Here is a 61,029-nt window from a genome sequence, read left to right as displayed (position 1 = left end):
AGGAATAGAGGTCCAATTGTGGAAAAGAGTGGAAAAATTCTTATGTTTATGAAAAATACAGCATATTAGAATGATTTCTGACGGATCACATGACTGGGGACTAGAGTAATGATGCTGAGAATTCAGCTTTGATCACAGGAATAAATTACATTTTACAATAAATCCACATAGAAAACAGCTATTTGACTGTATTTTCGATTAAATAAATTCCGTCTTCCTCTTTCAAAAACATTAAAGAAGTCTTATTTCAAACTTTTGATCGCCAGTGTGTAAAATAATGCCTGTGAACTAATCAACAAATTATATTTTATTTTAGACACTTTCCTAACATGGGACATAGGCTAGGCTACTTGTTACTTGAATATGGGAGTTGCCGGTTTTGCCATGTTTTAGTGTAAGTTTGAGAATGATATTTGAGTTTAATTAATCATTTTCAAATGATTGTGAAACTACTGAAGAAATCCTAACCACAGACATTCACTCTTGTCTTATCTGACATGCTGAAAACTGCTACGTTAATGTTTTTTTGTGCATTGTGTGACGAATAACGTAAATGGCATTAAAATATGAAAAATCCAAAAAGGTCAGAAGTAGTTTTCATCCCGGGAAATGAATGTCCGTTGTTTTTATCGTAAACAGTAGACATATTGCTGTATAGCCTATCGTCTCCTCATGTCAAAGAAGAGAATAACACAAGACGCGTCACTCGTAGGCTATTATTATGAATGGGAGAAAGTACAACGCGCAATATGGTGGAATAAGTCCCGCCTTCTAAATAAGAGCCAGTCGCCGATTGGTAAAGTCATCGCGTCACTGCAGCGGCCGTCAGAAGCTCCGGTTTCTATAGAAACAGTCAGACGTGTGCCTCCGAAATGAGGCACAAGAAACGCGCATTTAGGACTGCGCATGCGCATTAGGTTGAGCCAGTCTGAAAAATACCGTTTTTTGTCATGATTCGAGCGTTTAGAAACACAATTTATGAGACTGTTGTCAGATTTCATTGGTGATTTCAATTATGAAATTTAATCGAAAGCTTGGCAAACAGCTTTAGAGAATTTGATGTTTTTCCCCATTCAAAGAGATAGGAGCTGCACTTGGATGCACGAGAGGCGTTTCAAAGATGGCCGCCGAGTGACTGACTTGTTTCAAAGGGACTTTGGTCATGTTCAGCTGCTTATCTTACCTCGGCTCGCATTCTTTCTTCAAGCATTAAAAACTGCCGCGCTGCTCGGATTCTGTGGACAGTAAACCCCGCCTCCTTCGATTTGATTGGATATCTCAAACATTTTGACATTGACAAGCGCTTTTAGACAGACTGAGCAAACTAAACGGATTAGAGTTTTTGCCTCAACAATTCGTCCAGGCTGATGGAAGGATATAGACTATGTAAATGTACTATTACTCATTCTTAATATATATTTATGTTGCAATGGGCCAGATTGTCCAGCGGCTCACCGGGAAAACTCCCGGTAGGCTACTCCCTATGGCCAGTCCGCCCCTGATCTGATGGAAAATACAGAATCCACAGAATCCGAGCGCATGGAGAATGATGGGGTTCTTTTTTTTTTCTTTTTTTTTTGTCATGAAGACCAGTAGATCACGGTGCACTTTCACTGGTATCCCTGTAATTTCAGGTAGGCCTACTGTTTTAGGAGAAAATTAAGGTTGGAGTATTTTGGCAAGAACATGAGTCAACTCTGATTCAAATGTTAATCTATAATCTTCGACACTGAGGACCTTCACAGTGTATTCACATCTGTAGTTCATCATACACATTAACATGTTTCACAAACTTTGACAACCAGAAAGTGTTTAAGACATTTTGTTATCATTTTGAAAAGTACATCTATTTTTTCATATTTTAAAATGAACAGAATTGTGTGAAATGTTTTGATTGAAAAGTGTGCTTGTGCTCTATTCTTTAACAGATATATTTAGATACCAAGGTAGCCTACATCACCAGTACTTCAGCACTAACAGTCTGTATCATGTCTGTGCTACAAATTTGCTCAATTTAAATAGGAAAAGGTAAAAAATAAAACACTATATAAACACTACCTTTTTTTTTCGTTTTGGTTACAGTTTTTTACAATCGCTAGGACACATTTCTCAATACTTAGGTCACTTTTTCAAAACTCTTCACACAGTTCTCCTAACCAACTTTCATCTTGGCACAGATGTTAACTTCACATTCAAAATGCACTAAATCTACCAAAACACTTCATGCATGTCTCAAATCAACTCATTCTTCCAGAACACTAGCAAAGGTTTTCACTGAGCAAACACACTCATAAAACATCGACCTAAAAACACTAACATCAGTTAGCATTATACAATGTTTTCTTTTTTAAATTTCTTTACAAAACAAGAATGACACTCTCTATTGCTTATAATTCACTGCAGTTTATGTTACATGGTCCATGTTTACATTACAGAACAAAATTATTCCTAAGTTTCCCCTTTTGAATTGATGGTAATGAAATTGAAAGACTAATGCTTGTGTAGGTGTTCAGTTTCATCTAATTGTTTTGATAGTATTTGATTTTTTAGATTCAGAATATATTTCATAACTATATTACTGTAGAAATGTAGCAAATTTCTGTCTTATTCAGTTTTGTATTATGTTACTGTTTTGAACTTAAGTTTAACAGTTTTGAAAACAGTATGTAAGCATGTGCAAATTGGCCTGTACGTACAAAGAGTTTTGCCAGTTGTTGTGTCTGAGTGAGAAAAGAATTCATGAAATTTGAGAGATGTAGTCATTGAATGCATTTTGTGCCAAAGCAATGATAATTGATCCTCAGTTTAGCCCACATAGACTTCTGTTGTGCTCACTGTGTGAAGAATTTTGCAAAAGTGACCTAAGTAGAAATGTGTCCTAGCGTCTGTAAAAAACTGTAATACACTTCCACTGCTAAGAAGAATTTCCGAATGTAACGGACGCGATCTCGAATCATGCAGACAGTGCGCGTGCACAGTTTGAACCTCAATACAAAGTAAAAATTAAACCCACAAGATGTGCGAGAACACTTTCAAACTCTTACCGTGATCTCACACTGACCTATGTAAACCCTACATTTAAATCCAAAGGAACGTGTATCTGTGTTGGATTAACAGTTTCTGGGGTGACGTGGTGGTTTAGCTAACAAACGCAGGAATTTAGGAACATCTGGAATAAGAGAAAACAGAGGAAGTGACATTTCGAGCGGTCCGTGTCCATTTTCCATGTCTTTTAATTCATTGTTTTTATCTTTGTTAAAATATGGTTGTCATTTTCATTTTTGAAACAGATCATTTAAATTCATGACTCATAGGCTACATCAGCACCAACAGTCTGTCATGTCTTAGATTTACCTCCTGGTTAAAACTAGTCTTTAGGTCCTTCCAAACTGTGTACAATACATTGTACACATTGTACAGAGAAATAACTGACAGATTCTGTAAAATGTACGCTACTCATGTACTACTGGACAAAACTATTCTTCTTTAGGCTGCATCCAATTAAAATAATAGGCTAATAAAAAGTCACAAAAAAGTACAAAAAAGACACTTCAAAATTAAAATTTAGTCAGAACTCAAAATAAAATAATACCCCTTATATTTGACTCTAACATTTTTCTGATAAGGCTAAAAAAAATATATAGAAAATATATAGAGCTTATATAGAGGGCATATAAAAATATATAGGGCTTTATAGAATTACTAAATGTTAAGGGCATCAGTATTTTTATTTTATTCACTTCTGCAAAAGATAATAACCATTCACACACAAATACACACATAGTTTGAGGGTAACCTTGCTCATAAGTACAACTGTGCACAATCACGTAAATGAAGAGAAAGAAATCTAAAGGTACCAGATGAAGAGCCTGCTGCTTCATTCAGATCACAAGCCTTATGTTCTTACATTGAGCATCGATCTGCTGTAACATCAGACACCTTTCTAGATATAAATCCAGAAAAATGAAATATACTAATTTATTTGTCAGGTAAGAATGTTTAATGCCAGTTATAAAATTAAGAAATAAAAAGAACAGTGTAAACAAATTCACAAAGTTATCACTTTATCGAGGAGAATAGAATCCTTCCCACTGGGATGCAAAAACAGATGCACAATAATTATTTCATGTGTCGTGAAAGGAAATGAACAGTATAAAGGCAGCCAAAAGCATAAAGGCAGCTCTAAATTACATGAAGGCGAGTATATGACACTAAATTGTGACATCATTACTGATGAAAGTCAATGGGTGATTTTTGAAGTTAAACCTCAAATTTATTTACTTTGCAAGCACTTTAAAATCATTCCTTATTTCTTTTTAAAAATATTTTTTTATTAATATAAAGACTTTAATTTTAATATATTTATTCATATAAAAAAAATGTATAAAATTCTGTCTTTTTAGCATTAAAATAGCAGTGGAAAAATGTTTATGACTTAAAAATGTTCACCTAAAAAATTAAAGCCTGTATGACATTTTCTTCCATGTAACCAAAGGTCAAATATACCAAAAAGGTCAAACTTTTACTCTCATACAATTCAAATGTGTCAAATACAGCCTACATATTCTGGTATATTCACCCAAAAAGAAAAATTCTGTCATTAATTACTGACCCTCATGTTGTTTCAAACCCGTAAGACATCGTTCATCTTTGGAAAACAAATTAAGATATTTTTGATGCAACCCAGGAGCTCTCTGACCCCTTCAGACAGCAATTTGATTACCACTTTCAAGGCCGTCTTAGTATTGGGAGCCGGGAAATACTGAGCCAACGTTCTGACGTAGAAGCTGGAAGTGCTGCACTGTGTGTACAACGTAAACAGCGTAAGAGACTGGCATGGATGAGAACAAATTGTTGAATAAAGTCATTATTTTTGTTTTGTTTTTGTGCACAAAAAATATTCTCATCGCTTCATAAAATTAAGGTTGAACCACTGTAGTCACATGGACTATTTAAATGATGTTTTGACTACCTTTCTGGACCTTGAAAGTGGTAATTAAATTGCTGTCTAGGGAAGTCAGAGAGTTCTCAGATTTCATCAAAAATATTGTAATTTGTGTTCTGAAGATGAACAAAGGTCTTAGGGGTTTGGAAAGACATGAGGGTTCATGTTCATGGCTGCATCTTCTCTCTTTTTTCCACATCTGTAAAGTCTTGCACAGTACTGTTTGTTGAGCATGAAGGACAGAATATCAGCAATCTGTAAAAAAATAAAATAAAATAAAATAAAATAAAAAGTCTGCTTTGCCCTTCAGCGAGAATATGACAAAGGTGGTTATTATTTGATTTCAGTGTTATTTTAATACAGTACATAACATGCAATTGACACTTACTGTTCAGGTCACTGTAGCTGCATGCTCTCCGGCAGGTTTAGGTCACGGTTGTTTTCAGTTGTCACCACCTGTTACCATCAACCACAGGACGGGTCATATATACCTATACAGGTAGGTTTAATCTCAAATTAATACCAACTGTAGATTCTCTTACCCAGGTCTTTGAAGAGGAATGGTTCGTGATGTTTCAGCGCATAATAAAAGGCAGTTTTCACTCTGTCTCCTCCGGAATGCAGTGCTTCAAACAGCTTTCTCATTTTGCCCTGGTTGGTTGCATCTGCTCTGATCTCTGAATATTTTTCATCATGTATCATGTCTTTATTTTTTAGCTCATCTGCTATTGCCATCACTGAAGTAACCCTTTGAATAAGCGCTGCATAGTTCCTATCCACAAACCGGGACTCTGGACATAAAAGATTGAATTAGCTATAGCATATATAGCTTACGGTTATTTGTTGCCAATACATAGAAACAAGGCGATATTTCGCGATATTTTATTATAAGTTTTCGTAACTCATTATTATAAAAAATAAACAGACTGGTTAATTGTTTAATTGTACAAAATAGAGATTTAGATTTGTTTAAAACTAGTGGTCAAGTAATGCCTAATCAGATCCCGCCTCTTCTCTCACTTACCGAAGCTGCTCATCGTGTTGGATAAACCTTCATCCGCGAATTAAAATATGCCGATCAACCAGGTGCCTCTTTTAAATCTTAAAAATTTAAATCTGCCGTATCTAACACGCGTTTGCAAATCTACCTATTTAAACTGAAATAGTTTCATATAAAGAAAGTTGCAGGAGTCCCGGACGTGAAAAAACGAAAGTTTGACATTGGCTGTACGTACTTCCTATTGGCTGTACGTATAGCTATCCTATAGGCTACCATAAGACATTACGTCCATCACCCTGTACCAAATGTCACCATCACGCTATATTATTATAGTGCACTGTATAGCTGCTATTCGATAAAGTAAGAGACTGGATGATTTGCGTTTGGTCTAGAGATCATACAATGTTTTTAAACGAATCATTTCCAGCCTAGGCGGAGTTTCATTCACTGTATTGTGTAACATCTCTGCATTTACAAATATAAAAATAACCTAAAAATTTCTCACAGCACTTAAATTACATTTTCATTAAAATAGGTCCTACATTTCGGTCCTACATGCCATAAGAAAGTAGCCTATTTAGGGTTTTTTTTACTAAATAGCTTGCTGAAACCACTTCTGCTCAAAATGTAGCTATAGGCTATAGCCATTATAATAAATCATGCTTTTGATAGTAGACCGAAAGTCAGACTCGTTTTTGCAACTTTTAAAAAAGCCCATCTCATTTGGAGTTCGGCCTAGGCTATATTTTGGGCCTTCAGCATTATATTAGACATTATATTATACACAGACGTTTAATGCATATGTGATATAATTGTTGTCAATCACGTGAGTAGTAACTCTTAAGTAAATTGTTGATACTTCTCGTGCAGCAGACAGTCAAGCAACAAAACTATTCCGGATGCATTTTATTGCATTTCTATTATGTCTGTAGGTATGCCATGAAAATAGGCAGTAATGCTATAGATCAGGGGTTCTCAACCTTTTGCAACTCATGACCCACCAATGACTGTTTAAAAATATTCAGAGGACCACCTTTCCAAATATGATAGTATGAACACAGAATAACAGAAAATGTATGTAATAAGTAGAATTGTACAATACAAGACTCCTTTCTAAATACAAATAATAACAACTTTACCCTTTCTTCTATCTTATCTATTTGCCATCTATCTAGTTTTTCTTTCGGCTGAGAGGCAGACTTTTGTGCATTAGAAAAGAGGGGATAACTGACAGTGGTGCTCGGTGAGTCTGGTCCAAAAGGGAAAATGAGAGACCGGAAACTCTACATGAAGAAATAATACATTCACAAAGACAATCTGCTCTAGAGATGCATTAATACATACAATACATAAAAATATTTTGGAATATCATATATTAAATTTAATTTAACAATTACAATTAGTCCTTTCACTCAGATCCTTCTGGTACCTCAGCCTGTTTCCAGTGGGGTTCAAAGGAACTAAAGTTGCCCAGCACTGGATTCCTCACTGACTGACTGGAGTAGTTCTGCAACCGTTCTTTCAGCTCTTTTCAAAACTTAACAGGTCATACGCAGAAGCGCCATGCAGTTCCTCAACCACTTTCTCTTTCTCCCGGATTCTCTCATGGAATCGTCCCTGTGTGGAACAATGTAGGTTTTAATCAGCTATGACAAAATCACCCAAATTTATGGACACTGCGCAAAAAAAGAAAAGGAAAAAAAAGATTTCACATAGGCCATATACTGCAGCTAAATATGGTTTCTTATTCCCATTCTGTACAGCCATAGACTACATTTCATTTATTTTCTAAATATTGTAGAAGATAATAGTTTAAATATGATAAAAGTGGTCAAAAACAACAAGTTCAGTGTTCAGATCATTATCCACATTCAGTTCATACCAGTTTCTCACTCCTCTCTGCTGCAGCTGATATAGTCACATGGTTTTTGTACTCATCAATCATACACAGATGACAGATATACTGCTGTTTAGTATGACAAAAATATTTCAGCGCTTTATCAGCAGATCATCTCCTGCAGTCGTCCTGTGACATCTGTCATACCGTGTCTCTTAATTTGAAAGAAATTGTCATGCTCTTTGAGGTGATATATATATATATATATATATATATTTAGCAGTAACACACTCAAGGTTCTAATCACACTGGTGTGATCGTACGCGTCAAAGGGTTCAATGCGAACAAATTGAAACTGAGTGGCACAAATCAGATCTGAGGGAGCAATGCCCCCATTTGCTCCCTGGTAAAAATCGTCAGAACACCGGGCCCGTGTCACGGCCTAAAACATTTACTGTCCCCCGGTTTCACAGACAAGCTAGTCCTAGACTAAAATGCGTATTTGTGCTGTTTTATCTAAAAGCACTGACCCAGCACTGATTAAAAAAAAAAAAAAAAAAACAGCAAATGGGTTCATGCATAAAACCCAGCAAGCTGGGTAAAAATAACCCAGCATGTGTTCTGTGCAATATTTTCCCAGCGCTGGGTTGCCAAATAACTCAAATTGGGTAGTTTTTAACCCAGCATTTTTAGAGTGCACCAGAGTGCACATTACATGCATCTTTTTAACAAACTGTCTGTGCTTTACAGTCAGACTCAGGAGGTTCAGCTAATAGCTTATGTGCTGTTTTTGTCTGTTCATTTTCTGTTGCGTTTCAGACTTGTCATCACAATTTGAGGCACGTGTAAATAGAAAAATAAAATAGCATTGTATTTATTATTTATTTATTTTGCAGTGTCAAAATTCAATTAACAAAAGAAGTGGATAAACTATTAATGTAACTAAACAATATGATGTCAAACTGGACGATACAGCATCAAATTATTTAGGACTCGACAAGAAAAATGACCTTATCAGATGACAAAAATATATTTCAGCAGTCTAGAAGTTCAAAGTTCAAACTGATCATTTCAATGTTTTATCTTCAATAATCAATTTATTTAGTTTGCAGAAATACTAGTACTAAATGAATCATCTTGAGTTAATTTAATGTATTTTTTTAATTAATATTTCAGTTCAGTTCACAAATCAATTTATTATAGCATTAAACAGTTACATGATTTTATCATTTAATATCCTGCCTGTTCATTTATGCAGTTGCCCAACTAAAGCAATATATTCACCAAGAGAATCATTAAGAATCTGAACGCACCAGTTCTTCAGAGAGGTAGGGCTCTTCTTCCTGAAGAATCATGATGAATTGAGCTTTTGCAATCACACCACTTGAATGCACTGTGTAACAGATCTTTCTCATACTATCCTGACTGCTTAAATTACAATGTGTGATTTCAGAATATAATTCCTCATGAATTATTCTCTGCTCACGCAGTTTATCTGCAATGCTCTTCACATTTTTAACCCTTTGAATGAGAGCCGATCTGTGTTTATCAAAAAATTTAGCTTTATCAATTTCAGAATTCAGTTGCGGCTCATCTTGGACTTGCTTTTGATTTAATTGGTCAAGTTCGTCTTTCCATATTGTGGCAGTCCACACAGATTTCTTGTCCTCCTCTCTGATAAGATTCATTTGTACGTCACCATCCTGAAGCTGTTTGACCTTGAAGAAGTTTGGATCAACATCTGTTGTAAATGAAATCCCTTCTACAGGATGGACAGAAGCACCAGGAACCTCAAGAAGGTGCGGTGTTTTCATCCGAAATGGTTTGTTAGGTCTGGGATGGCTGATCGGATGACTTGATTTTTCATTATGCTCAACTTTCTCTTTTGAACAAGTGTCATTCACTGGAAAAAAGTAGATGTGAAGAATGAGAGGATCTTTACAGCGCATGTAGAGAAGAAGATTGCAGTGTTCTTCCCACTTCATGATCCAGCTTATAATTAGAGTTGTAAGAGAGAAGGATGGTTGGAGTATTTTGGCATGATAACGGGTCAACTCTACAGACTGTAAAGATATTCCTTCATCTCTTTTGCTGAGGAGCTTCACAGCATCATTGAGAGAGGGGTCAGACTCTGCTAAACAGGCGTAGTGAGGCAGATGGGCCTCCTCCAGTTTCCCTGAGATCACGGTCACATCAATCACTGGACCAATTCGCTCACACTGAAGCCTCTTCAGCTCTGCACTAAGGAAATGTCCATCCACTGCACGGTACTGGAGAGTGACGTCACCAGCACAGACCCATCGCATTCTGGTCCTGCTGCACTCGAATCGACCCGCCTGAGTGCTGATCCTGAGCTTTGACCCTCCTTCATCTGTACAGACTGACGGCTCCACCTGAACCCACTGATCACTATCAACAATGTGAACACAAGACTGACAGTGAAGATTCATTTCAGAAGGTTCAGGTGCAGAGATGTTCAGCCTAGAGAACAGAGATGATAATGATAAATTAAATGACTAATGCATAAAAGAGAAAAATTTGACTATAAAATGATCTCACTTTTCCAGCTCTTCCAAACCCTTTGGTTTGAAGTGAATCTTCACTTTCTCATTGCAGCTGTGTCTCCAGTCCTCTTCTGAGCACTGGTCAGTGGGTTTACTGCACTTCCTCCTTTATAAAGATGGAGGAAACAAAATAAATAAAAGGTAAGAGAGATATGAAAAATGATAAGAAAAGGAAATTGTATTTCATTTGTATTGATAGTATTTCAAAATAATTTATCGGAGACTAAAATGGGACTTGAGGGAGATTATGGTTTATTTTACAACAAATTTTATAAAGATAATTAGCTAAAATATAAAAACTCATTTGATAAACATTTTAGATAGATTTTAGATTTTTGTAGATAAGTGCCACACATGAATTCCTGTCAACAATGTAAATGTAACCCATTTGTTTTGTTTTGTAGTTTTGTGGTCCTAAGACTACATTATTTATCATTAAAAATAAAGTGAAATGCATATTGAGCACACGCACCCTTCAATGTTCACAGTGCAGTGTGAATCCTTCAGTGATTCATACAGGAACTCGAGTCCCTCCTTCAGCAGCAAACCAGTGACACTGATACTACAATACAACATTTTATCATTTTAGTGTTTTGTACAGTAACACTGTTGTAATGACAAAACATTCAGCACAAATTTATGGCATCTTTATTTTATATATATATATGCTGTATGAGCATCCTGGTGATGATCAAAACAGACTGACAAAATATTGACTATTTGACTTAAAGGAATATTTTAGGGTTAATATAATTTTTTTTGTTTTGTTTTTTTGTTTTTCCAAGTAATCAGAATGAATAGGGAGATTTCAGAGATTTCACTACATTTCAAAATTTCTAAAGCCATAAAATAGTTTTGAATGAGGAACAGACCGAAATTTTTGTGTTTCATGAAAGAAAATAGCTCATATGAATTTAGAAGGTGAATAAAATGATGACCAGAACTTTCATTTCTGAGAAAGCTTTAATCACAGAAACTGATTACAGAGTGATTTAAAAATCACAGCATGGTCTGGTTCATCAGTTAATGCTACAGTGATTTTCACATCTCAGACCTGGTATTAAGATGTATTTTGGTTGATCGGATCACAAGTAGACGAGGGAGGCACAGGTGTATTCCCGTTTACACCTGCTGTTTTAATCTGTCTCTTTTGTCCACTTTCAACCACTTCTGTCCTGATTTCTTCGAGGGGAGGGTCTATGGGTAGGTAAATGTATGGGATTTTTCAGATCTTTCAATCTAAAAGACAAAATAAGCTCACGCAACTTAACATCTAAACACGACAGGAGATGACAGAAAAACATATGGAGAGCAGCAGCTTTCGTTTTTGCTTTTCGTTTTTTGTTTTATCGTTTTGCATGTTACAAATCAGGAATTGTGAGAGAACATCGTGCTTGGGAGGTTTTTTGTCTTCAGCTCAAACTTGGGTCTTCAGCCGTCAAAGTTTAAATCCTGCCCGGCTGGTGCATTTCCCATTATGTTTACGTATTAGGTCAGTAGGCGGGGAGTAGGTGGTCTTTTGTGGCTGAGCGTTTACACTACGAATTAAAGCAATCCGGTCGAATGCGTTTTTGACTACCTCTGGAAGTGGTCGAAAGTGGACAAGCTCAAAACATTTTAGACCAGGTAAAAACAGGGCCTCAGTCTTACCAGACTTCTTGCAGACTGCTACAGGTCTGGATGAGAGAGAGAATCCTGAGAGCCCAGCTCTCATTCAGACTGAACACCTTCAGATCCAACTTCTTCAAACCCACTGAGTGAAATGAAGACAGCAGCAAACTGACATGATCCTCAAGAGCTGAAGAGCTGCAAAAATATATTTGACAATCTGTTTGAGTAACTGTGAAGCTACTGATGAGATATATAGAGTAATGGCAAATGAATATTTTTCTTACTCTTCTGCTAGTTTTCCTGCCTTGCTGAGTGTCTGTAAGAAGAGTGTCCAGTCAGTGTTGGATATCTCTGAGTGTGAACATGTAAGACTTATGTTTAAGACTGCTGGAAATGATGGATTCTTCACTGAGGAGCTCAAAGACAACCTGAAACAGACAGAGACACAGAGGAACATTTGATAACAGCAACATACACTCACTATGAAGGATATCTGCTATGTTCTGAAAAATAACTTGATAAGAAAAATAACAGTGCATGTGCAACAGTTTCTTACAAGACATCTCCATGAGTGACTGACAGGTCAAGTGACCATCTCAGAGTCTCAGCAATGTATTCATCCTCTTGAACTCTATTGGAACAAAGACACAAAATATCTCTTCCAACATACTTTCCTTACATTGAATCTCAAGTCATATAAACAACTAATAAATTATTTAAAAAATATAAATTATTATGACACTAATGGTAAAATATACAAACAAACGTTAAAACACTACATTCAGAATGAAAATGACCTATTTCCTATGACCCTATTGGAAGTAGGATTTTGTCTGTTAAAATTACTTCAGTTTTCTCAAGATTTTTGATTCACCAAGAATCTGGATCAAATCTCCAACATCATACAGGTAGTCCACTGTCAACCTGTTGACAAAAACAAAAATATGCAAATACTGATTTAAACATGAATTGTAGTTTAATGACAAATAAATGTCAGAGATAAAGAATAGGAAAAATAGTGCATGTGCATTTGTATTTGTTATGGTTTCATATGGTTTGAAAAACAGTTCAATAACAAAAGTCAGGTAGAAAAATAACAAGTAAAAATGTATTTTAGTACACCTTAAAATATATATATGGTAGTTAGTACCACAACCCTCAATCCCCCAAATTATTGAAAACATATATATTATATATATTATGATATATTCAATATTTTAAAAAGGTCACATCACTGACCAGATAGCTAGTATAGTTTAAGATCTTTTAAGTAAAAATATACAATAATTGTATTTTGAGAAGGGCTTAAATCACAAGTTAAGTTTCATGTTTTGGATTTCTCTTCACAAACACACTGACCTCAGAGTCTCACACATACAGAGTGCTGGCTGAAGAATCTTGAGTTTATCAGCTGTTAAATCACAGTACATGAGGTTCAGTTCTCTGATGTGTGGACAGCACTGAAGACAGTACAGCAGTACCAAACAGTCTGTGCTCCTCAGGGAAATACAAGACAAATCCATGGAGCTGTAAGCTTTCAGATTTTTCCTCACAAACCTCTCATCCTGCAGCTCATACATACAGTGGAGAGCAAACAACTCAATTCCATACTGGTGGGTCATCAAAACAATAGCTCTCTTAAGTGTTTTTTTCAGTTCACTTTTCTTCAGTTTAATGGTGTGAGGAACGGTCCATTTGTGCTTATTAAAGAGTTGGCTGCTCACCTCCTCATTTAAGAGACCATAGAGGAACAGCATAACTGGAGGGATGGGATTTGATCTTCTTTCTCTCAAAACTGGAGATGGCCTGTCAATTATAGCCTCCCATTCCATTAAGTTAAACAGCTCAGTAACTTTTAACCAGTGCCATTCTTCATCCAGTAAAACACAGTAAAAGGCTGTGAAGAACTCCTGAAAGCTGAGATGCATAAACCTCAACACTGGCTCCTGTTTGTCTTTTCTTTTCAAACTACCTTTATACATGAAAAAACACATGGCGGCATCTAAGCCAGTCTCGGCCACACTCTTTTCATCAAAAAATACTTGCTGATTTTGTATTCCTCTCTCTGCCAGCTGACCCAGACTCCTCAGCATGGTGAAGACAGACTGGACTTCTTCATCCAGTATTCCTCTCTCTGCCAGCTGACCCAGACTCCTCAGCATGGTGAGGACAGACTGACTCTGATCATGATGCTCCAGTAGAGTGGACACAAAGTGCATATATATGGAGGTGGTTGTCTTTAGTTCTGCCATCACATGATCATCATCTGTAAAGTGTTTCTTCAGACAAAAACAGACCATCCAGCACAGCAAAGGCACAGAGCAGATAGTCATGAGGCCTTCATTTGTCTTCACACTCTCATATGTTTTCCTGAGGAGTAGCTCATCCTGAAAGAACTTGTGGAAGTACTCCTGCACCCCTCTCTCAGAGAAGCCCATGATCTCAGTGAAACGCTGAGGTATCTTAAGGAGATTCATCACTGGATCAGCAGCTATAGATCTCATAGTTACAAGCATGAATGATTCAGGCAGCAAGACTCCTCTCAACAGGTTCCTAAGAATAACCATAGGTGACGCTCTCTTGGATGGATTAGTGTGAAGTAATGTGAAATGAATGGGTGGATGAGACACATACTCATCCAATCCATCAATAAGGAAAAGGACTTTCTCTGGTGTTAACTCTAGTATCTGTGAGATCTGATCTGGTGTTAAACTGCAACTCCAACTCAAGAGATCAATCAAGCTCATCTCCTCAGAAATACACTTGAGCTCATCACTCTTAAAAAGAAAAATTAGATCAAAGTTTTCAGAGTAAAGTTCTCCAGATGCCCAGTCCAACATGATCTTCTGTAACATGAAGGATTTACCTCTTCCAGAATCACCACTGAGAATCACAGTTTTTGGTGTGTTTCCATCACTGTCGGGACTGAACAGCTGGTCTATTCTGATGCTGTGATTCTTGTCATTTGATAACAGCTGACATGATGTTTTTGTTCCAGAAGTGTGAGCAGACTTCACATGTTCACGATAGTATTTCTCAGTCTGCTCTTTGCTCCTCTGAATGATCACTGGTTCAGTGTAACGAGCGCCCAGTCCCACATGTTCATCAGATGAAAGCTTATGCTCTGTCACAAACTTACATCTGTCAATGACTGAAGACTTGTACTGAAGAATAACAGGGCTCAAACCTACAAGAAACATAACAGTCACTGACTTTTATTGAATAAAAAAAGTTCCTAAATTAAATAGATGGAAGCCTAATTAACATGGATAAGACAGCTGGCACATAATTGATAATGTACAGGCAACCCTGACTGAAGGGTTTATAATGACAGGCTGACCATGCATTAACCTGTTAGCGCTCCACTGTACCGCTCATGGTGCACATAAGTACCTTTCAAAAGAGACCATAGGAATGTTTAGGTGTTAACCAGCTCATTACAACACTGCTCACCAAATAAATAAGTACATACATGAAATATTGATTGAGTTGTATATTGGAAGACATTTTACATGTATATTATCCTGAAACCTCTGCTAGTGCTAAGAAAAAAAAATGTCCATTACAATATACAAAAGAGCCTAGCAACAGCATTTTAAAGTAATATTAATATTACTAAAGCTGCGGTCCATACATTTTGCCTCTTTGTTGCCATCTCTGTTTGAAACCTGCAATTGCAGTTATTTGTGGAATTCTCATCTTTACGTGGGCTGTGCTTAAGCACGGCTCCTCAGCACTGATGAATCTAATGTTTTGAGGAGAATGTGTGGCTGTCAGTCACTGCACTGGTGGATACTGTACACTTTGGAATCACAGATTGTAGTCTTGGAAGTATGACCAAAATAAGAATTTTCACCGCAAAATATCTGCCACTACATGTCTGCCACTTTTGTTCTGACCAACTGGGAAAAAAACATTACAATAAATTGTGCTACCAATGGTAATTAAATCTAACAATCGCTTAGCTCATATTGCATCAAACCGTGCAAATTATTATTGTTATACTTTGTTCTCAAATTTTTAATGCTAACAACATCAGCATTGCGTGCCTGCGTTTCTGTACAGTCTAATCTCTAAAGTTAATTTGTCATGCCATACAATCCGCCATCAAAATGATACGTTTAATTATTCTAGCTGCTGTGAGAAAAGGCTATAAATGATCTGCCTATGGAGTTAATATTGTGCCATAATTAAACAAACAAATCCAGCATTTTGCAAACAAACACGATCTGCTTTGCAAAGGAAAACTCGACTCGCAAAAACAGAAAGTGATGTGCAAATACAAAGGTCAGTTTGAGCAAAAACGCAGATGAGTAACAAATATATGCATTGTATTTTACAAATATAAATAAATGAGCCTACATCATATTTCACAAATAAATACAAACCATCCTACAAATGGCATGTAACCTTTGAACAAATACCAAATCAAGTGCATATAAACGCACACCTGTCTGTTACGATTGTAAGACACTTGCCTTTTTATGAGATCTCTCCGCTTGATTTTCTCACAAATGTGTGCAGGCAGATTTTCTCACAAAATCAGTTGAGCATCTTCCTCTTCCAAAACAGCAGATGGCGCTTTGCTATGGGTCAATTTACGTTAGTCTCCCTAGAGAAGCCCCAAAACATGCATTTATAATAATAATAATAATAATAATAATAATAAACTTATAACTGTTAACTGTTTTATAAAGCCTTTAAAAGTTGCATCTCCAAGCGCTTTACAAGAACATACAAATAAAATAAGATAGAAACATGCATCAAAACACATTTCAAGACATATATAGTTATATATAAAACCAAATAATCATGTATAGAAAATAAGTTTACAAGGAGTTTAGTGTGAGTTTAGAGCTGACGAAAATGAGTGGTGAACAGGTGAGTTTCTCGATACCAAGTACGCAAAGTTTGGTAATTCTGAATTATCTGCAAAATGCAACAGCAGCAATCTTGATAACATCACTTGGCTTGCTCTGGCTACTCCAGTTATCTCCGCACAGCAACATGTTATACAAAACATGTTATAAAACACCAATCTGCCTCTTTTCATTTTTATTTAAACATATTAATATAGTCCGGGAATTTGGTTCAGGCAATGCTTACATTGATTATCTTTATTGCATGTACAGTACCGGTCAAAAGTTTGTAAACATTAAGGGTTTTTTTTAATGTTTTGAATGTAGTCTCTTAATCTCACCAAGGCTGCATTTATTTGATCAAAAATACAGTAAAAACAGTAATACTGTGAAATATTATTGCATATTAAAGTAACTGGTCCCTGTTGTATATTTCAAAATGTAATTTATTCCTGTGATCAAAGCTGAATTTTCAGCATCATTACTCCAGGCTTCAGTGTCACATGATCCTTCAGAAATCATCATACTCACCTGTTCACCACTCATTTTCATCAGCTGAAAACTTCTTGTCAACTTTTTTTTTTTTCAGGCTGGCCTATTATATATATATTGTAACGTATGGGACGGGACAATGGAGTTGGAGATCCACGTGCAGGCTTTATTTACAGGAGAGCAGAGTCCTACAGGCAGTAGGTCAAACACCAGCAAACAGAAACAGAAAGGCAAGGCAAAAGAGTAATCCAAAAACAGGCAATGGTCAAGGCAGGAAGCAAACGATCATCAAGGAAACAGTCCAGGGTCAAAACACAGGCAACGCTAGGAAAAGACAAGAAACACAGAGAACAAGGTAGAACAAAGGCTAGACAATACTAAGCAAAGAGTGTGTGTCTGAGTGCAGCTTATAAAGAGTCACTGATGGGAAACAGGTGTAAATGTGTGATTGGTGCCTAGCTGGGGAATTGTAGTCCAGAGTGAGGTGTGACTGTGTGTACCATGAAAAGGTCTCAATGGTGAACAGGTGACCTCTGGTGGGGAGTAGAAGGAAACAGCAGGCGCAAAGACTGAAGCAGGGCAGACGACCAGGGCGAAGAAGGCAGGGCAGACAGCCAGGGTGAAGGAGGCTGGACAGACGGCCAGGTAGACAGGCTTGAAGACCCCCACAGCGGAGCAGACGACCACCAAAGCAGTTCAGACGGGCTCGAAGTGGTCGTGTCAAGGCAGACAAGGAACTCATGGATGACCTCTGTGGTCGTAAATAACCCCATTCATAAATATGTGAACCATTGATTCTTAATACTGTGTGTGGTTACCTGGATGATCTACAACTGTTTTTTGGTTTCGTGATGGTTTTTCATGAGTCCCTTGTTTGTTCTGAGTAGTTAAACTGAGCTCTGTTCTTCAGAAAAATCCTCCAGGTCCTGCACATTCTTCAGTTTTCCAGCATTTTTTGCATATTTGAATCCATTACAGCAGTGACTGAATGACTTTGAGATCCGTCTTTTCACACTGAAGGACTCAAACACAACTATTAAAAAAGGGTTCAAACGTTCAGTGATGCTCCAGAAAAAAACATGATGCATTAATAGATGGGGGGTGAAAACTTTTGGAATTTGAAGATCAAGGTAAATTGTATTTAATTTGTCTTCCGGGAAACATGCAAATATTTTCTGTTGCTTTCGAAGGGCAGTACTAAATGAAAAAAATATATATATTCAAGCGAAATAAGAAAAATTTGGACCTCTTCATCCTGTTCAAAAGTTTTCACCCCCCGGCTCTTAATGCATCGTGTTTCCTTCTGGAGCATCAGTGAATGTTTGAACCTTTTTTAATAGTTGTGTTTGAGTCCCTCAGTTGTCCTCAGTGTGATAAAATGGATCTGAAAATCATTCAGTCACTGTTGTAAAGGGTTCAAATATGCAAATGATGGTGGAAAACTGAAGAATCTGCAGGACCTGGAGATTTTTTCTGAAGAACAGAGCTCAGTTTAACTGTTCAGAACAAACAAGGGACTCATGAACAACCATCACACAACAAAAAAACAGTCGTAGATCATCCAGGTAACCACACACAGTATTAAGAATCAATGGTTCACAAACTTTTGAACTGGGTCATTTTAATAAATTCAGCTATTTTTTTTGTCTTATGGATTATATGTAAACATCTTTTATGTAAAATATCTTACTCAGGACAGTACTAAATAAAAAATAACATGCATTTTGTATGATCTCTCTTATTTTGTTAAAATTTTGCACATTTTCACAGATTCTGCAAGGGGTTCACAAACTTCTTCTTGCCACTGTATATATATATATATATATAATATAATATATAGCCTATATATGTCTTAAAATGTGTTTTGGTGCATGTTTCTATCGTTTATTTCCCCTATTCCATTGTATTTGTATGTTCTTGTAAAGCGCTTTGAGATGCAACCTTTAAAGGCGCTATAAAACAAAGTTTCTTCTTCTTCTTCTTCTTATTATTATTATAAACGTATGTTTCGGGGCTTCTCTCAGGAGACTAGCGTAAATTGACCCATAGCAAAGCACCATCTGCTGTTTTGGAAGAGGAAGTTGCTCAACTGCATTTGTGAGAAAATCTGCCTGCACTCATTTGTGAGAAAATCAAGCGGAGAGATCTCATAAAAAGGCAAGTGTCTTACAATCGTAACAGACAGGTGTGCGTTTGTATGCACTAGATTTGGTATTTGTTCAAAGATTACATGCCATTTGTAGGATGGTTTGTATTTATTTGTGAAATATGTAGGCTCATTTATTTATATTTATTTTATATTTGTGAAACACAATGCATATATTTGTTGCTCATCTGCGTTTTCACTCAAACTGACCTTTGTATTTGCACATCACTTTCTGTTTGTTTGCGAGTCGAGTTTTCCTTTGCAAAGCAGATCGTGTTTGTTTGCAAAATGCTGGATTTGTTTGTTTAATTATGGCACAATATTAACTCCATATCTGACCCCTGCAGCATCCTCACATGCAATGTAGCCTACTAGCTGGAACTCCTTCTTTAGACGTGACGTAATGACGCAAAGACGAACAGTGGCATGCTTGAATATCCTGCAGAAACTCACCAGTACCACTCAGATTAGAACACATGATTGCAAGCTTACCGTTGTGAATTGGTAAGGAGATCATTTTGAACACTGGCTGGTTATGTACTTGCTCATAAATAGATTTTGGATCATTTTAACCCAAAAAAGTTACGGACTGCAGCTTTAATATTAATAATTGAAAGACATCTTTCAATTATGAAGTTGACGCTGTCAGGTGCCTGTTTTTTAATTGTTTAATTTACACAATAAGGCCTACAAATTAAATCTGAAAATAGGGACTCTACAACCTGTAGCATAAAAACATTGTGTAGTTTTAGTATTGAGCTGGTCATTAGGTTGAATTAATAGTAGTTTCATTTGTTTGTCTTTGTAAAAAGGAAGTAGGCATTCTGTATGAACATAAAAGGCAATCTCAATTCATGAAAAAAGGTTTACTGTTATTCACATATGTGGTCAAAGCTAGTTTTTTTATTACTATTATTAATCATAATGGCCCAGTTTCACTGACAGGGCTTAGATTAAGCCAGAATTAGGCCTTAGTTCAATTAGGACATTTAAATAGCTTTTATAAATGTGCCTTAGAAAAAAAAAAAACATTACTGGTGCGACAAAACAGTGGCAGTGATATATTATATAATTATATATATAAGACATGTCAGTGCATGTTGCTTTAAGTTAAAACAGCTCAAACATGCATTTTAGTCCAAGACTAGGCTCAAGCCTTGTCTGTGAAAGCGGGCACATATTTTCTAATGATATACCTGTATCACAGAAACAGAGAGTGTAACCTTGCCTAATGGGCTTTGTAAATCTAAACCATACACACAGGGAAAAGCACTTTTTGTTTCTTTTTTTTGCTTTGGTTTTAGGCTATTTTGATTTGGTACATTTGAACTGTCCAGCTATTTATGTTAAACCACAAAGCAAAATATAATGCAATCCATAAACAAAATAAACAAGAATTTGACCATTTTGAATATTCAGCAGTAAAGTGTAACTCTGAAATAAACACTTACAGTTATCTGACATCATTCTTCTTATGATAATCCTCCATCAAAATTTTAAAGAATAATAAATGTCTGTCTTGATGAGAGAGTACAGAGCTTTGGACAAAATAGAGAAGAGAAAAGAGGAAGTACATTGTTACACCACAATTTATTGTTAACTCCCAGTTAACAAGTCAAACAATAACTTTTAAAAATTCAGGATTAATCTCTGTCCATTTACATGGTTTACACTATATACATAGTAACCAACCTGCATGACAAGTTTGACCTACATCATTTCACTCTGCACTTGTGGGTTTAAACAATATTAAGAGTCGGATAAATGAAAATCACTTAAAAGGTTGGGCTCCTCTTCCTGAAGAATAGAGATTAAGAGGTTTTTTACAGCAACACTGCCTTTACACACAATGCTGCAGATCTTTCTCATGCTTTCTTCTTTGGTTGAATTAGGATGTGTGATTTCAGAATATATTTCTTCATTAATGATTTGCTTCTGAAGCAGTTTGTCTGCAATGGCATTCACATTCTAAAAAAAACTAACTTTATCAAAGTTGACAGGCACTTGTTTCATTTGTATTTCTCCATGTTGTAACAAACTAGATTCGACTTTGCTTGCAATTGTTTCAGCTAGTTCTTCTTTCCAAATTGTTGCAGTCCATACTGATTTCTGATCATCCACGCGGCTGAGAGTCATATTGATGTCATCAACCAGAGTTTGTTTGACCTTAAAGAAGTTTGGCTCGATGTCACCTCTTAGCTTGATCTCTCTGGGTTGGACAGAAGCACCAGGAATCTCAAGACTGTGTTGTTTCATCATCCGCAGTGGGGTTTCAGGTCTAGGACACTTGATTGGAAGACTCAATTTTTCCTCCATCCTAATTTTTTCTTTAAAAAGTGAATCTGATGGGAAAAAATACACATGGAGAATGATGGGGTTCTTTTTTGTCACGAAGACCAGTAGATCACAGTGCACTTTCACTGGAATCCCTAGTTTCACAAGTACTGTTTTAGGAGAAAATTCTGGTTGGAGTACTCTGGCATGAAAACGAGTCAACTCCACTGATTCAAAGGTTAATCCATAATCTTCAACACTGAAGACCTTCACAGTATCTGTGAGAGAGGGGTCAGACTCTGCTAAACAGGCGTAATGAGGCAGATGGGCCTCCTCCAGTTTCCCTGAGATCACGGTCACATCAATCACTGGACCAATTCGCTCACACTGAAGCCTCTCCAGCTCTGCACTGAGGAAACCTCCATCCACTGCATGGTACTGGAGAGTGACGTCACCAGCACAGACCCATCGCATTCTGGTCCTGCTGCACTCAAATCGACCCGCCTGAGTGCTGATCCTGAACTTTGACCCTCCTTCATCTCTACAGACTGACGGCTCCACCTGAACCCACTGATCACTATCAACAATATGAACACAAGACTGACACACTGGAAGCAGGTGAAGATCCAGTCCAGAGGGTTCAGGCTTAGAAATGGTCGGTCTACAGACAAAATGTTAGAAGACATTTGTACATCTCCTAGCAGAATAATCACAGGTGTAGTTCATATAAACATGAACATGTTTTACAAATTTTGAGAACCAGAAAGTATTTAAGACATTTTTTTTTTATCATTTTGAAAAATATATACAGTAAACTTTAAAAAGTATATAAACACTTGTCTTGATGTTTCGACATCTAATGAAAAGATAACTTACAATTGCTATAAATACAAATAAAATTAAGAAAACATTTTGTATACAATTTTTGTAACAACAAATGCTTAAAAAGTCAAAAGCACAGCTGTTGAGTGCATACAAACCCTTCAATGTTCACAGTGCAGTGTGAATCCTTCAGTGATTCATACAGGAACTCGAGTCCCTCCTCCAGCAGCAAACCAGTGACACTGACACTACAATACAACTTTTTAGCAATGTGATTCAAACACCAATAAGCAAAGAGACATCACAATAACCAGGGCTGGCCCAGACATTGTTAGCAAATATCCATATCTAACATGTTATAAAGTAAAATAACTAGCTTCTGCCAGACCGCCTACCGTATTCAACTTGTTTTGTAAGTTGAATACAGAAGGTGTAGGACTTTGAACTGCGAGAGGCGTACACTTTCTTCCTAGGTTGAATACAGAAGGCAGTCTGGCAGAAGCTAGATATTTTACTTTATAACTTGTTAAATATGGATATTTTTCTTACACAAATGCATTGCTTTGCTTCAGAAGGCCACACGGCTTGAGAGCAGCAGAACTTTTATTGTACCAGTCGCCACTTCCGCTTCTTCCAGTCAAGCGTACGTGGGGTAACACAACACTGTTTATCATATTAGATACATTTGAGTGTGTTGAAAATGATGTTATAACATTACTCTGTGCGTTCGCTCTGCGGCTGCTATGAGGCACTTGTTGCACACTGCAGTAAGCTAGATCGATATTAGAACACCATATTAGTAAATGCTGGATGGCTTGTGTTGATAAATGGCATGCAATTAATTTTAAAACATTGTGTGATGGAGAGAATGCTGTATTACTGTTACTAAAAATAAAGCTGCATCTGATTATGCTATGTTAGCCACTCTGAAGCATAAAAACATGGTACTCGTGGAAAATCAAGAAAATGAGATTCAAACAATAAGTTTAAACGTGTTGAGCTTTATAACAATGATCAGTTTTCTGTCGATAAAGATATCCAAACTGTTGTTCCCTTAATAAAACATAATATATTAAAGCTTCTTTGGTGTTTCCATGGTTTCTACAAAATAAATCCTGAAATCGAGGGTAACGCGGGTATATGTCATTGATAGGCAATACATGAACACGGTCAGTGTCCTGGTTAAAATTGCTTATTTCCGTACATATTGACAATCAAAGCTTGTTTTAAGATCAAAACAGAAAGAAAATGAAACCGAGACAACAGAGTGACAGCACAACTGAAACTTTTTTGAGATGCAACAGAATGGAGTAGCAGTTCATGAGAGCTACTTGTAAACAAGAATTATTCCCGGCACTGAATCATTCTATATGCACATAACACATAAGCACTGCTATACTTAAGCACTGTCAGTAATGAGGGAGGTTAGTGACACAATAGATATGAGATAAAAATCCTTTTGTGTGGTGACCACATCATGTCACAGGCCAGCCCTCTCTATAACATATTATCAAAGTGTTTTGTCCGAAGACACTGTTAAAACATTCAGTAGAATTAATGAAACAGTTACTCATAACTGAGTGATCCAACATTGACTTGTTAGTTTTACTTCTCAGTCTTACTGGATTTCTTGGAGACTGCTGCAGGTCTGGATGAGAAAGAGAATCCTGAGAGCCCAGCTCTGATTCAGACTGAATATCATCAGCTCCACACTCTTCAAACCACACACAGAGTGCAGGAAATAAAACAGACCATCCTCATGCTCATTACACTCTGGAGAACTGAAAGAAACACATTAATACAAATCAATACAAACACCTACAACCAAAACACTAAACTGGGTGTTTGACACTTAAAAGTGCATAAAGTAATTATTTTCCACTCAACAAAAGTTTTAAACTGAAATAAATTAATAGTAAGCGATACATGTTGACTGTAAAATGGTGTAAACACACAACCCTCGTGTTGCCTTCCATCATGACCAGCTGCATACTGACTTACAGTATTCATCACTTTCACTTATGAAGTAAATTAATCATGTGAACGATTTGTGAACAAACAGGATATTGTTAATTTACAATGCTGACTCCATGCTGATAGGTGTCAGTAAAAAGTCTGAGACCAGTTGTATAAATTTGTGAAAAACATAATGGCTTCCGTGTTACTTAATTACTTTCGTTGGTGTATGGACACTTCATGGAATCTCTGGAACAGGATTTTCCAGTCAGAGCTGCTTGACACTGAGCGTGGACAAATGAAAGATATTTTTGAGAGAGATTCCGACTTCTGTCTATGCCTCATATCTAACCTAAAAAAAAAAATAAAAAAAAAAAGTTTAAACATGAATGTTAATGCAAATACAGGTATTTGAGCGATTAATTCTTTCGAAGATCATTTGGAATGCATTCCAAACTCTGGATGTGCAGTGCTTCAGTTTGTTTTTGCTGGAAATCTGGAATTTCATTGGCTCATTAAATATACTTGTGTGTGTAGGGCAAAAAAAAAAAAAAAAAAAGAAGTACAGTACCTGATGTTTTCATCGTCATAAACTAATACACTAAGAGATGAGAAGAGACTCTTAGGATTGTCACTGTCTTCCTCAATACTGGCCAAACAGAATAAAGAATAAAAGATATAAATCGCAAAGTCAAATATCAGTATTAATCTGCAACTGAATAGACTATGAGAAACACTAAAAAGTTTTTAGTCTTAACTAAAAAGATTCTTCCTTGAGTTAATTTAGTAAAAACTGTGTGGAAAACATGTCTTAATTATTTTTTTTTAAAGCTTCCCTTCATTTTTTCTCCAAAAAAATAAATAGTATTTAAGTTGACTGGCATATTGTAGGGTTGAAAATCAACAAAAGACATTTGTTTTTCTGTTCCAAATCTCCAAATTTTCATTATTTCCCTGCCACTTCCTCCATCTCTCAGGTAACTCTTCTGGGTACAATTAACTGTGCATGTTTCATCATTTCAGCATTTAGAATCCACTTAACAGCAATGGCTATTTAGTTAAAATGATTTTCCCACAGATAGTATAAAACATACAGTAAATATCAGCAGATGCATAAATATCATGATATATATACAGGTGCTGGTCATATAATTAGAATATCATCAAAAAGTTGATTTATTTCACTAATTCCATTCAAAAAGTGAAACTTGTATATTATATTTATTCATTACACACAGACAGATATATTTCAAATGTTTATTTCTTTTAATTTTGATGATTATAACTGACAACTAAGGAAAATCCCAAATTCAGTATCTCAGAAAATTAGAATATTGTGAAAAGGTTCAATATTGAAGACACCTGGTGCCACACTCTACTCAGCTAATTAACTCAAAACACCTGCAAAGGCCTTTAAATGGTCTCTCAGTCTAGTTCTGTAGGCTACACAATCATGGGGAAGACTGCTGACTTGGCAGTTGTCCAAAAGATGACCATTGACACCTTGCACGAGGAGGGCAAGACACAAAAGGTCATTGCAAAAGAGGCTGGCTGTTCACAGAGCTCTGTGTCCAAGCACATTAATAGAGAGGCGAAGGGAAGGCAAAGATGTGGTAGAAAAAAGTGTACAAGCAATAGGGATAACCGCACCCTGGATAGGACTGTGAAACAAAACCCATTAAAAAATGTGGGGGAGATTCACAAAGAGTGGACTGCAGCTGGAGTCAGTGCTTCAAGAACCACTACGCACAGACGTATGCAAGACATGGGTTTCAGCTGTCGCATTCCTTGTGTCAAGCCACTCTTGAACAACAGACAGCGTCAGAAGCGTCTCGCCTGGGCTAAAGACAAAAAGGACTGGACTGCTGCTGAGTGGTCCAAAGTTATGTTCTCTGATGAAAGTAAATTTTGCATTTCCTTTGGAAATCAGGGTCCCAGAGTCTGGAGGAAGAGAGGAGAGGCACACAATCCACGTTGCTTGAGGTCCAGTGTAAAGTTTCCACAGTCAGTGATGGTTTGGGGTGCCATGTCACCTGCTGGTGTTGGTCCACTGTGTTTTCTGAGGTCCAAGGTCAATGCAGCCGTATACCAGGAAGTTTTAGAGCACTTCATGCTTCCTGCTGCTGACCAACTTTATAGAGATGCAGATTTCATTTTCCAACAGGACTAGGCACCTGCACACAGTGCCAAAGCTACCAGTACCTGGTTTAAGGTTTAATCCCTGTTCTTAATTGGCCAGCAAACTCACCTGACCTTAACCCCATAGAAAATCTATGGGGTATTGTGAAGAGGAAGATGCGATATGCCAGACCCAACAATGCAGAAGAGCTGAAGGCCACTATCAGTGCAACCTGGGCTCTTATAACACCTGAGCAGTGCCACAGACTGATTGACGCTGCATTGCTGCAGTAAAAACCCAGATTCCTCAGCATGGTGAAGACAGACTGGACTTCTTCATCCAGTATCCCTTCCTCTGCCAGCTGACCCAGACTCCTCAGCATGGTGAGGACAGACTGACTCTGGTCATGATGCTCCAGTAGAGTGGACACAAAGTGCACATATATGGAGGTGGTTGTCTTTAGTTCTGCCATCACATGATCATCATCTGTAAAGTGTTTCTTCAGACAAAAACAGACCATCCAGCACAGCAAAGGCACAGAGCAGGTAGTAAGGAGGCTTTCATTTGTCTTCACACTCTCATATGTTTTCCTGAGGAGTAGCCCATCCTGAAAGAACTTGTGGAAGTACTCCTGCACCCCTCTCTCAGAGAAGCCCATGATCTCAGTGAAACGCTGAGGTCCCTTTAAGAGATTCATCACTGGACCAGCAGCTGTTCTAAAGGTAACCAGCAGGAAGGATGCAGATAGGATCTGTCCATTCAACAGACTCATAAGAGTGTCCATTGGTAGGGCTTTTTGGGATGCATCAGTGGGTCGTGATATATGAATGTGTGGATCAAATGAGAAGTCATCAATTCCATCAATAAGGAAGAGGACTTTCTCTGGTGTTAACTGTAGTATCTGTGAGATCTGATCTGATGTTAAACCGCAACTCCAGCTCAGGAGCTCAAACAAGCTCTTCTCATAAGAAATAAACTTCAGCTCTTCACAATTCAGTAGAAAAATGACATCAAAGATTTCAGAGTAAAGTTCTCCAGAAGCCCAGTCCAATATGATCTTCTGTAATGTAAAGGATTTACCTCTTCCAGAATCACCACTGAGAATCACAGTCTTTGGTGTGTTTCCATCACTGTCGGGACTGAACAGCTGGTCTATTCTGATGCTGAGATTCTTGTCATTTGATAACAGTTGAGATGAAGCATCCATCACATGTTCACGATAGCATTTCTCATTCTGCTCTTTGCTCCTCTGAATGATCACTGGTTCAGTGTAACAAGCAGCCAGTCCCACATGTTCATCAGATGAAAGCTTATGCTCTGTCACAAACTTACATCTGTCAATGACTGAAGACTTGTACTGAAGAATAACAGGGCTCAAACCTACAAGAAACATAACAGTCACTGACTTTAATTGAATAAAAAAGTTCCTAAATTACATAGATGGTTGCCTAATTAACATAGATAAGACAGCTGGCACATAATTGATCATGTACAGGCAACCCTGACTGAAGAGTTTATAATCACAGGCTGACCATGCATTAACCAGCTCATTACAACACTGCTCACCAAATAAATAAATAAATACATTAAATATTGGTTGAGTTGAATTGGGGGAAATTTTACATGTATATTATGCTGAAGCCTCTGCTAGCGCTAAGAAAAAAAAGTCCATTACAATATACAAAAGAGTCACCCTAGCAACAGCATTTTAAAGTAATATTAATATTAATAAAGCTGCAGTACGTAAGTTTTGCCTCTTTGTTGCCATCTCTGTTTGAAACCTGCAATTGCAGTTATTTGTGGAATTCTCATCTTTACGTGGGTTGTGCTTAAGCACGGCTCCTCAGCACTGATGAATCTAATGTTTTGAGGAGAATCTGTGGCTGTCAGTCACTGCACTGTACTTCGGAATCACAGATTGTAGTCTTGAAAGTATGACCAAAATAAGAATTTTCACCGGAAAATGTCATCTGATCAAGTAACAAATCTGCCACTTTTGTTCTGAGAAACTGAGAAAAAAAAAGCATTACAATAAATCACGCTACAAATGGTGATTAAATCTAACGATTGCTTAGCTCATATCACATCAAATCTTACAAATTATTATTATTGTTATACTTTGTTCTTAAATTTTGAGCGAAGCGATGCAGACTGAAGAATCTCAGAGTTGTGCTCTAAAGGAAACATAAAATAATCATTGATTTTCATATCTGAAGATATTAGTTTTTCTCAATTGATTTGGCTCAATTCTCATATGAGACTTTTTTTTTCAAAACAATGTCTGAACAATTAGTTTCTTGTTCACATCAGATTTGAATTTCTTATTGATTTAAGCAAATTGCATGTGTTTTGGCATGTGTGCAAAAGAGTAAGTGCAATTGTCTACAATTTGCACAATATCTATGCACAAGGCTTATTGATCAAAACTGAGTTGATTCTCAGTCAAATTGTCAAACTCTCCACAGCTTCTATAGCATTCTTTCATCATGTGAGTTTTCACATGCAAAACGATCCATTCAGTGATCAAAATCTGTCAGACATGTTATATTCCATAAATATTTATGACATGGAATGTTTGTAACATTTGCTAAATCGCCGTTGAATAGGAATCACAATCACATCAATCAACCAATATATATTATATTATATATATATATATATATATATATATATATATATATATATATACATATACGGAGTTTGCTGACAGCACAATCACTACCATTTTTGAACATGGAGGAACATCACAACTCTGAACAGCAGCAGCTCCATCAGTACTGTATAAATACATTTTTATTTCTACAGTATATTTATTTTGTAGAAATGTGTAAACTGAAAATTCTTGTCATGGAAGCTAAAGATATTTAAGAAGATATGTGTTAGGGAAAGACATAATAGTGTCTGTAATAGTGAACAAGCAACTGAGAATTTTCAATTTACATGTAACACATTTCTGCAAAAATAAATGTACTGTATAAATATAAATGTTCATTTTCTTTGTGTGTGTGTGTTTGTACTATATTGACTTTCCCCAGTCAATTTTACCTACTGTCTGAATCTGTATTTAAAATGCTTATCTGTATTTAAATGCTTATTTTGGTGCCATTGGCCAGGTTACTGACACAATAACTAGGTTTTGAAGCAATAATTAAATGTTTTGGGTGAGTTATTACATTTTGCAGACATGCTATTGAGTTCTGATGTTCCAGCAAACAGTTGTGACATATGTCTGATCATTGAGCTTGTGTTGTGCCAACAGCTCATCCATTATTGGCATCACTCTTGTAACCCTCCTGATGATCTCAGACCTGTAAATGGCTAAAAACCCGTTATCTGGAAGATATGACATGAATGATATTATTACCTTGTTTTCTCCAAATGATTGAAAGTTTAAGCATTTTTATGTACAAAGGAGATCAGTAATGAAGCACTTACACTTCCTTTCGAATTGAGTAATCTCCAAATTAATTCTATCATCTATCAAGTCTGAGATATCTGAGATATCTGAGATATCTGGCATAACTGAGATATCTGGCATATCTGAGATATCTAGGAGAGAAGGAGAGAAATACAGATACTTCAGGGTGTTAAGCATAACCAATATGTGTTCTAAGAGATGATATTGCTTTCGATATTTTGTAAAATTCTGAATAGATTATTTTCTGTGATATATTTACATTGGTAACAGAGATGCGGATCATACTCTTTCAGTGCAGAATAAAACGCAGATTTAACTTTATGTCCTCCTTCATCCAGTGCTTCATAAAGCTTTCTCATTCTGTCCTGTTTGGTTCCTGCTCTCCTGATCTGTGAATATGTCTCCACATTGATCATGTTCATTGACAGCAGCTTGCGTGTCACTGCCATCACCCTCTGAACCCTCTGGATGAGCTCAGACCTATGGCTGTCCACATACTGGACCCCTGGAGAAGACGAAAAAGAAATTATTTCCATGAAGATACTATCTTCAAATTATTGAAAGTTTCAAGCATTTTCTAAGCCCTTTCTATGGTACTTTTATGGCTTTTTGCTGTTGCAGGCTGAAAGGTCAAAAAAGAAGCCATATCTAAACATGATCCAGGCGTTTTCTCTGGGCCAAGGCTCATTTAAAATGGACTGTGGCAAAGTGGAAAACTGTTCTGTGGTCAGATGAATCAAAATTTGAAGTTCTTTTTGGAAAACTGGGACGCCATGTCATCTGGACTAAAGAGGACAAGGACAACCCAAGTTGTTATCAGCGCTCAGTTCAGAAGCCTGCATCTCTGATGGTATGGGGTTGCATGAGTGCGTGTGGCATGGGCAGCTTACACATCTGGAAAGGCACCATCAATGCTGAAAGGTATATCCAAGTTCTAGAACAACATATGCTCCCATCCAGACATCGTCTCTTTCAGGGAAGACCTTGCATTTTCCAACATGACAATGCCAGACCACATACTGCATCAATTACAACATCATGGCTGCGTAGAAGAAGGATCCAGGTACTGAAATGGCCAGCCTGCAGTCCAGATCTTTCACCCATAGAAAACATTTGGAGCATCATAAAGAGGAAGATGCGACAAAGAAGACCTAAGACAGTTGAGCAACTAGAAGCCTGTATTAGACAAGAATTAGACAACATTCCTATTCCTAAACTTGAGCAACTTGTCTCCTCAGTCCCCAGACGTTTGCAGTCTGTTATAAAAAGAAGAGGGGATGCCACACAGTGGTAAACATGGCCTTGTCCCAACCTTTTTGAGATGTGTTGATGCCATGAAATTTAAAATCAACTTATTTTTCCCTTAAAATGATACATTTTTTCAGTTTAAACATTTGATATGTCATCTATGTTGTATTCTGAATAAAATATTGAAATTTGAAACTTCCACATCATTGCATTCCTTTTTTATGCACAATTTGTACAGTGTCCCAACTTTTTTGGAATCCGGTTTGTAGTTTGGTACGGTGGGTAAATTGATCTTTATTTTGGGGTGAACTTAAATAATATGAAATAATAAAACACTAAGCAAGAACAGGAAACAAAGATACATATATTGCCTAAACTGACACTCAGTCAGGGACAAAATGATGGTTCATAGTTATTGATAAATGTAGCCTACTGTATATTTGCCATAAATGTAAAATGCTTTTTTAAGGAGGGAAATCATGTGATAACCAAGTTGTGTGCAAAATGTAGGACACACCTAAATTTTAAGTTTTAGCGAATAATAAAAAATATTGCAATGAAAATCTAAAATTTTGGAACAAACATATTGGTGATAAAAAAACATCTTGTTTTTAAATCTTGTTACATTTTGCTAAACAGATCATCAAACATATCTGTTTGGTTAGCAACATTCTTCAAAATATCTTATTTTATCATGTTCCACCGAAGAAAGAAAGTTATACAGGTTTGGAATTACATGAGTAAGTGGGGAAATGCTGAAAAAAAGACATTGTCGATACAAACATTTTATGTTTTCAAGTTTCATTTCATGCTAGGTTGATAGATTATCAAACATTTCTAAAAGTTATTTCAAAAAACATGGATTGTGAGCCAGCTTTTATTTATATATATATATATATATATATATATAAAGTCAGTGGACATCAAAGTGTAGGCTAGTCGTTCAGGTCCGTCTGTTAAATAGTCTGTTAATGGATTGAACAAAAGAGGTACGGTGTAAGAGGTAACTTTATTAATAGGCTAATACAACTTATTAGTGTTCATAAAATAATTTCTTTTTTTTCGTTTTGGTTAATACACTTCCACTGTTTATATTTGCTAAGGAGAATTTACGAATGTAACGGACGCGATCTCGAATCATGCAGACAGTGCGTGTGCACAGTTTGAACTTCAATACAAAGTAAAAATTAAACACACAAGATGTGTGAGAACACTTTCAAACTCTGTAGACTGCAAACTTTCGACTCTTACCGTAATCTGACATCGTGTCTAACCTATGGAAATCCATTTAAATCCAAAGGAACGTGTATCTATGTTGGATTAACAGTTTCTGTGAGTGAAGACCATCATATTTTCCACCATCTGGTGGTGACGTGGTGGTTTAACAAACGCAGGAATTTAGGAACATCCGGAATAATGCAGAGAAAACAGAGGAAGTGACATTTAGAACAGTCCTCACTTTTTTCATGTCTTTTAATTTATTGTTTTATCTTTGTTAAAATATGGTTGTCGTTTTCATTTTGAAACAGATCATTTCAATTCATGACTCAGTACATCAGCACTAACAGTCTTTGTCATGTCTTACATTTACCTCCCAGTTAAAACTAGTCTTTAGGTCTTGCCAAACACTGTACACATTGTATTGAGAAATAGCTGACAAATTCTGTGAAATGTAGGCTACTCATGTACATGTACTAGTGGACAAAACTATTTATTCTTCTTTACATCCAATTAAAATAATAAAAAAATCACTAAAAAGTACAAAAAAGACATTTCAAAATTAAAATGTAGTCAGAATTCATAGTAAAATAATACCCCTTATTTTTAACTTTAACATTTTTCTGATAGGGCTAAAAAAATATATAGAAAATATATAGGGGTTATATAGAGGGCATATAAAATATATAGGGCTATATAGAATTTCTAAATGTCTTGATAGAGGATGCAGTATTGACTGAAGACCATCAGTATTTTTATTTTATTCACTTTTGCAAAAGATTATAACCATTCACACACAACTACACACATAGCTTGAGGTTAACGTTGCTCATAAGAAAAAGGGAGTTCTACTTAGCTGCACAATCATGCAAATGAGGAGAAAGACAGAAAGGTACCAATGAAGAGCCTGTTGCCTTCATTCAGATCACAAGCCTTAGTATGTTCATTGAGCATCGATCTGCTGTAACATCAGACACCTTGTAACCTTCTAGAGATAAATCCAGAATAACCAAACATATTAATTTATTTGTCAGGTAAGAATGTTTAATGCCAGTTATAAAAATTAAGAAATAAAAAGAACAGTGTAACCAAATTTACAAAGTTATCACTTTATCGAGGAGAAGAGAATCCTTCACACTGGAATGTAAAAATAGATGCACAATAATTATTTCATGTGTTGTGAAAGGAAATGAACAGGCAGCCAAAGGCATAAAGGCAGCTTTGAATTAGATGAAGGCGAGTAAATGACACTAAATTGTGACATTATCACTGATGTAAGTCAATGGGTGATTTTCAAAGTTTAACCTCAAATTTATTTACTTTGCAAGCACTTTAAATTCATTTTTATTAATATAAGGACTTTAATTTGAATATATTTAATAATATAAAAAAATAAAAGTCGAATAACTATGGATGTATAACATTTTGTCCTTATTAAAAGAGCTTAAAAATGTTCACCTAAAAAATTACAAAATACAGCTTTTCTTCCATATAACCAAAGGTCATATGTTCCAAAAAGGTCAAACATTTACTTTCATACATTTCAAATGTGTCAAATACAGCCTACAAATTCTGGTATATTCACCCAAAAATTAAAATTCTGTCATTAATTACTGACCCTCATGTCGTTTCAAACCCGTAAGACATTCGTTCATCTTCGGAAAACAAAATAAGATATTTTTGATGAAATCTGAGAGCTCTCTGACCCCTCCATAGACAGTAATTTGATTACCACTTTCATTTGGGAGCTGGGAAATACTGAGCCAACATTCTGACGTAGAAGCTGGAAGTGCTGCACTGTGTGTACAATGTAAACAGCGCAAGAGACTGACATGGAAGAGAACAAATTGTTGAATAAAGTCGTTTTATTTTGTTTTTGTGCACAAAAAGTATTCTCGTCGCTTCATAAAATTAAGGTTGAACCACTGTAGTCACATGGACTATTTAAATGATGTTTTGACTACCTTTCTGGACCTTGAAAGTGGTAATTAAATTGCTGTTTATGGAGGGGTCAGAGAGCTCTCTGATTTCATCAAAAATATTGTAATTTGTATTCTGAAGATGAACGAAGGTCTTATGGGTTTAGAACGACATGAGGGTGAGTAATTAATGACAGACTTTTCATTTTTGTGTGAACTAACCCTTTAAATGATGACAATTTGATTTCTTTTTTCTTTTTTTTTAGGGGGGGGACTGTTCCTTTAACTGGATTTTTAACATTCTTTCATGTTCATGTGGCTGCATCTTCTCTCTTTTTTCCACATTAATTCTGTAAAGTCTTGTACAGTTGAGCATCAAGGACAGAATATCAGCAATCTGTAAAAAAAATAAAATAAAATAAAAAGTCTCTGATCTCTGAATATTTTTCATCATGTATCATGTCTTTATTTTTTAGCTCATCTGCTATTGCCATCACTGAAGTAACCCTTTGAATAAGCGCTGCATAGTTCCTATCCACAAACCGGGACTCTGGACATAAAAGAATTAATTAGGCTATAACATACATTGTAGCTTATGGTTATTTGTAGCCAATACACAGAAGCAAGGCGATAGGCCTATTTCAAAGTTTTCGTAACTCATTATTATAAAAAATAAGCAGACTGGTTAATTGTTTAATTGTACAAAATAGAGATTTAGATTGGTTTCAAACTACCTATTTGAGTTTGTCAAGTAATGCCTAATCAGATCCCGCCTCTTCTCTCACTTACCGAAGCTGCTCGTGTTGGATAAACCTTCATCCACAAATTAAAATATGCCGATCAACCAGGTGCCTCTTGAATATTTTACAAACTTTTTAAATCTGCCGTATCTAACACGCGTTTGCAAATCTATCAGCTTTTTGTCTGCTTCGGTGGCCGCACAAAAGGTCTTCCGGTCTCGAAGCCCAGACTTTCCAGATGGATAGTCGACGTTATAGCACTTGCTTACTCCTCCTTGGGCCTTCAATGCCCCTTGGGTGTGAGAGCGCATTCCATGAGAGTTATGGCCTCCTCGTGGGCATGGTCCTGTGGCGTTTTCATTGCCGACATTTGTGCAGCGGCCGGCTGGGCCTCACTGTCCACATTTGCCAGGTTTTATAATCTGGATGTCCCTGCACTTCAGTCGCAGGTCCTCTCTCCATTAGCCAACCCTGCTGTGTCCAGCTTATGGTTTTCCATTATGACCCCGACCACGTCTGGATGTAACTTTATTCTATGCCCTCTATACATGTACCCTAGGCCCCTCCGGTGCCCTAGTTATGGGCTTGTGTGGATGACTACAGTATTTCAGTACCCCATTGTCTGGGCTACCCTGTCTTGAGTGTCTGTTGCGAGCCCTTTTTTCAAGTGCTCTGCACTGATGCTCAGTCGTCCCCCTGCGTAGCATGGCGTGATTGTACAGTCCCCATAGCGTCTTGTCTTATTAACAATCTATATTAATTAATAAGACGAACGACGCAGTACTCGTGTAGTATCACAAGGGAACGTACTCGGTTACTAACGTAACCTCGGTTCCCTTAGATACGGAACGAGTACTGCGTTCTTTGCCACGCTACGCGCAAGACACCTCATGCCGTTGCTTCAGTTGAATATAACCAATTTGCCATGGTGAGACGGGCGCTTATATAGCCCAAGACCCTGCCGATTTTGGCAGGCTCGCTCACCATTGGCTCGCACGCTCCGTGCCGTCATTCGTTTTCTTTAACTTCACGAACCAATGGCTGTGCAGTTCACACTGCATTATTGTATAAAGGCTTCAGAATCAGAGAAAAATTAGTTTTTTTCCATAGCATCATGTCTTATTAATAATCTATATTAATTAATAAGATGAACGACGCAGTACTCGTTCCGTAACTAAGGGAACCGAGGTTACATTAGTAACCGAGTACGTTACCGCAGCCTTTAAAGCAACATGCAGCACATCAATGTTTCTGGCTCAGCATTGACTAAAGCACAGGCTCTACTCTCCAGCACAATGGTAGCCTCACAAAACTCAGATAACAGAAACAGAACATTAAACACTAACGGATCTCTCTAGATCTCAGCATCTTCGCTTATTACAAACCAGTCTGACTTTATTTCTTTCAAAAACGGAAAAACGGAAGTTCAAAGACAATATTATAAAGATAGCGGCGCGCTTCGGTGCAAAAGGTCTTGTAGGGGGAGCCTACCTGGGGCACGTTCAAGCTCAAACCGGTGCGCAACGTTTTGCTACGGTTTCCGGGTTGAACGACATGTTTCCTGGAAACGGTGTGCAACGGGGTTTGAGATACGTTTTCTCTTGTTTGGTGGGTGTGTCAGAAATGTTAGCCCAATCAGCAACAACATGTATAAAAACCACGCGGTATTAAAGAGACAACTCGCACAATGGGTATGAATGTAACATAAAAATACTAAACATATTTTGCTATTGTATTTTGGAGTGACACTTTCATAAACTTTTCTATTCTCCTCTGATTATATGTTAAATATTACAATATCATAGCACAACAACAGTGATCATCAATAATGATAAGCCTAATACTCACAATAAAAATAATGAGGTCATATAGATCATAACAGTCTTGGAGGTAAGAAGTGGATTATCCTTCATCTGAAATGTTTGTCTTTTCATCCCGAAATGCGAGGCAAATGTTGGATCACAATAATTAGGAACCACAGTTTCCACAAATCCTTCACTCGACTGGGATGTTCTCTTTTATTCAGGACGGCAAGGGCAGTGACTGTAACATCGAGCATATTTTGCAGTATTAAACACGTATTTATACCGATTTCATCAGGCTCTGAAAATTCTTCAAAAAGAACACAAAGAATGGCCTTCTCAGCTGCCATAGTTGCATGGCTTGCGTCATCAGAACAGGGTGTTCAACGCACCACCGTTTCCGTTTAAAAAACGTTTTGCAACGTTTTGTTGGGGCTGGACGCAGCCCTGTTAGCAGAAAAATCAGAATTGCGAGAAATAAACTCGATATTCTGACTTTTTCCCCTCAGAATTGTGAGAACTGGGAGATATAAACTTGCAGAATTGCGAGAAAAAATCTGAATTGTGATATGAAACTTTTATTGGTTTAAATATTATTTCATGCTGCATGGCCAATAGCCTACATTATTATGCCCCATATATGATCTGCACATGTAGATCTATGGTTTACATTAAATGCTTTAATAATAGGGTAATCTTCACAGGTTTCACCAGTCTAATACAGGTTATTTTATCACTAATATTTACAATGATTAGTGACACAACTTATGAGTCATGCACGTGTGTGTGTATTGGGTGTGTGTGCATGTGGGTTGGCTTTTCTGGGGGCCTGTAGAGTAGAACGGTGTAGAGCTCTGACCGTTCAAACCAGGTTTGCGACATGACGTTTTTTTCATCTACATTTAGCATTATTAATAAGCATGTTAATTTTTTTTTCTCAAAATAAACATAATTGTTATAATTAGGAAAAATATGTGTAGATGGCAAGGTAAGACAATAAACTTTGAAATTACTAGTTAACTTTGTTTTCTGCTCATGTTGAGGGTGTTTTGATTTTTATGTACATTGTTTTTTTTTGTTTTTTTTAGTAGCCTACTTATTTTAAGCAAAATATAAAAGAGGACCTCCAGACCTCAAGAGGAACAACCCTGAACCCCCATACAGTATCTTTTCTGTCACATGGCCTTCTGCCTTACATAATATCTATATGTAAAAATATTAACAGCTTGATAAAACATCTGATCTTACCTTTTAATATTCATATCTAATTGGGCTCAACTGATGAAATATAATATATATATATATATAAATAGAAAAATTCTCAGACACCACTGCTTTGGCCCAATATCCTCATCTTTGATTTTTTTTTTTCCTTTTACAAAGCACTACTGGATATATATATATATATATATATATATATATATATATATATAATGTGTGTCCAGACTTCCGCTGGGAAGGAAATATAGGGACCTGACCTCTTGGAACTTAATTGAATACCCCTGGTCTACTCAAACAATCCAATGTTTTCACTGTTAAAGTGAATCAATGAAGATCAAGAAACTGAAAAAGTCTTTGAGCCACTAGCGCTTAATGCAAATGAATGGAGCCGTAGTAGAGAATAGGGTTATTTATTCAGACACAACAGCAGCAGACTTGTCCCATTAGCCTTTACTGTAGTCACTGATGTCCAAATACGATTTAAGAAAGGATCGCAGGAACAACACAATATTTCACTACATGACTTCAAGTGAGAGCTGCTTATTAGCGTAAACATGTCAAAATGTTAGTTTGGCTTCAATTTAAAATTAATAACATTAATAACAACAAAAACCTAAAGAGATTAAATAATAAAATTTACATCATTAGAAAATATACAACATATTAAACAGCCCAAACAAACGTGAGACGGATATTATAAAACAAACAAACAAACAAAAAAAAAAGGTGCAAGATCATAGTATCAAACTATTTCACTTGTTAATTGAAGTTTAACAAGCCTATGTGCCGATGCCCAAAACATTTAATCTAATGTTTCTTTAGCACTACATGTAGACTGAAGTTTATAGGATACAGATTCCCTTCATAAATCTACATTTAAAAATTCAATACTTTGATCCATGCCATCAAGTCAGAGGCACTCACAAGGGCTGCAAACTCTTTCAAGCAAAAACAGTGAAATTCAAACATTAACCACTTTAAATGACAGACTTACTTGACAGCATTTACAAAGGCAGTTTACATTGACTTGGTTTTGATATTTGCACAAGCAGCTGAATTTCAATACAGTATTTGCCATTGGCCATAAAAATGTCCATATTTCAGCCAAGCGTTGGACTGCATGTACATCTCACTCAACATGTTCCATTCATATGGTTTTCACCCAACGGTTTGCAATGATACATCAGAAATTACTTAAATAAAGAGTACTGCATCTATTTCCAGAGGCTATGTTCAAACAGGTGAGTACAGACAGACTGTGATTTTGGAAAGCGGACACACAGAGATGCTATAAAATCTCAGGAAGGCCACAGAATAGATCACATGACACCACCGAGTCTATGTTCAACCAATTATGTGTGGTGTGGTTCAGTGTTTAATAAAGGTTATTGAATGGAAGCGCATATATATCCAAGCACACTACAGCAAAGCATCACATCCCAATATGGCTCAGGGCCATCAGACACACAGCACTGGCAGTCAATCAGATAATATTGACTTAAAAAGGGTTTGCATTTATCTCAGCCATTCATTGTGATACAGAACTCAAGGTCCAGAAACACAAAATAAATACACACTCATACCAAACAGACAGACTTAAAACAGAAGCACAGTGCCACACATATATAAATACATGTGCTGTTTCCCTCTAGTGGCCAGAGCTGGCTCTATGTGGCCTGCGTCCACAGTGTGACCGTGCGGTCAGCGGAGGAGGACAAGAAGGAGAGGTGGTGTGTGTGCCACCTGCACTGGATCACCTTATCCGCATGCTCTCCCACTACGGTCAACGGCAGCTGCTTCGTCAGGTCCCCTGTGCAACACATACAGTTCAATGATCAAAAACTCACTTCATTGCTTTAAATGTTTCAAAAATGTTAAAATACATATTTACACTGCAACATCCACATAGATTATACATACTCTTCCACAACCTGTAAAACAGGTTCCCTCACCTTTTGACCAATAAACATCAGTTATCTGAGATTATAGGATATCTTACAGATTTTTAAAAAATCATTTGGTTGAGATTAAACTCACAAAGAGCAATTTTAAGCTGATTAAATATTGTAGAGAAAAGCATAACTGGGAAAAATATATATTCACATTGGGATTTTTTTTCTAGACTCTGGAAACCCTGATAATTTTTTGTGTGTGTTATCCTTTTGGCACACACTGAATAAGTGGGGAAAAGTGAAAAATTATGCCCAAAAATACAGCATTAATACTAAATACTTTTATTGTTTTTTCCATTTATATTATTTTTCCATTATGCACTCTTAACACTCTCTCTCACCTTCATGTAACCTTTCATACACTGAAAACTTAATAATTAAAATTCATTTCTATACTGTAGGAAACTTTTTGGCCTGCAGTCTTTGAACGTGTAAAAATGTAATAAAATAAATTAAATTGAAATAAACATAAATATAAAATCAAGTTTCATGCAGGGTTATTATAGTTAACTAAATTTAAAACCATAAAAAGTTTGTGACTTGAAATAAAATAAACTTTAACTGAAATAAATTAAAATATAACAAAAACTTAAACTTTTTTATTATTTCAGCTAGTTGCTAAAGCATCATTTCTCATTTTCACTAAAGTAAAATTGAAATAAAAATGATCAAAAACTATATAGACATTAAAAAAATAAAAATGACAGAAACACAATGAAAATACTAAAACATTAACTAAAAACATAAAAATAAAAATAAAACAGAATAAAAGTATTAATACAAACTATAACAGTTTCGCAATGATACTAAACTAACACTGTTTAATAACACTAAACTGAGGGGCACATCTGAGATCTCACCTTGTAGGTCAGTGACGATGACCTTGGTGTCATAGGATCCTGTGAGCAGGTAATGAGCCCCGGGGGAGAAGCGCACCGATCGGACATCGCTGGAGTGCGGTTGGTACGTCTGAACCATGCGCCCGCCTCTGATGTCATACAGCATACAGGAGCTGTCCTCCTGCCCTGCTGCCAGCAGACGCCCGCTCGGGTCCACCGCCACCGATGCCACAGGACTGCCTGAGACACACACAGGATATACAACACATGAACAAACAATCACAAACTTTTAAATTTTGAAACAGGTTTATTATAGTTAACTAAAACCAATGCCATAAAAAACTTTTATTACTCAAAATAAAACTATATAAACATATTTCAGAAAATACTAAAAATGACAAAACACACAACAAAATGACCAAAACTTTAACTAAAATGAAAACAGAAATTATAAAAATAAAAACTATAAAAAATAAAATAACACTGGTCTGAAAGTGACTTGATCAAAATTGCAAAGCACATTAGTAGCCTATGTGAGATGGCAGCAACATGATGTTCCCAGTGAATCAGGTCAGATATACAGTTTCACTGCCGGAAAAACCAGGTCATACCCATTCAAGTTTTTTTTTTTTTTTTTTTTGTGGTACTGTAGCAGTTTTGTTACCATTTGTAAACAGCTTGACTAAAATGGTCTACCAAGATGATTTCAGCCCCACCAGCATCTGATCAACCATCTAGACCAGTCTGAAGCAGCTAATGAGCATAAATGACCAGCGTAGACCAGCTAGAAACCATGTAAAACCAAAGACCATCAGAAACCCCTACTGGGTCATCTTGTGTTGAATTAACCAAAATTCTGAAACTTCCCAGGCTCAAATTTGTGATTTTGTTCATATTTTTTTCTGAAGAAAGACAACATAAATAGTGATGAAAACCAAAATATTAACTTTTTCCCTGCCATTGACAGAATTTTCCGGCTTTCAGTGTTTTCACTGTTATATGGTAGAGGGCGCTATTACACAATTTGTGAAAGAGTAGAGAATTTCTGGATTAAAACACAGGCAAAGAATAAGCAGAAACAAGTGATAGAAGCATTGCATATGCATGTTGTAGTCTTTGAAAAAAAAATTTTCTCAGCTTTTTGTTTAAAAATTTTGCTTTTTTAAATTAAACTTACCCACATTCAAGTGTTGATAAAAGAAGAATGCATGAAGCTAGACAAAACTTTCTTTTGATATATTGCATGTTCAGATATTCATACAGCAAAATATTCTAGGGGCCATGAAATTTGATGAAAATGATCAAAAACACTGGTGGGGAAAAAGTTTGTAACCAGGCTGCTTTGGGCCACCATTGACTTCCCTAGTAGGAAAAAAAGTCTCAAAAAAATTTTCACCTGAGATTTGGAGCCAAATTACAGAGGGGTAAAAATGATTTTAGAAAGATGGCAGCATCATTATTTTATTTTTCACAGAGATTGGAAAATCTGTTAGTAAAATCTGTTGACTTAAGCAATCTTTATTGCATTATATGCCAATGGTGACAGTTCAAAAATTAGAGTTTTCTTTTTCTCTAAAGTATGCACACCTGTAACTCAAGAAGTTAATTAAGTATTAACCATCTTAATATCCTTTTAGATTTTGGTTTTTAACAAATGTTTCTTTTGGTATCTTCATTTTGAAGGCCCTATATCGTTTAATTCTAGAGATATCGGGATCTCAATATGTCTCCAAGAATAAATTGTTAAATTGTACATATTTTCAATGGTCAGAAAAACAAAATGTGGGTCACTTTGCATTTTTCTTTTAAAGAGGAACTGAAGAACTGTTCTGTCTGAAGAACAAATAATGTTGTAACTAGAAATGTTTTTTGTTTCCCTCTATGAAATCAATTGCATAGAACATTTCTGAGTGCCATAAATATAATATTGTTCCCAAGTTTGCGTGCCTGTAACTCAAGAAGTATCAAAGATACGTTAATATCCTTTTAGATTCTGGTTCTTAATAAACTTCCCTTTTCATTTTTAAGGTCGGATATGTTTCAGTCCCAGAGACATGGTGATCCCAATGTGAATCTATGTTCAATTTGTTGAACTTAACCATTTTCAATTGTTGAAAACCACAGGCATGCAAACTTTGAAAGAAAAAAATGCAATAATGCAACAACGATTGCTAAAGTCAACAGATTTTACAAATAGACCTGTAAATCCTTGTGTAAAAATAAAATAATGATGCTACGATCTTTCTAAAGTCATTATTCAAAGAAATTATTAAAAATCAAAACATTTTAGCTGGGGACCACCGGTTGAGTTGACACGGATTGACCCTATTACGTGCATTTTTCAGCAGACAAAGTGCTAAAAGAGTAAAACGAAGGCAGTGAAGAGGGTGAAGCCCACCTGAGCCATGGAAGGATGTCCCCACCACTCTCACACAGCTGGGAACACGCAGGTCCCAGAAACGCACGGTCTTATCCTGAGAGCCGGACGCGATCATCCAGCCCCCCCACGTGTACAGAGACAGGATATGACCTGAGGAGAGAAAACACACATCACATAAGGAACGAAAATATTTATGAGAAACTGTGTGCGTGTATATAATATAAAGTCATATTTTTGAGAGTGTGTGTACCTGTGTGTCCGCTCAGTGCATGCAGGCCCTGTCCTCTCTGGCAGTCGGTTGTGTAGATGTTACAGTCTCCAGCTCCTGCACTAATTAAAATGGCCCCTCCGCTCTCAGGACCCTCCATAAACGCCAGATCTCTGATAGTCCCATCATGCATACTGAACTCCAGATCAGGACCTGAATTCAAATACATAAAGTAATAGACATTCAACCAAACTCCATAAAATTTTTCTATGATGATTCATGAATATTGGATTGCAATCTCTCTTTCTCTCACCTGTAGCATTGCAGGTTTCAGGGTTGAAGGGCAGCACTTTGACGTATTTGTCATTGGAGCCGGTGGCCAGTAACTGTCCACAGGGGCTCCAGGCCACACAATATATGGAGCCTTTATGATGCTTGTTCCTCTTGAAGCGGATTACAGGAGGTTTACTCGTGCCCGAGCCACTGAGAAACAACAATACAACTATATAAAGACATCTTATCATTAATCTGTCAGTTAAAAGGTTCTAAGTCACACTTAGTTGATTCAGCCAGAACAAGTAATTTTTGGAATAACATGCACTGATAAATCGTTCACAATAAGACCGGGATAGGGTGTGTGATATTGACAAAAAATGATGTCTCTTTTCTGGGGTTTTGTTGACAAAGATAACTAGACGATATTATTAAGTTAGAATAATAAGGTACTTTAGGCTGTTATGAATCAAATGAAATCAGTATCAACATTATCCATTTTTGCACTGCAGAAATGGCACAGAAGCTGCATCTAAAGCAGCATTAAATGTATTTACACAGCAATTATGATTGCATTAATAATGCATTAATGTTTAAAAAATAATATTTACATGTTCAACTATGATACTTTACAAGCAATACTTTACATTTGAAACTAAAACCGCATGTAGGTGGCGGCAAGTAACTGTGAGTCACTGAGTCATTCATTCAAATGGCTGATTCATTCAGGAACAAAACAAGTGATCCTTTATGAATGGATCATTGAATAGTTCAAAAATCGTTGCCAAAAACAGCACTCTTGCTTGTTTCTCAAACACTTCATAGTGTTTTTTTTAATTCCTAGCGTATATAATTAAAGGATTAGTTCACTTTGAAATGAAAATTACCTCAAGATTTACTCACCCTCAAGCCATCCAGGTGTATATGACTTTCTTCTTTCTGATGAAGACAATCAGAGTTATATTATTAAATATCCCGACGCATCCAAGCTTTATAATGGCAGTGAACAGGACCAACGAGTATGAAGCTCAAGAAAGTGCATCCATCCACATCCATCCATCATAAACGTACTTCACATGGCTCCGGGGAGTTAATAAAGGCTTTCTGAAGCAAAACGATGCGTTTGTGTAAGAAAAGTACCCATATTTAACAAGCTATAAAGTAAAATATCTAGCTTCCGCCAGACCACCTTCCGTATTCAACTTACGAAGAAAGAGCAAACTGATGTCGCGTCAGTTACGCTTGTTTCATAAGTTGAATACGGAAGGCATAGGACGTAGTGTAGGCGTTTTGAACTGTGAGAGGCGTTACACTTTCTTCGTAAGTTGAATACGGAAGATGGTCTGGCGGAAGCTAGATATTTTACTTTATAACTTGTTAAATATGAATACATTTCTTTTACAAAAGCATCTTTGCCTTCAGAAGGCCTTTATTTACCCCCGGAACCATGTGGAGTACGTTTTGCTTTGGATGGATTCACTTTCTTGAGCTTCATACTCGTTGGTCCCATTCACTGCCATTATAAAGCTTGAACGCGCCAGATACTCATTAATATAACTCCAATTGTGTTCATCAGAAAGAAGGTGCTCAAATACACCTAGGATGGCTTGAGGGTGAGTAAAGCTTGGGGTAATTTTCATTTCAAAGTGAACTAATCCTTTAAAGTTAGGTGGCTGAAATAAGGATTTCAGGCCCTTGTTTGTATCCCATCATCTATAATGCATCTGATTAAAATGATCTTTTAAGCAGGTTTTAATGCAGTGTGTGGGCGGCTGACCTCGTGTCCAGCGTGTCAGGATAGGCACACACGCGCAGCGTCTTAGAGTTGGAGCCGACCGCATATAATGTTCCTGTGGGGTGGAAGGCCACGGCACGGACCGCCTGTGTATCCTCCAGGGTGTTGACCATCACAAACTTGGCTTTAGACTTCTCTTTCTGCAATACACATATAAACACACTTTTTATATGTGAGAAGGGTTATTTGAAGATTATGTTCATTTAATCTCAAATAATCCCTGAACAATCCTTAATCTGTTTTTGATCTGTGAAGTTTTAGAGCTGTAATTAAACCAAAGCCCTCAGAGGGAGAGAGAATGTTTTATTCAGTGAATGTTAACCCTGTAAAGCCTGACATAAGAAACAATAGTTCAAAAATATATATATTTTTCTGAATTGGAACAATTTATTAAACCTTCAGACAAAATTTTTTTGCAAATTTGTTTTTTTGTTGAGAATCACATTTGGTATATCAGACTTTTGAGCTCATACTCAAAGAGGGAAAAAAAACACTTCAATTTTAATTCAGAGGCAAAAATATGGAATTTGCTGCAGCTGTTATTTATATTGCCAAAAATTAAGAAGAAATTCTGATAGCTTGTAAATTAATGAGTTCTTTATAACAATATATAGCAGATTACTTAACATAAAATGCCTCTAAATATCAATTGGCACTCTACATCTCCCAATAATAATTAAATTAATGAAATGCTTAGGTTTATGATTAAAGCTCTGTAGTTTTAATTGTGTGGGTGTTGGGCAAAACATATAGTGCAATACAACGATGATTGAGAGATGTACAAATAAATGTTCCTCAAAAGCCATGGCATATTTGTGGCTCACATTTTAACATGATTTATCTAAAAAGTTGCTTCAGTCCAATAAGTATTCTTGAAATATTGCTAACAATATAAAAGTTATTCTTAGGTTTTTCAGCAAAGTTTTGATCATGTTGATAATTTTGAAGCCTTAGAATTTTGTGTATCAAATATGACACAGTAGGCTTATGTTGAACTGTAGGGGACGCTGTACCTCTGGGCCTTTAGAGCGGGTCAAACTGCTGTCATTCTGTCCAGTTTTGTCTCCAGTTTGGGCACTGCAGGTGAAAACAAAACATTTTTAAGAACCCCAAACATTATTTAATCACTAAAAAACATTACCAAGCAAATAAAAAATAAATAAATAAATAAATAAAAAAAAAAACATATTTATTACAGTTTGATATGACAAAAAGCTCATATTTTTCTAAAAACAAAAAAACAATCTTACGTTAGAGAATTTTAGAAATTTTTAAACTCTTTGAACGATTTTGAAAAATTAATTGAGTGTGACTTTAAAGAGTTAAAGAACTGGTCTCTCTTCACCTCTGGGGCAGTACAGGAGACTGGGTGGGTGGAGGGAAGGCTGCTTGACCTGCTGACCTCTGAGGAGTGCTGGTGACCACATCGCTGTCTCCTCCACCCCCTTCCTGTGTCTGTGGTGTGGCTGAGGCCTCTCTCGCCTCACTGTCGTTGTTGCTGCCTCCATTACACTGCTGAGAGAGAGCCTGCACCTCTTCTCCTAAATCATCCATTCCCACATTCAGCTCCTCCAGTCTTTGAATAGACCTGCACACATACATACAAAAACATTTAGAGTCAACTTGGTGCCCACGGACTGCCCACTGACCGTTCACTGACCATGCAATGCACACAAAAAAGGCAAGAGCTTTCTCAAAATCATAAGATCCTATTTAAATTTAAATTCAAATTTGAATTTAAATCAAAAATCCAATTTGGCTTTATGGAGTTTGTGCAAGTCAGTAACTAACAAAAATTATTTTTTCTGCTGTATTTTAAAATGAACTTTTTACCATAATTAGTGAGTAAACTGAGAACATTTGCAAAGCATAAATATTTCTTACAAGCAATGAAACTGTATTTTGCAATATTTTCATGTGCTGTGGACCCTGGTTGCAAATTACTTAAAGGTTTCATCTGAGACAGTAACAAATACACTGTAGAGATATAACTGTATTTGAATATGACCACTGGTCATTTTATGTGTCGCTCATACAGCTGCTTCTTGTCAAAGTGACCAGAATAAACTGCAACATGGACACCAAATAGTTAAATGCTTGGCTAAATGTGACTAACTTTAAGCTTGATCAAAACATCTTATTTTTAAACTCACTTTACTGATGATCACAGTTGCTTTTTTAATCACATACACATCAAAGTGCATATAGCTTATAAAATGTATTTGTGTTTTCCTTGGGGATTTCTCCACCCACTTCAAGCTCTATAGTTACTCGCTGCACCATCTGTAGAAGCCTGAGGTTCATCTCATTAGCCTTTCATTTGATATTCTTCTTAATCTCTGCCAAACACAAACCACGATTAACACAACTGGTCATTTCCCTGTGGTCAAGGGGGGTTTCCCCCATAAAATCCCCTGAAGCAGGTGGCAAAAGGCCAGTGTGCACACAGAACAGATTTTTATTTGTTTTTAGATTATTTGTCCTAAAAATCTATACTTGTCCTAATATATATTCAAATTAATATCCTAAGATTTTGTAATAACTCATGACCAGTACGGCTTCTGTTGACAGAACAATGAATGTTTCTTCTGCCCTCCCCTCCCCTCCCCTCTGACACACTGCATTATTTATGGTTGTGGCCTTTAATGATGACATCACCAGTGGAACGGCACGGCACTGTTCCAAAATCTCCCTTTGTTATGTTTCTGTGTTACAATTGTGCCGTAACCACAGCAACAAAACTAGAGAAGTATCAAAGCCAAACAGAAGAAAACAGGGTTCTAAAATGAGCTCAGTGATTCCTCTCTGATTGTATCATTACATTTCACTAGTTTTCCTGTAGGGTTTTTTGAGGGGTCTGTAATTTGAGTGACAGCTCATGCAACATCAATAAATAATTAATACAGTTCCAAAAAATCCTTCAACAATTTTGCAGACTCTAAGAAAGGATTACTGGCACATTTGGAATCTGTTTTATAAAAAAGGAGTGATTTATTAAAATATATTTAAAACAAAAAAATCTAAATCATTATGTTTAGTCTGTCATCTCTTCTTAACATTTATTAATCTCTCATCTCTTATTATCTAATCTCATTATTTTTTGACATAGAAAAAGACACACATGTCCCTGTTACAAGGGACATCGAGTGGGATGAAAACCCTATGACAAAAGAGGCCTACAGTCCACCAAAAACTCAAAAAAAAAAAAAGATTCAGAATTCAAAATATAACTTAAAGGGATAGTTAATTCAAAAATGTAAATTCTGTCATCATTTACCCACCCTCATTTTGTTCCAAACCCGTAATACATTCATTCATCTTCAAAACACAAATGAAGATATTATTAATGAAATCTGAGAGATTTTTGTCCCTCCATTGAAAGTTTATTCGCCAAAAACACTGACGCTTCAAAACGTTTAGAAAGACATCGTAAAATAAAGCCATATTAATCAAGCAGTTTAATCCAAGTCTTCTGAAGAGACACAATCGCTTTATATGATGAACAGATTTCATTTAGGCCTTTATTCACATACAGGTATAAACATTGATTAGCAAACATGCATAGAGCACATCAAATATGGTAAACGGAATGAAGCTCAACCGTACTTCTTTGATGTCTTGAAGACTTGGATTAAACCGCTCATATGGATTCCTTTTACGATCTCTTTATGAATGTTTTAGGTGAAAAGACTTTCAGTTTTCATTCAAATCTCTTCATTTGTGTTCTAAAGATGAAGAAAAGTTTTACAGGTTTGTAACAATATGAGGGTGAGTAATTACAGGGTTAGTTCACCCAAAAAAGAAAATTCTGTCATTTATTACTTACCCTCATGCCGTTCCACACCCGTAAGTCCTTCGTTCATCTTCGGAACCGATTTAAATATGTTTTTAGTACCTTTATGGATCTTGAGAGAGGAAATGTCATTGCTCCCTATGAAGGCCTCACGGAGCCATCGGATTTCAACTAAAATATCTTAATTTGTGTTCCGAATATTAACGAAGGTCTTATGGGTGTGGAACGGCATGAGGGTAAGTAATAAATGACAGAATTTTCATTGTTGGGTGAACTAACCCTTTAATGACAGAATTTTCATTTTTGGGTGAACTAACCCTTTAAAACTGGATCTAGAAAGACAAGCTTCAATGTCAACTTCAATGTCTGCTGTCCTTGAAGCAAAAGAAGACAAACCAAATAAAGAAATTCAATTATTTTATATTTTTCAAATTGCTATGTTGTCAAAATAATTTGTAATAATAATAAAAAAAGACTATTTCAGATATTAGTTTAAAAAAATGGTTGAGTTATGGTACAGCCTACTTGTCAGACTGGAGGAGCAGAACCACCCACAAAAATTTGTCCTGGGACCATAAATCCAAGCTTCTACCCTGCCTGGTACAAAATAAAACACTATGTAAATGTATGTGTATATGTGTTTGTATTCCTTAGGGAATTCTCCACCCACTCCAAGTTCTGTGGCTGCTCGCAGCACCATCTGTAAAACCCTGAGGTCATTCACATCTACATCTCATTAACCTTTCATTTGATATTCAAGCTGCCATGCCTTTTTCTCTGCATCCCTCCCTCTTGCTTTTAGCAGCATCAGATTTCACCTTGTGTCTTTGTGTTTGTAAACTTCAGCTGGTTTGCTGTACGTCAATGCAGTTCTAGACACAAACGCTGACCTTTGGATGTGATTTTAGTGGTGACATGGAGCTTGGCTGACCTGGTAAGGAAGGCTTCTGTGAGGTTGTGCTTGGCGGTGGGCGGGGCCTCGTGCTGCTGGACTCCGCCCTCTCGCAACATCTGCTGGTAGAGTTCCCGCTGCTGCTGCTTCTGTTCCAGATGTTGCTGGACACGCAAACGCTGGCGGTAGTACTCCTGAAACTGCTCTGTGGAGTCCCACAACTACATAGAAACAGGGGACAAAGATGAGATGAGATGTAACAGAGAGAGAGATTCTTAAAGTCACCATGAAATCAAAACAGATCATTCTTATTTTTTTTTAATATAGAAGTGTTTATTTTAAATGATTTATTTGTCCACATCATTATTTTTTTATTCATATGCCCTAACTTCCCTTCCCTCTTGCACTAACATCTCTTCTCTTCTCTAATGATGTGTTTATTGGCAAGAGAGTGGGACAATCTGTCACTCACATGAGACCGACCAATAGCAAACCGCAACCATCTAACAATCCAATCAAATCCCCATGGACAAAATTAAGTCTCACCCTACATTTTTTCTCGTTCAAGAAGCCCTTTCACTTGCATATACGTCACAATAGGAAAGAAAAGATCATTTCATGCTGACTTTAAAGCCTAATGCAAAAAAAGTTACTCCCATTTCACCCTCAAAGCTTATGACTAGACAGACACTGAAGAGGAGTCGCTTTCTGGTCTGGTGAACAGATTTAATACATCACAGCTCTACAGTGACTACACAGATTAAAAACCCAGACAGGAAATAAACTGTGTTTGTTGTCAGTGAGCTCAGAGTCTCTGCAATCAATGCATCGACTGCTTCTCAATTCTAAAAACGCAAAGAACGGACTTGTGTTCTCGTGGGGACTGGTCTTGTCAGGACACGAGGACACAGAATGAATCATTGTGAGAAGTGAGATGTGCTGTGATCTTGTTTTAGATTTCCTTGTGCAGAGAACACAGAGGGTTAAAATAATCTTTCTGAATGGCTGGTGTCATATATCGGGTCACCTCAAGGATGTGTCCTCTCTCCTTTATTATTTATTTTGTATACAAATGATTGTAAGAGTAATTTTAGAAATAGACATACAGTGTTATAAAATTTGCAGACAACACTGTAACTGTTAGTTTATTGATTGAGGAGGACACAACGCATGGACCTGTGTTTGATGATTTTGTCACATGCACTGCATCCGAAATCGCGTACTGTTGAGTAGGTACTACATTTGAATTTAAATTTACTTCACGACCGTTGAAGAGGTACATTCTATATAGTACAAATGCGTGTAGTATGAATGAATTCGGATGTACTACATCCGTCATGTTGTTACTGTCACATGACCTACCAGCGTCAGTTACGTCCCTTCAACTCCATTCACAAATCCTCTCCCATGGCCTCACGGGATAGTAAAGTGTCCATCGTACGCACACTTCAGAATCTCACCGGAAGTAGTAAGTCATCCAGGAACTTTCGCCTACTGTTTTCAAATACTATGAATTCGGACATACTACTCTGTTCGCATACTGTTTTTTCGCGTACTATATAGTAGAGAAGTATTTGATTTCAGATGCAGCTCTGGTGTCAGGATGCTTTTTTAAAAGTTAATGTTCTTAAAACTAAAGAGATGATTATTGACTTTAGCTCTAGGAAGCAATCTATTCAGAATAAACAAACAACTAAAAATGGAATGAGTGTTGAGAGTGTTGAGCAGTATAAGTATTTGGGTACTATTTTAGATAATAAATTGTCGCTTTCTCCAAATACCGAAGCTTTGTGTAGGAGGAGGCAGCAAAGACTGTACTGCTTGAGGAAACTAAGGTCATTTAATGTGAATAAAACAATGATGTGCATGTTTCATAGAGCCTATATTGAGTCACTTTTATCTTTTTCATTGTTGTGCTGGTTTACTGCCATAAACGTGAAAAATAAGAACTCTTTTGAGAGGATTGTAAGTCAGGAAGTAAAATAACTGGGAAGAAGCAGATGAGCATGGCCCAGTTATATCAAAGGCAGGTGTTGGGAAAAGCCCAGAGTATATTGTTAGATGATTCCCCCCCCCATGCACCATGAGTTTCACCTCCTCTCCTCTGGTATTCTTGTTTGAACTCCTATTAGCAAAACAAATCAATTTAGACGTTCATTTGTCCCCCTCAGCTGTAAAGTTTGTGTTGTCAAATTTTATGTTAAGGTTTTTAGATTTTGTCTTATGTGTCTATATTATCTGTATGGGATTGTCTTATGTTATATGCTTGTATGCTGCAACCAAATTGCCTTTGGGAAATGAATAAAGATGAACTGAACTGTTGCTCAACTGACCGTTCAGCACATATTAAGAAGTGGGACAGCACTATCCAATGCATAATAAATAAAACATAACATCACAGATGTCATAACCTATTAAAATATTTACTTATGTTATTATTTCATTTTTTTTATTTTATGAGTATTTGTGTAAATGAGTATGTATATTTAATGTTTTGCTTTGTCAACGTTAAGATATGCCAGTTAAAAAGTACTGCAGGCTTTCTCCAAGTATTTATAACTTTACTAAAATTATGCCAAACAAAAGGACAAATGTTTACTTTCACAAGCCATGTCATGTATTTGCGAGCTTCCAGTCAGACTACTGACCATTGGCAACAAACCGCATATTTCTTAAAAAATATCCAAGGCATTTGGATGAAATTTCACAGTATAAGTGAAATAACATAATAAATATTTTATGAAAGTGAAAAAAATGTAAAATTAACCATTCCATCCAAATTGAATTGTTTTGTATTTTTAATATTGATTATAGCTGATGTGTTATTTGTTATAACATCTTAACAAATAATTTTAGTAAAGCCTTAAATAATATTTAGGCATATATTTTTTTAAAAATGAGATGGACAACATATCTCAGCTGAAATGACCACAAGAGTTTTATGTTATCCACAGGATATGGACTAAAGGACAGCAAGTGCTTGTCATAACTAATAACTCACATTATCCTCTCTTTCTCTTTCTCTCTCTCTCTCTCTCTCTCTCTCTCTCTCTCTGTGTGTGTGCTGTGTGTGTTTGATCACAGAGAAAAGGAAGATGGGTGGGTTTCCTGATGGAAAGTGGCCTAAAGAGAACAGGGCTGTTTTGGCTAAAGTGCACTGTTCCTACTTAATGGTCCTCAATACAGTGATTAAAAAAAGACTACAGTTAAATAATCCAAAAATCTTGATACAAAAAAAAAATAAAAAAAAATTCACCTCTATAACAGGGTTATCATAGTTAAAACTATAACCATAAAAAGATACTTTGTTACTTAAAAAAAATAAATAAATAAATAAAATTTAAAAAACCTAATTCATTATTAATTCATTATAAACAGAACCTATTATAATCAGTGATGCTGTCTACACTGGATGTGGCGTGACAACAAATTCCCGATGGTAAACTGATGCCTTGTTCTATTTCTGACATACTTCAAGCGCTCACGCTACTTCTGATATGAAGGACAAATGGATTTGCAACCGTTGCTTTGTTGCGTCCGGTGTGGACAGCTTCTAGCTGTTGCGGCGCGACACATTGCGACAACAGTCAGATCGTGTGTCTGTAGACAAGGTGTAATAGTATCTCAAATTATGCTAAAATAACACTGTTCTATAATACAATACTCCAATTAACATTTGTACTTTTAGAACCCTTCATCCAACAGACTAAATATCAGCATTCCAGACAACAGCCACTAATGGTGAACAATCTAGAACTCTTTTCATCACAGCCTCTGACAGTCAACATTCTTGAACCCTTCACACAAGAGCGATCTATAAAGGTCAACATTCTAGAATTCTTCACACAAAAAACAAACTTTATCATTCACCATTCTAGAATTTTTCTCATTACAGTCCCTTCACAAACACACGCCTAGCAACTGTAGCTTGGAAACAGCCAATCCAAGCCCTCTGCAACTATGAAGTGATAAACTGGAAGCAGTAGCTGAGCTTGCCAGTTATTTATGACCCTGCTCAGGGCTACAGGCTGTTTATGAGAGTGCACATGCAAACTTCTACTGCTCAGACATACAATTACAAATAATAACAGCTGTTACAAATAAATCAGAATGTCACTAAAAATTAACTTGAATTCTAAATTAAAATTGTATAACTTTACAATACATTTATGCATTTAGCAGATGCTTTTATCCAAAGACTCTTACAAGAGATGAACAAAGCAATTCGTCAAGAAGCCAACAATATTCATAATACACAATGCCAGGTTTATTTGACAACTAGAATAGGAAGCAAGCTAGAGAAGAGGAGAAATGCAGAGGAGATTGTTCGTGTGCAAGTTATCACACAGTATTGTTTTATCTAATGTTTAGGAGATATCAATGCATTCATTGACTGACAAAGTACCTCATTCTTCTCTGCAGAACCAGGTTCTAGAGCATCTTGACCCGGGGCAGAGGCTGGGCGAGAGTTTTGAGGACCAGGTGAGCTCATCATTTTATCAGATGGAGTTTCAGTTCTGGAGCTGCAAGACCAGAGAGTCCACATTACTGTTTCAGACACACACCTCACCTTTATAATGACTTTGTTCTGAAAAGATTCTGCTTGTCATTCTTCTCTACCACACCCATCAAAATTTCTCAGAATTGCATATGCCTTGAATATGCAACACACACTGCCATTTTTTTTTAACAGGGTGTTTTAAACAATAACAAAAAAGGGAATAATCAAGATTATTAATGTTTTTGAAAGAAGTCTTTTATGCTCACCAAGGTTATATTCTAAAATATACCGTAGACATTTTTATTTTTATTTATTTAAGTCATTGTTGTTAACAGCTAATTCGCTAATAATCAGCTAATTCACACTTTAATAGTTCTCTCCACATGGTCTTGGTCATGGTGTACTATTTATAGTGTTCTGGAGTTTTTTGTAAATGGGTTAAGCTTTAATGCAGATATACAGGTGTATCAGGTGATGTTTACCTCTCTGGTGACTCCTCAAAGATGCTGTGACATCCTGAATTCTCCATCATCACACTGCGGTTCAAATGTTGAAAATTAGCGAACGAGTGCGACATAGGTGAAGTTTTCCCTCCATCTTTTCCTGCTCCTCTCTTATCTTGGCCAGAGAGACCATAGGACAGGCCGTCCAGTGCTGGGTTCAGAGAGCGCGTCATGTAGGTGTCTGCAGACTGTGGGCGCCGGAGAGGGGAAGCAGGATATGGCGAGAGTTTGCTGATGAGCGGAGTAAGGAGGTCGGCGTAAGTGGCCTTGGCAGGTTTAACAAGCCGATCCACGTGGATATTGAGCATCTTCTGCTCAAAGGCGCAAGAGAAGACATTGGGCGACAGGTTCTGGAGCCAAGAAAGCAAGCTCAGGTCGAGATCATCGCAGCCGTTCCCGCACAGCATGTCTATACCCAGAAGAACCTCGCTTTCTGTGATCTCCTCTCCAGTGGCTTTGCTCTGGCAGAACTCCACGCAGCATTCATACAGTACGCCTTTAATCAGAAGCTGGAAAAGACGGTTGGAGCTGGCGCGGAACCCCGCCTCGCTTAGCTTTCGGTCAGCGGGAATAAACTCTGCCACCATGCCGCAGGCCTCCTCAAAACACTGCACGCGTGCCGTACTCGGATTCCAGTCCTTGAACTCAGCATGGTTGGTGAGGCGGGGCAGTGTAAGGAGAAGGCAAAGCTTGCTGTAGTCATCTTTAGATGGACAAAACTCTTCTAGAGCATGCAGACACTTCACAGCCTCTTGCATGGTCAGCTCCAACTGAACATAGACAGACAGAATGAGAGAGAAGCTTAAGAAAGCTTGTCAAAGCCATTTGCAAACAAGCTCTAAGCAGTTTCTCACATGGTGTTACCATAGTTTTTTGGATATGATAATCTTGGGTTAGCATAGCTTAGCTTATTTTAGCTTTGAAACAAGAACATAGAATATTTATCTTTTATATAATGTAATATAAAATATAGTCTTGTTTGGCTCACATTACTGTTGATTATTATTATATATAAACTGTGGTTCAAAAGTTTGAGGATGGTAAGATTTTTAAATATTTTTGAAACTCGATTATGCTCACTTATATATAATAATATGCTTTTTAATGGAAAATACAGTAAAGACAGTAATATTGTAAAATATTATTACAGTTATTATAATAACTGTTTTCTATTTTAATACATTTTAATGTGTAATTTATTCCTGTGATGGCAAAGCTGAATTTTCAGCATCATTACTCCAGTCTTCAGTGTCACATGATCCTTCAGAAATCATTCTAATATGCTGATTTGGTGCTCGAGAAACATTTATTCTTATTACCAATAATGAAAACAGTTGTGCTGCTTTATATTTTTGTGGAAACTGTAATACTTTTTTTCAGGATTGATGATGAATAGATGTTACTCACATGTTGTGGCTCATCCTCAGCAGACATGGCGTTGTTCACACACAAAGCTTCCAGAAACTTCTGTTTCAAAACAATGTAGCGGAATCTGAGAGGACACGGAAGAATGAGCACATATATGTGAAGTTAAACCAACAGTGTCTGATTTTATTAAAATATTCATATACATAATTCAACATTTTTCATCATTTTTAGCAACTGTTATTAATATAACATTCAGTGAACCCATAACCAGCGTTTATGTTCTAAATGATACAATTCTAAAGGGAAAAAGATGCCTCATAATAAATTTCTTTTAAGTGCATTTAAGTGCAAGAGAGCTCCTATTATTTGGGTTGCAATTCTGGAAAGATTCTGAGCTGCTCTCTCACCTTTTCCTGTCAAATTTATCCAGACACTCAAGAGGCTGAATAAATTGTAACACTTCATCCCACTGTCCATCCAAAATGAGCTGCCTGCAGGGGGGAGAATAAATGAGACAGAGAGGAAAATAGTGTGGCTAGACAATTTGACTCATAATAGCACAATAATAGTACTAGCTTCAAACTAATAACATAGACTATATTCAAAATAGCATTTTTCATAAATACATGCTGTTATTGATGTTGTGTTACACTGTCTCAAACAGTATGACAATCACCAGAGACAAACTATGTGTAAATTCTTGGTGGTAAATCCAAACTTGGTGGTAAAACTCTGGAGCTGTCTTATCAGTCTGTGTTCTAGAGTGTCACTCAGTGTTGTGGTGTGAAGAGCACCGTTGTTAATAAGAGGCCCAGTTTCTGAAGAGGGGCTCAAACTCTCATGCACTGATTGAATAATAAGGAACGCTAGTGAGATCTGAGCAATTGGCTGTTGGTCGATTTAAAACTGAAATCAAAATTGTCTAGACTTTCAGTTTAAAACTGCTAATAGTGTGCTGCAGAGATGATTTACTTTTGTAAGCTAAAACCTATTGAACCTATAGAAACAAATTAGCATTTTACACTTCCAGCTCAATCGCCCTGAAGTTTGCTGAGAATCACACTTCAATCTGATAGTTTACTTTGCTGGAGATAGTAAATGATGACAAAACGAACATGTTAAACAAGATAAATAGTGTATGCTTAATTTCACGATAAGTGTGTGATTAATCGCGATTAAAAATTTTTTATGTATTGACAGCCCTAGTTTTTGGTTAAATGCATGAAATAAGGTCTGTGGTTAACACAAGCCCAAGATATTTTCACATTTTATTCTATGACATGAAATACAATAGTAATAACCCCCTGTTATATTCTTTACTTGTCTCAACAAAGTAGTTGCTTAAAAGTGGCTAAATGGCACTACAGAGGATGTCTGGGACAATAAACATCATCGTACCGAACAAGTAAATGAAGACTGAAAGAGTTGTCAGAAGCCTAATGGCGGTGACGTTGAAATCGTGCGATCATATAGCCTACGTTTAGCTTTTTACTGACTATTGTATTAAAGCTTCAAAATCCATAAAAATTGTGTTATTTTGTAAAACGTGTAAGTATCATAAACTTTTGGTGGTCACAGAGCTTATTTTCTGCAATAATCCAAAAGCCAATGGAAAAATTCAAATGGGTTCTTATCGAGGAAACCAGGGTATAGCTACCATCTGGGTTGGCCTAAAAATTGTGTCAACACTGCAGCAATCTCTAGTAAAACAAATGCTTGATTTTCTTGCTTCAATGTGGAGTAAAACTGCTGTAAATTGACAAAAATATAACCTTTATATTATTGGTTCATGTTGATGCCACATTAGGTGTCCCATATGGCAGTGGTCTTTTTGATTTGAATTCTGCCTGAGTATAAGGTGAGCATGGATCATACCTGAGGAAGAGCATGTCGTCCGAATAGAGGCCATTGATGACCCCACTCTCCTTCTCCAGGGCTAGCATGCTAATGTGCAGCTTGCGCGAATTTAGGAAGTCCAGCATCACCTTAATGATCTCCACTTCCTTTACATTTATGATCTCCTCAGCCGTCATGGTGGCAAGCTTTTACAGAAAGAATAGGAGAATGAACACTTTATTTAGATGATGGTTTTATCCAAAAACAGTTATAGTACATACTTGCTCAAGTGACCAGAGGTGATCAGGACTTGTAGTGCTTGAACTAGGACCCACTACTTTAGTTAAATTCAAGGGACGTGAAATAATTTTTTATGGGTATTTTCCCTGTAACACTCATACGCTCATTGTGTTTACATTTTTGGCTTCAAGTCACAATGTAACAGAAGTAGTAACTTTATTGTGACGTACATCAGAGTGAAACAGATTATCAAAATGTAGGGTGGGGTTCTATCCATCGGTTGCTGATTGGATGGAGGCAGATCTGAATGCAAGCTAGCAGTCAATTGTAAAAAAGGGGCGGAGTTTCAGCAGACTAAATGATAGGAGAAGTCTGTTGTTTCACTGGAAAAAGTAATAAAAAATGATAAAAAAAAATAAAAAAAATAAAACATATATGGATATATAGCATGCAAATGAACAGATTAAATGAACAAATGAAAATAAATTTGCAATCATTTAGATGGCATGGATATTATTATTAATAATAATTATTTATTAAAATATTTATAATGAATTATGTTTTTATTGTTGTAACATGAACAATAAATATTTCTAAAGCATTTAATAATCTTAGTGTTAATTTTAGCATTTATTATTACATTATTAATATCAAAAGTTGTATCTGTTTATATCATTTAATGGACCCGAGCTAACATGAACTAACAACTACTTTTATTACCTAACGTTAACAAAGATTAATAAATAACACTGTAACAAATGTATTGATCAATGTTAGTTAAAGTTAGTTATTGCGTTAACTAACATTGACTAATGGGAACGTATTGTAAAGTGTTACCAACAATTACTTATTATTTCAGTCTATAAAGTCCTCTGATGTAGCTACTGTACAAAACACAGTATTGCTTGAAGACTGCAAGTGAAAAAGTGACAACAACCTTCTAATTAAAATACCAAACCAATGTTATGACAAAGAAGAGTCATCATTCCAGAAATTGCAGATGTAAACACACAAGCATGGGAGGTGACGTGACATTCCATCCAAAACAAAACAGCCTGTTCCACAATACTATTCTCTTCTCAGCAATGTTTCACTTTCAACTTAACCTATTTTAAATCATTTCAAATAACTGTAATAAAAATACCACTTAGACTTATCCTTTAAAATGACACATTATTGCTAAAAGCTAAAGGAATTACTACCATAAAAATGAGAAAACTGTTTATTAATATTAAACATTAAAACAATAGCCTAATATTATTAATTTGAGGAAGCTCTAATTTTAGATTAAAACCCACGAATACATCTCTGGTCACTCATACATTTCTACAACAAGCACAATGGTAGTAGTTTATGAATTGTCCTTTTTGGGGATTTAAACCTTCAACCTTTTTTAGTATTACAAGCTCAATTCTTCAACCACTAAGCCACTCCACCCGGCCCCAAACATGCACCATGGGAAACGCAGATTTGTTTTCTCATGCTTTCCCACCGCTGGATCCGGATGAGTTCACTGCAATGCATTTATTTGACAGCTTACATTGATTATGTCCTAGATAAGCCAAATTACATCCTATCAAGCACCAGTGAGAGGGGACATCCACCCATATCCACCATATTCTGAAGCTGCGGAGGGAGAGAATGTGTCATCCAGACGGAGCGGCAGCAGCCTCCCCGGCCTCGCCTATCCTCAAAACAACGGCGATAAGCCTCGCGAAGAGCGATTTAAATCTCACCTGATAATCTCTACATATACGCGAAGTGCAGAAATCCTCTGTGGGTCCACCGAGGGTGTGTCGACACGCACTGTCTAGTGATTTTTTCCTTCGTGTTTCGGGGCGAGAGGCTCTTGTTGTCCCTGGCGCTCGCTGGTTGTCAAGCACAAGCTTCCTCTGCGCGCTCCACCAATCCGCGCTCACGCACACAAACCCCCTCAAAACCCGCCCCGGCCCGCACCGACCTGGGTGTTATTCAACAGACTGGGGCTTATTCAACTTAATGGGGATTTGTGATTAGCAGCATTATGCATGCATTATACTATGTGTGTGTAAACTTACACTAAGCCGAGAAAGTAGCGGTTTATACTAGTGTTTGGGTTGTGTGATGTCAGGAATGATCATGTATTAATTGCAAATTATTACAAACAATCCTCAAATAAAAATGTAAGAAAATACAAGTTACACAATATATCGATATTTCATTCAAAAACAATGTAGGACGTTTTATGTGTGGTAATTTTACACAATTAATTCCAACTG

The 61,029-nt window shown here is 36.6% G+C and overlaps 3 protein-coding genes across 4 annotated transcripts; all 3 read right to left on the bottom strand.

Annotated features, from left to right (window-relative positions):
* Window positions 1-6,541: 6,541 nt before the first annotated feature.
* On the bottom strand, window positions 6,542-12,626 carry LOC127523069 (NACHT, LRR and PYD domains-containing protein 1 homolog). The gene is made up of 7 exons (XM_051913550.1): window positions 12,514-12,626; window positions 12,242-12,385; window positions 11,997-12,152; window positions 10,819-10,908; window positions 10,342-10,452; window positions 9,096-10,263; window positions 6,542-7,562 (listed from the first exon to the last, which is right to left on the bottom strand). The coding sequence occupies exons 6-7, from the start codon at window positions 10,230-10,232 to the stop codon at window positions 7,467-7,469; spliced, it is 1,233 nt and encodes a 410-aa protein (XP_051769510.1). The 5' UTR covers window positions 10,233-10,263; window positions 10,342-10,452; window positions 10,819-10,908; window positions 11,997-12,152; window positions 12,242-12,385; window positions 12,514-12,626; the 3' UTR covers window positions 6,542-7,466.
* An 8,399-nt stretch (window positions 12,627-21,025) lies between these two features.
* Window positions 21,026-32,686, bottom strand: LOC127523061 (NACHT, LRR and PYD domains-containing protein 1 homolog). Its single transcript, XM_051913521.1, has 6 exons — window positions 32,543-32,686; window positions 30,303-30,548; window positions 30,061-30,174; window positions 24,724-28,005; window positions 22,709-24,331; window positions 21,026-22,389 (listed from the first exon to the last, which is right to left on the bottom strand). The coding sequence occupies exons 1-4, from the start codon at window positions 32,577-32,579 to the stop codon at window positions 26,714-26,716; spliced, it is 1,689 nt and encodes a 562-aa protein (XP_051769481.1). The 5' UTR covers window positions 32,580-32,686; the 3' UTR covers window positions 21,026-22,389; window positions 22,709-24,331; window positions 24,724-26,713.
* A 5,899-nt stretch (window positions 32,687-38,585) lies between these two features.
* Window positions 38,586-60,719, bottom strand: wdr47a (WD repeat domain 47a). Of its 2 annotated transcripts, none has more exons than XM_051874006.1 (15): window positions 60,508-60,719; window positions 58,571-58,737; window positions 57,103-57,186; window positions 56,735-56,819; window positions 55,307-56,097; window positions 54,729-54,846; window positions 50,363-50,544; window positions 46,984-47,226; window positions 46,652-46,715; window positions 45,621-45,778; window positions 43,884-44,053; window positions 43,613-43,783; window positions 43,381-43,512; window positions 41,004-41,222; window positions 38,586-40,001 (listed from the first exon to the last, which is right to left on the bottom strand). In XM_051874006.1, the coding sequence occupies exons 2-15, from the start codon at window positions 58,726-58,728 to the stop codon at window positions 39,859-39,861; spliced, it is 2,718 nt and encodes a 905-aa protein (XP_051729966.1). In that variant the 5' UTR covers window positions 58,729-58,737; window positions 60,508-60,719; the 3' UTR covers window positions 38,586-39,858. The 2 variants fall into 2 exon arrangements, with proteins under 2 accessions (XP_051729966.1, XP_051729974.1); XM_051874014.1 differs by having other exon boundaries at window positions 47,041-47,226.
* Window positions 60,720-61,029: the final 310 nt, after the last annotated feature.

This window comes from Ctenopharyngodon idella, chromosome 2, assembly GCF_019924925.1.
Source record: "Ctenopharyngodon idella isolate HZGC_01 chromosome 2, HZGC01, whole genome shotgun sequence".
NCBI lineage: Eukaryota > Metazoa > Chordata > Actinopteri > Cypriniformes > Xenocyprididae > Ctenopharyngodon > Ctenopharyngodon idella.
Note: the sequence above shows the minus strand (reverse complement) of the source record. Positions and strands in the feature narration are given on the sequence as shown.

Excerpts from the sequence above, each read along its gene's own strand:
- wdr47a (XM_051874006.1), bottom strand. The coding sequence starts at position 58,728 with ATGACGGCTGAGGAGATCATAAATGTAAAGGAAGTGGAGATCATTAAG. Across the intron at positions 56,820-57,102 it reads GATAAATTTGACAGGAAAAG|ATTCCGCTACATTGTTTTGA; the intron begins GTGAGAGAGCAG and ends GTGTCCTCTCAG. Across the intron at positions 46,716-46,983 it reads TCTCCTGTACTGCCCCAGAG|TGCCCAAACTGGAGACAAAA; the intron begins GTGAAGAGAGAC and ends TTTCACCTGCAG.
- LOC127523061 (XM_051913521.1), bottom strand. The coding sequence starts at position 32,579 with ATGGATTTCCATAGGTTAGACACGATGTCAGATTACG. Across the intron at positions 30,175-30,302 it reads TCCGCATCTCTGTTACCAAT|ATATCTCAGATATGCCAGAT; the intron begins GTAAATATATCA and ends CTTCTCTCCTAG. Across the intron at positions 28,006-30,060 it reads TACTCAATTCGAAAGGAAGT|GTTTGAGCCCTGTTATTCTT; the intron begins GTAAGTGCTTCA and ends TGTTTCTTGTAG.
- LOC127523069 (XM_051913550.1), bottom strand. The coding sequence starts at position 10,232 with ATGAATCTTCACTGTCAGTCTTGTGTTCACATTGTTGATAGTGATCAG. Across the intron at positions 7,563-9,095 it reads CCTACCTCTCTGAAGAACTG|GGACGATTCCATGAGAGAAT; the intron begins GTGCGTTCAGAT and ends TGTTCCACACAG.